At 32.9% G+C, this 51,052-nt stretch overlaps 5 protein-coding genes and 2 long non-coding RNA genes across 15 annotated transcripts; 4 read left to right on the forward strand and 3 right to left on the reverse strand.

The window, feature by feature from the left end:
* The first annotated feature begins 4,966 nt into the window (after nt 1-4,966).
* Nucleotides 4,967-5,736, forward strand: LOC127149053 (uncharacterized). The gene is made up of 2 exons (XR_007820281.1): nt 4,967-5,153; nt 5,561-5,736. It is a non-coding gene; the product is annotated as an uncharacterized LOC127149053 (long non-coding RNA).
* A 5,482-nt stretch (nt 5,737-11,218) lies between these two features.
* LOC103502985 (probable serine/threonine-protein kinase PBL28) lies at nt 11,219-14,664 on the forward strand. 2 transcript variants are annotated; one of them, XM_008467123.2, is made up of 7 exons: nt 11,219-11,589; nt 11,681-11,874; nt 12,565-12,769; nt 12,856-13,022; nt 13,129-13,233; nt 13,416-13,538; nt 14,276-14,664. In XM_008467123.2, the coding sequence occupies exons 1-7, from the start codon at nt 11,484-11,486 to the stop codon at nt 14,486-14,488; spliced, it is 1,113 nt and encodes a 370-aa protein (XP_008465345.2). In that variant the 5' UTR covers nt 11,219-11,483; the 3' UTR covers nt 14,489-14,664. The 2 variants fall into 2 exon arrangements, with proteins under 2 accessions (XP_008465345.2, XP_008465346.2); XM_008467124.2 differs by having other exon boundaries at nt 11,263-11,589; nt 12,868-13,022.
* A 447-nt stretch (nt 14,665-15,111) lies between these two features.
* LOC103502984 (leucine-rich repeat receptor protein kinase HPCA1-like) lies at nt 15,112-22,163 on the reverse strand. 4 transcript variants are annotated; one of them, XM_008467120.3, is made up of 19 exons: nt 21,930-22,163; nt 20,596-20,719; nt 20,428-20,499; nt 20,181-20,255; nt 20,004-20,075; nt 19,746-19,907; nt 19,549-19,623; nt 19,405-19,476; nt 19,240-19,311; nt 19,069-19,137; nt 18,911-18,985; nt 18,704-18,775; nt 18,492-18,626; nt 17,935-18,401; nt 17,689-17,832; nt 17,458-17,597; nt 17,123-17,342; nt 15,818-16,053; nt 15,112-15,704 (listed from the first exon to the last, which is right to left on the reverse strand). In XM_008467120.3, exons 1-19 carry the CDS (start codon nt 22,006-22,008, stop codon nt 15,240-15,242), a joined length of 2,826 nt encoding a protein of 941 aa, XP_008465342.2. In that variant the 5' UTR covers nt 22,009-22,163; the 3' UTR covers nt 15,112-15,239. The 4 variants fall into 4 exon arrangements, with proteins under 4 accessions (XP_008465342.2, XP_050939742.1, XP_008465344.2 ...); XM_051083785.1 differs by having other exon boundaries at nt 20,628-20,767; nt 21,930-22,084; XM_008467122.3 differs by lacking the exon at nt 21,930-22,163 and adding an exon at nt 21,011-21,819 and having other exon boundaries at nt 20,628-20,719.
* A 1,524-nt stretch (nt 22,164-23,687) lies between these two features.
* On the forward strand, nt 23,688-29,030 carry LOC103502982 (uncharacterized). Its single transcript, XM_008467118.3, has 7 exons — nt 23,688-24,289; nt 25,447-25,501; nt 25,881-25,955; nt 26,125-26,216; nt 27,924-28,005; nt 28,305-28,388; nt 28,760-29,030. The coding sequence occupies exons 1-7, from the start codon at nt 23,964-23,966 to the stop codon at nt 28,874-28,876; spliced, it is 831 nt and encodes a 276-aa protein (XP_008465340.1). The 5' UTR covers nt 23,688-23,963; the 3' UTR covers nt 28,877-29,030.
* Nucleotides 29,031-30,716: 1,686 nt separating this feature from the next.
* Nucleotides 30,717-33,023, reverse strand: LOC103502983 (uncharacterized). Of its 3 annotated transcripts, none has more exons than XM_051083787.1 (6): nt 32,934-33,023; nt 32,191-32,265; nt 31,965-32,102; nt 31,800-31,873; nt 31,574-31,711; nt 30,717-30,943 (listed from the first exon to the last, which is right to left on the reverse strand). In XM_051083787.1, exons 2-5 carry the CDS (start codon nt 32,236-32,238, stop codon nt 31,576-31,578), a joined length of 396 nt encoding a protein of 131 aa, XP_050939744.1. In that variant the 5' UTR covers nt 32,239-32,265; nt 32,934-33,023; the 3' UTR covers nt 30,717-30,943; nt 31,574-31,575. The 3 variants fall into 3 exon arrangements, with proteins under 3 accessions (XP_050939744.1, XP_050939745.1, XP_050939746.1); XM_051083788.1 differs by having other exon boundaries at nt 32,191-32,254; nt 32,934-32,999; XM_051083789.1 differs by lacking the exon at nt 32,191-32,265 and having other exon boundaries at nt 32,934-32,998.
* Nucleotides 33,024-35,617: 2,594 nt separating this feature from the next.
* On the forward strand, nt 35,618-38,240 carry LOC103502981 (uncharacterized). Of its 3 annotated transcripts, XM_051083790.1 has the most exons (5): nt 35,618-35,797; nt 35,907-35,977; nt 36,242-36,364; nt 36,484-36,574; nt 37,866-38,240. In XM_051083790.1, exons 3-5 carry the CDS (start codon nt 36,251-36,253, stop codon nt 37,994-37,996), a joined length of 336 nt encoding a protein of 111 aa, XP_050939747.1. In that variant the 5' UTR covers nt 35,618-35,797; nt 35,907-35,977; nt 36,242-36,250; the 3' UTR covers nt 37,997-38,240. The 3 variants fall into 3 exon arrangements, with proteins under 3 accessions (XP_050939747.1, XP_008465338.1, XP_008465337.1); XM_008467116.3 differs by lacking the exon at nt 35,907-35,977 and having other exon boundaries at nt 35,618-35,809; XM_008467115.3 differs by lacking the exon at nt 35,907-35,977.
* A 2,800-nt stretch (nt 38,241-41,040) lies between these two features.
* LOC127149054 (uncharacterized) lies at nt 41,041-41,640 on the reverse strand. The gene is made up of 3 exons (XR_007820282.1): nt 41,481-41,640; nt 41,312-41,407; nt 41,041-41,230 (listed from the first exon to the last, which is right to left on the reverse strand). It is a non-coding gene; the product is annotated as an uncharacterized LOC127149054 (long non-coding RNA).
* Between the last annotated feature and the right edge of the window lie 9,412 nt (nt 41,641-51,052).

Raw genomic sequence — 51,052 nt, forward strand, 5'->3', positions numbered from 1 at the left:
ACTAATAATACGATGAGTGAGAATGACAAGTCTGATGTTGCTGTTCTTGAAAATATGAGTGAAAATAACTGTGGTAATGAGATTGAGGTTAGAATAGAAATCAGTAATGATGAAGCACAACAGGGTCATACAAGGAAACTTGATGAGTATGATCCCTCTCTTGACATTCCCATTGCTTTGAAAAAAGGTACCAGATCCTGCACTAAACATCCCATTTGCAACTATGTTTCCTATGATAATCTCTCTTCACAGTTTAGAACGTTTACAGCAAGCCTTGACTCTACCATAATACCGAAAAATATCTACACTGCTCTAAAGTGTCATGAATGGAAAAATGCTGTTATGGAAGAGATGAATGCTCTTGAAAAGAATAGAACTTGGGAGATCTGTGCTCTACCCAAGAGACATAAAACTGTAGGATACAAATAGGTGTTCTCTCTCAAATACAAATCAGATGGTACGCTTGATAGACACAAGGCAAGGTTAGTTGAAAAGGGATTTACTCATACCTATGGTATTAACTGTTCAGAAACCGTTTCTCCAGTTGCTAAGTTGAATACTGTTAGAGTCTTCCTATCTGTTGTTATGAACAAAGATTGGCCTCTATACCAGCTGGATGTTAAGAATGCTTTTTTGAATGGAGACCTTGTGGAGGAAGTCTACATGAGCCCCCACCAAGATTTGAAGCCCAATTTGGTCAGCAGGTGTGTAAACTCCAAAAATCCCTATATGGTCTGAAACAGTCTCCGAGACATGGTTTGACACATTTACTACCTTTGTCAAGTCCCAAGGGTATAGTCAAGGGCACTCTGACCATACTCTATTTACAAAGGTTTCAGAAACAGGAAAGATTGCTATTCTAATAGTTTATGTAGATGACATTGTTTTGACCGGAGATGATCAAACAGAAATCAATCAATTAAAACAGAGAATGGGTGATGAATTTGAAATCAAGGAGTTGGGAAATCTAAAATATTTCCTTGGAATGGAGGTGGCCAGATCTAAAGAAGGTATCTCCGTATCTCAGAGAAAATACACCCTTGATCTGCTCAACTTGAGGGGGAGTGTTAGAATTAGTTGGGCTTTGCCCTTAGAGTATTTTTGGAAAGAATAATATAAAAGATTTTATTTCCTAAATATTTCCTAGATCTTTTTCTTTCTTACTCCTATTGTACTTTATTTATTCTCTCCCTCTGTACCTATTGTATTCTTAAGAAAAATAATAAAAACTAAAGTATCGTGGTTTTTCTCCCGATTCTCTAGATTCCACGTAAGTCTCGGGTTTTTGTTAATTGCTTTAAATACCTACACCTTAGACAATCAACAAGAATACGAACAAGTACAAAATGTAAACCCATTGAAATTTACATATTATATATGAGAGAGACAACTAATAGTCCTGACGGTTTGATCCAACGGTATCTATGTATCACTTGAACTTTTAAAACAACCTCACAAAGTTTAAATACAAACATTGTAAAACAAGCACTTCAAGACCCAAAATGGCAACAAAGTGTGTAAGTTTAAGTTTAAAACAAACCTAAAAAGTGTTGAAAACATGTCTACGTATCACTTGGACCTTAAAAAAACGACCTAAGACATCTTAAGTGTAAGTTCATAATTCACAACCTAGCAGAAAGTTCAACAAGTGTGAAAAAAGCACTTTAAGACCCAAAGTGGCAACCGTGTGTGTGAGTGCAACAAACTTAGTGCCAAACCAACCTAAAACGCATTCAAACACTATAAGAAATTTGACCTTTAATGTCGGTTGGAAAAAATAAAAACGGAGGTTTAATGTCGGTTTTAAAAACACGAATGTTTAATGTCGGTTTAAAATCGACATTAAAGAGGAGGGATTAATGTCGGTTTAAAACCGACATTGAAGCTAATCTTTATTTTTTATTTTTATAAAATTAATGTTTTCCTTTTAAGTTAGGGTTTGCGTTGCTTTTCTTTAACCTACTAGCAGCCGCCTCCGTTCCTTCCTTCAATATCTCTCGTCTCACATCTCTTCTTCCATCTCTACGTCTCGTATCTCTACGATCTATGATCTCCCCACATCTCTTCTTCCATATTTTCCTTTTAATCATCCATGCTTTTCGGTACATCTCTTCTTCCATCTCTACAAAAACGTAAGTAGTTTTCATTTTTTTTTCTTTATGGTTTTCTTTGTGTACTGATCTTACAAGACGTTTTGATGGTAGAATGGTGTGAGATTTTATTACTATTATTATTATATGTTTACTTCTAAGTGGCTGGATGTTAAACATGGATGATTATGTTGTTCGATGTTTTTATGTTGATTTTCGTTGATTCTGAGAGTGGATATATGGCACACAAATCCAATCCTTCAATTACCCACCAAAATTTCTCTCCCACTTTCTTCGATGGCTAATTTTCCCAAACCTCACTTATTGTATTTCTTTTTCCTTTCAATTCCACCAGTAGTGTTTCAGAACCACCTTGTGGTTTTGATTCTTTTGTAGCCTCTTCATTCTGCCAATGGCAATATCTAAAGGGAAATACATTAAGTTATAGGGTAAGAAATGGTCCACATTCCAGCTTTTGAAGATGATCATGGTCCTCGTTTTGACACTTAGTTTTTCATGCTTATTGATTCTGAGAGTTTTTCATGCTTATTGCTTATTGCTTATTACTCTTCATTTTTTGGCTTTGTTTTGGCTTCTTCTTTATTTCTAACCTAAAATAAAATGTGTTGATGATGATTTAATTTCCTTTTCACCTTCAATAATCACCTCCTCATATTCTCTGTAATGTGGCTTTTGTTATGTTTGTAGGAAATATAGACCACTCACAAAGTTTAAAGAACCCATTTGAAATCAAGCTCCAAATTTCGTACAAGTGATAGTACCTGAGATCTCAACAAGAGGTAATTACTTGGGCTTAATTTTAATGAAATTCTACCTATTTGGTGATTAAAAGAAGATTGCTCAGATTGTAGAAATTCTACCATAGTTTAATTAATAGATACAAAATTGGGTTCCTTGATTTAAGGGTTAGATGCCAAAATCTCTTCACCATTTAATTAGTAGATAATTGCTTCAGCTTAATTAGTAGGTAGATGGAGATTGAGTGATGTTGGCTAATTTGTGACTTTATTTGGCAAATGAATATGGATCAGATGGGTTCTTTACACAAATCTCTAAATTGGAAAACATTTGTTGCTAAATGCTTGAAGATTCAATCACAAGCTTTTCCATAGTTCGGGAAACTCTCTTTTATGCTTTACTTTTGAAAAAAAAAAAAAAAAACTTCATGAAAACTATGAGCCAAACATTAGGTAAGTATTATTCTTTTTAAACGTGAGGTATTTTTTCTTTGTAAGTATAATTGCTTTTTTGCAAGTAAATTAGCTATTCCACCCTAAAGGAAATTTGTGTAATTCCTTCTAAGTACAAAAAAGGTTGAATGTTGCTACTTCTCATCTGATGAAAAATTACTTGCAGGTGGTGGGAGTGATAAAAAGGTTAAATATATTCTTATTAAGTGGGTTATCAAAATTATTAAATCTCTTACAGGTCAAACTTTTAATGTTCTTGATGATTTATCAAGTATGGTGCTATGTTGATTAATTTAAGTATGTATGCAGTATGTTTAGTTTCTAGGACATTTCTTAACAATTTTATGGTGCAGGCTACAATATAGTACACAAAGTCTTTTGAAGTGAGGTCTATACTTGATGAACACTCATAATGGATAACTGATGTTCGCTTTAGCCCAAGGACATTAAAGGATCCCAACACTTCAGGTGATGGGTCTGTCAAGGTTTGGGATGTTGATAATGTAAGCGAGCCAATTTTTTTTTATCAAATGGCCTTAATCCATTATATCTTGTATTCTTATAGTCTGACAACTGCCTGCAATATTCTAGAATACAAGAATTTTCTTTGTTAAGCTTTTAAGAATAATGACTCTTTCTACTTGGCTCTGAGATATTTTACAGCATGGCCAATCACTTCAGACTTTCACCCTAGTAAAGATGATCTCATTTGTGCTCTTGTGATATTAGTATCAAGATCAGGTACTGGAAAATTAAAAGTGGTAGTTGTGTTGGCATTTTTAAGGTATAAACTTAAACTCATGCTTTAATTCTGATTTCTTCATATTAAACTGCACCTAGTATTATTTATAAAACATCACCTCTGCATCGTAATGTACTAATATGTTTAACAACTAAATTAGGGTGGTGCAACAAAGTCCAAATAATGGAAGAATGCTTGTTGCAGCAGCAGAAAAAGTTGTTTCCATAATTGTTATAGAAACCCAAGTTTGTAGACTTAAATTACAAGTTTGTTTATGTATAGTTTACTCTTTTGTGATTTGAGTTCCCTTATAAACTTGGAAAATCAAATTTGAGTTCCCTTATAAACTTGCTTGATATTAGATTTGCCCGTGATGTTGGATCTCAAGATGATGTGTTTTTTATAGAGAGACTGCTTGAGAATTAGGTACTAGTTTAGCTGCTTCTCTTCATTTTTCACCTAAATTCAAATGAAAATCTATGTCTTTTTTTTAATGTTTTTGCGATTGTAGAACAAAGTGAAAGCAAGAGTATAATAGTTCTAGTAGTTGTGCCAATCATATCAGTATTAATCTTCTTGGATTCGAGCAGCTTTTTTATCATTAGAAATGTAAGAAGAAGAGTTAAAGGTATGTAAAGCTTTCCCTTGGCATACCCTACTTTATTTGTTTTCCCTTGGCAAATTTTAACACCTGCTCATTTTCCCTTGGCAATTTTTTACTAAAATTTCTCCTTTATCTGTTTTTCCCTCCCCATTTAGAACAGTCATACCCTACTTCCTATTAATCCAATGAGAAAGGGCTTTCTAGTTTGAACACACTTTATGAATGCATAAGTGGCAAGTAAATTCTTGGTTACACAGTGTTTTTGTGTTCTAAAGATTAAATGATGCTTCAAATGGACTGTTGGTTGTTGATTGTGTATTTTGTGTTGATATTTTTGTTATGAAATGCAATGGTAGGAAAGGGGAAGGCCTTTAATAACACTAGAGTGAAGCATAGAGTGAAGCGGTCGATTAAGGTGCCCACGATTAGTAACAAGCTAGCAGATATGATGATTATTCATGGAGGAAATATGGCCAAAAGCCAATCAAGGGTTCTCCACACCCAAGGTATAAAAATATGATTGCTTTACTTTTCAGCTTATTGTGTTGATGTTGCTTATTTCTTTATAGATTGATATTGGTTTTCATAATAATGTTATGTAAAAAAATGTTGATTATTCATTTGGTGGGCAATATTATGAGTTAATCAATTACAAGAGTTCATAGGTTGCCACATAAATTTTTTTTTTTTTTTAATTTGGGAAAAGGATTGTATATGATTGCATCTATGGAATATTTCTAATATTAGATTGAAGAGATTTAGGAAAGCCTGATGGATGAGGTAGACTGAAGAAAGTTATGTGGATTGGAGTGTGGATATAAAATCTTAAGAACTTTTCATCCTTCTTTACAATTTTAGTACTTCAAACAGCTTTGTTATTCATATAAATGGTTTATTTGGATATTGTTTGTAGATAATTGAAGTGATATCGGGTTGAAAGCTAAGCGATTGTGCAGAAATGGCCAAGCGACTGTTGAAAATTGAAGACTGAGAAGGCATTTAGGATTTTTAATTATTTAATTCTTGTATTAGAATCTTTTTTCATGTACTATTGTAGAATGTATATATAAACATAATATTAATATTTTATTTTGTGTATTCAAATGTAAAAGACAAATATTATAGTTTCTAACATAATATGAATTTCATTGATTTGTTGGCGGGTGAAAAACATATTTATCTACATTGACCCAATGTCGGTCTATAGGACAATAATTGTAACAATTAAATAAAAATAAATTTGTAAAAATGAATCCAAAAACTAGGCTTTAATGTCGGTTTTAAACCGACATCAGAGTTCAACCGACATTAAAGGGCTTCAATAACACTATCAAAGATGTCGGTTGAAAACTACAAACCGACATTAAAGAGGCCTTTAATGTCTTTTTTAAACCGACATTAAAGCCCAACCGACATTAAAGGGATTCAATAACACCATCAAAGATGTCGGTTTAAAACTGACATTAAAGGCCTTTAATGTCGTTTTTAAACCGACATTAAAGCCCAACCGACATTAAAGGCCTTTAATAACGCTCACAAAGATGTCGGTTGCCAAGTGACATTAAAGGCCTTTAATGTCGGTTTTAAACCGACATTAAAGGCCAAAATTCTTCTAGTGAAAACATGTCTAAGTATCACTTGAACTTTCAAAACGGTCTAACAAATCTTAACTATAAGTTCGTAACTCATAACGTACCAAAAAGTTCAAAAAAGATTGAAAAGAAGCACTTCAAGACCTAGAATGCCAAGTGTGTAAGTGCAACAAACTTAAATTCAAACAAACCAAAAAAGCATTCGAAACACGTCTTAGCTTTCAAACGACCTAATGACGCTTAAGTATAAGTTTGTAACTCATAACTTGCCAAAAAGTTCAAAAAAGTGTGGAAAAAGCCCTTCGATGGCAATCATGTTTGTATGTGCAACAAACTTAGTTCGAAACAACCTAAAACCTGTTCAAAACATGTCTAAGTACCATTCGAACTTAAAAAATGGCCTAACAATGCTCAAGTATAATTTCGTAACTCATAACCTACCAAAAAAATTCGAACATTGTATATAAAAAGCACTTCAAGACCCAAAATGGCAATTAAGTGTGTAGATGCAACAAACTGAGTCTCAAACAAACCTAAAAGGTGTTCAAAACGTGTCTAAGTATCACTTGAACTATCAAAATGACCTAACAAAACTTAAGTGTAATTTCGTAAACCATAACCTACAAAAAAATTCAAAAAGTGTGAAAAAAAGCACTTCAAGGCCGAAAATGGCAACCAAGTGTGTTGCATTTTTAGTCGAAAACTAACCCTAAGGGTATTTATCAACTTTTTAAATTTTTATTTTGTGGATATTTTTCAAAATCTAAAAAATTTAAGGACAATATTACTTCTACTACAAAGCTAAGAGCATTTTTACAATTTAGCCGTCAATTTTTACCTCCAACTTCTTGTGTCCCATTAATTTTCAAATTTCATAAATTGCCTGATATATTTAGTCCAGTGTTACCATTTCTATTATCTATTCAATGTTGATGATTCACACTTATTTTAACAAAAGAAGAAAAAGAAGAAAAAAAAGACAATATGAATTTCTTTTTAAACTTAGAATAGGTGGTAAGGTATTTGGGACACAGACTTGAGTGGGAATTGGATTTGGTTAAGATAACAAAGTCTTCCTCTCTTGCATGTTTCTAACACCATTTCATCACTCCAACAACATTATCACACCACATGTGATGCCCAAGTCGGCAACTCCTATCACCACCCTTACTTAATCAACTAATTTTAAGTTTAAAACAATCGGAATTGGTTTAAGCTTTAAAAAAAAAAACAAAAAAGAAAAAAAAGGAGATCAGAGCTATTTATGGTGTGAATGATTTTCTGGAAAGATCGACTTTTGATAGAGTTAAATTTGACTTTGGTCTTTTTTCTAAAGAAAGTTGCAAGGAATTTCGGTTGCCGACTCAATTTCTTTAAACTTAAACTTAAGCTAATGGAAATTTCCCTAATTAGCAAAGGCTAGCAGCAAAGTCCACTCACAGTTCCTTTTCGCACCTTATAGCTTCTTCAAAAAATTTCAAATTCTTTTTCCTTTTTATTTTTGTTTCGTTTTACCAACTTTATTTTTTATCCTTAAACTTAAGTCAATTTAGGACATGTTTGGTAACGTTTCTATTCTCTGTTTCTTATTTTTTGTTTTTGGTTTCTTGTAAACAAAACAGTAATGCGTTTGATAAGTGTTTCCATTTTTTGTTTCTTGAAAAAAAAAAAAAGAAACAGAAACAAATAGAAACAAAATGTGTTTGATAACTGTTTCTTGTTTACGGATTTTCTTCTAGATTTATTTTTTATTTTTCACATCTACTTCAATTAAACATTAAACAAAATATAGGTCTATCCATCGATCAAACATAAAAAATAAAATTATCAAAAGTTTATTCATTTAATACGAAAAAGTATCAATGCAAGAATAAAAATAATAACATAAACATAAAATTATATTTATACTTCAAATGTTGCCAAATATGATTGGCAATATATCTCTTACTCAGGTCATTTCTCTTCTTAATCCACCAATTTCAACAACTTCATCCTTATTTCGTGACATCTAGAATTTAATATTAATTTTAAAGTAAGTTATTATGTCTTCAATATTCAGAATTGAAAGAAACAAAACAAAATTTAACCTTTAACTCTACTACCTATGATGCTTTAGACAAAAACCCAAAACGAAAACTCAGATTTGCACAAAGAGAAAGACGAAAACTATGGATCCGACGAAGAGAAACAATCAGGCAAAAACTGTGGATCTGACGAAGAGGAACAGTCTAGTGAAGAGGAAGAGTTCGAGTTGTCGAGGAAGACAATGAGAGGTGAAGAGGAAGACGGTGTGCAGAGAAAAACGATGAGTGAAAGAGAAAGAGGATGATTATTTGGGGAAGACGATGGAGATAAAAGAAAAAGGAAACCAATAAAAATAATTAAAAAAAAGGAAAATGAAACAAATAAAACTAATTGAGAAAAATGAGAAGGAAACCAATAAAAATAATTGAAAAAAAGGAAAATGAATCAATAAAAATAATTGAGAAAAAGAAAAAGGAAAAGGAAACCGATAAAAATAATTGAGAAAAAAACCAATAAAAATAATTGAGAAAAATGAAAGGAAGCAAATAAAAATAATTGAGAAAAAGGAAAACGAAACAAATAGAAATAAATTGAGAAAAAGGAAACCAATATAAGCAATTGAGAAACGGAATAGAAGAAACTGTTTTTTTTTTCCAATAATTCTTTATAAAATAGAAACATTTCTACTTTTTTTAGAACGAGAAATAAGGAACGTTATCAAACACCTCTGTTTCTTGAAAAATGGAAACAGAAACAAGAAACAAGGAACAAAAACGTTATCAAACGAGCCCTTAATTTTTACCTAATTCCAATCCCAACTTTTATTTTCTTGTACGGTCATTTTCAAATTTAACAAAATGATCAATCAAATTTTCAAGTCTATTATCATCGATAGACATTCATAATCTCCTATCAATTTGAATTAGTGATATTAATAAACAAGTATACAAGTCTACCAATATCTATCATTGGTAGAATATAAAATTTTACTATATTTTATAAATATTTTTAACCGTTTTTCCATTTACAGTAATTTTCTCTCTCGTAAGTATTTTAGTTTACTGAATTTTCTCCATTTTCAAATTTTAAGGAAAATTTTACATGCGAACTCTTTTTTACTAGAAATTTATCAATACTTACTAATAAAAATTCCGAACAAAATTTTGTTTTCCAATTTTTACAAAAAGCTAACAACGAGCATTGGTTGAAACTTGTCAAAAACATGGTGAAAACAAAAAATGAAAAGAATGAAGTTTAACGTCTAAAATTTAAATTAGACTTTAAAAGTTATATTAGAAAAAGATAAAATTGAAGATATAGACAAAATGATGTTTCCACCATGTGAGATATAGATTTAAAAGTGGTTTTTGAAAAAGGTTAGCTTTGGCATGTGGATTTGTTTTACCTAAAAATATAAATTTTCCAAAAACACTTAAAAGCTTAAAGAAGAAAAAACAATTAGAACAATGTTAAAGAAAAAACTTTTTACCTCAAAATTTCTACTACAAATAAATAAAATAAAAATAAAACCGATACAAAATTATTTATTATTAGAAAGGTAACACCGAACTGAAAACAATAACATTTTGATACGTGTGTAAATATTTTAGTTCGTTTGTCATATTTGAAAATATTGATATCCTTAAATTTTGTTGATTTTATGAACCTTATTCTATTTTCAACGATATTTATTTTAAAATCAAAATTATTTTGAAAGATTGAAAATAACTTAGACTTCAAATGATAAATAAATCATGTAATATTTACTAATAAAATTATTTAATTTATTCTAATAACCTTGATATATATATATATATATATATATATATATATATATAATATAGATATATTCCACTCTTTTTGAAAATTTGTCACTATCTTATACTTTTAAACTATCTAATCATGTCACTTTACTTTATTCAATATTAATTTATAACTTTTGTTTCAATTACATATAATGGTTTAAATTAAAAACATATATAGTGTATATATATATATATATATATATATGTATATATGTATGTATATATTTATGCATTTTAATTTAAACCATTAACTTATAAAAAGTTGCTCAAGCACTAAGATCATGTCTAAAGCGTAAAGAGTATTGAAAAAAAATAAATATTGAAGAGTATATATTTCAAAAGAAAAAAGTCCGTAACTTAAGGCTTGGGTTCATTGGTCTATATATTCATCTTAGAAAAATACAAGTCAAGAGAGCTAGATCATCCTACAACTTCGAAATCAAAAATGTCTTTCAACATCGTCCGCTTTCTTAAGATAGACTTATGAGGGTTGATCTTACGTCTTCTGGTGTTCTAAACTCAATTATTCACTTATTGTATTAAGTATGAGACCAGATGCATCCTTCAACAATTATCATTTTAATATGATATCTCATTTAACTATCATGCTACATATTTTCCTCTCCTTTTTAATATAATATAACATTGTGGGGGGAGGGAGATCAAAACTCCTAACTTTTTTAAGCGAAAAATCATATACCAATACCAATTACTTGTAAAATGAATGTCTTTCCCTCCGTAATTCTTTTCATTTCTTTGACCATAAATTGCCAATAATAATTGCATCCTTAGAAATCCAAAGCACAGCCACTCTATTTTTTAAAAGGATTTGTAACTAAAATGTGTGATAAAGAAAGAATCAAACTTCTAACATCGAGGTTGATAATACAAACACTATAACACAGTTGAACTACGTTTACGTAGACCATCAATCAAAATAAATATTTATGTGTCAGAGATTAAACACATAAAAAACAATAATATTAATCAACAAATATCCTTTATTTATATGTAATTTGTGGAAAAAGGGAAAGATTTTTATTTGATAGGTTCAACAAAAACGGATAACGACCTCTCAACCACCAACTCTTAAGCTACAAAATAAAGACAAACACACAATGGAAAATCAAAGCTGAGAAAATTTTAGCTTCCATTTCCTTTTCAATAACCAAACTCTTTTGCCTTTCTCTCATCTTTTCTTTTCCTTGAAGCACAATAATATTTCTCTACCCAACCAACAAACTATATCAAAACCAAAAACCTTCCCTTTTTACAATTTCTTCTTCGTTTTTATAATTGCATATTACATTTTCATATCAAATCAAATGATATAATAAATATATTCTCTGTCACTTCAAAAACCCCTATAACAAAGTCCATTTTATCAATATCGATCCCCTTTTGGACATGAAAAATGATGGCATTTAGCTTGGTTTCTGCATGGAACAAGAGGCGTAGACGAAAAAAATCTTCTCATTTAGATGATCATCATCATCATCAAACTACTACAGATGATCCTTGTATGTTATTAGTAATAATTTACCATGCATTCTTCAACTTTTTGTTACTTGCTTCTTTTTTTCTTGGCTTACCTAGTTGTGTGTTCATCAGGGATTTATAGGCCAGTTGAGTTGTGGCAACTTGAGGGTCAAACCACCCTTCAAAGACCTTCCAAAAGACACCATGGATCTGCTGTCTTCACGCTTCGGGAAATGGAAGACGCTACATGTTCCTTTAGCGATACCAACTTGCTCGGCAAAGGTGGCTTTGGACGAGTTTATCGAGGCACCTTGCGATCTGGAGAGGTATGTTTTCGATCGGTATCTTATCTTTCCCAATTTTGTTACCATAGCTCTCGCGTTTGATAATGTTATAAACACTGTTTTTACACCTCTAACAGTGTGTCACTCAAATTCATTCCAAAGTTCTGAAAAACTAAAAAGTAATGGTTTCTAACATTTTGGTTTTGATTTTTAATTTTTTTTACTAATAATTAAGAATTCAGATGTAGCTTGAATAAAATGGTCGATCATTTTAAAGTTTTTTCTTCTTAATAAGATGGGGTTTAGTAGGGAGATCCAACCTTATACCTCTAAAAGCGATAATATTATAAATTCACCATGTACAACTTAGAGAACAAAATGAAAATGGACACATTTGGTGTTTGAATTCCGATAATTATAAGCTTATAAATTCAGTTTTATTAGTAAAAGTTTATGTTTTGTTTTTAAAAGAATAATAAAGTAAAAATAAAAGATTATCGAACCCTAAATAATCAATAACTTTTCTGAGTTCAACACAGCAATGGTAGAGAATCAAATTAAACCTTAAAGAATGTTATAATTAGATGGGTTCAAATGAAACTGTAGTAATTAATATTAACAAAAAAAAAAAAAAAAAAGATGGGGTGGGATGGGCCGAGATGGAATCGTATATATATATTTGTGATGTGAGTTGAAGCAATATGTAGATATGTATATATATTGCATATGCAGGTAGTAGCAATAAAGAAAATGGAGATGCCAGCATTTAAGGAAGCAGAAGGAGAGCGTGAGTTCAGAGTGGAAGTTGACATTTTGAGCAGATTGGACCATCCAAATCTTGTTTCCTTAATTGGTTATTGTGCTGACGGCAAGCATCGCTTTTTAGTTTATGAATATATGCATAAAGGAAACTTACAGCATCATTTAAACAATAACGGTACTTTAATATTCATTTTTATTTCTTTTCTTCTATCTTGATCAATATATATATGTTATTGTTTGAAGTAATTTAATTATATATAGGAATTGGATCAGAAGCAAAAATGGATTGGGAAAGGAGGTTGAAAGTGGCACTTGGAGCAGCAAAAGGACTTGCTTATCTTCATTCAACTTCAGCTGCTGGAATGCCAATTGTCCATAGGGATTTCAAATCCACTAATATTCTTCTCGACTCCAACTTGGATGCAAAGGTTGAAAGTGGATATTACTTATTGACTTTACTTAATCTCTTCATATACATATATATATATAATACCAGTTACATTATTGATATCTCTTATGTTTGTCGTTTGATAGATATCAGACTTTGGGCTAGCAAAGTTTATGCCAGAAGGACAAGAATCACATGTGACTGCAAGAGTCCTCGGAACATTTGGATACTTCGACCCTGAGTATACTTCGGTAGGTCTAATTTAATGTTTAAACACACATTCCAGGAGTTTAAACACACCAACTTAGTTAAATAAACTCCAACTCAGTGTCTCAAACACTTCAAAATAGCTTTAACAATATTTTAATTTGGCCACAATATTGATACTACCAAACCCTAAAACCATTGTTTTTTTCTTTTCAAAAAATAATAGACAGGAAAACTGAGCTTGCAAAGTGATGTGTATGCATTTGGAGTGGTTCTTCTTGAGCTGCTCACTGGCCGCCGAGCCGTCGACTTGAACCAAGGCCCTAACGATCAAAACCTTGTTTTACAGGTATTATAAAACACCCTATCTCACCAATTTTAATTACCCTTTCTAATTTTCATTTAACCACTTTTTCAATCCCTCTTTTGTATATCATTATATTTCTAAAAAAATATATATATTTAAAATAAGATGACCTTAAAATAAAAGTTTTTTATTACATAACTGGAAGATTTTAAAATATATATATTAAAAGTCGTTTTTTTTTATATTTTAATATTTCTCGAGAATTTCTTAACCTAAATAGATTTTGTAAAGCATCTCTAGACCTTAAATTTAGGTTTTAATTTTCATTTGGATTTTAAAGTTTCAAAATATACTTCGAATTTTGAGTTTAATTTTTATACTACATTTTTTTAATCCCGGGTTTATAGTTTTTCAAAATATAGTTATTATGTATCCACCCTAAAAATACTTTCACATGTGTTTGTAATATTTCTTTTAAGTATTGTTCAAATGCAGTAAAAGTAAAGTACGGTAAAATATATATTTATTACTATTGGAAAATGTCATTGTTTATTAGGTTTAATAGAGTAGTGTAGTTTTGTCATTTAAAATAATCATAATCATTATTATTTTATTTAACTAAACAAAGTGAAAATTTTGAGGAAAAAATACTTTTAATTTGCTAAAAAAGCATTTACCATTGTTTCAAAAGTCACTCCACATTCAAGAAGTGCTTTTGTGTACTTACATGAAAGAAATCATAATAATATATACTAATTGATTAGTGTCTATTTTTAAAGGTAAGACATATATTGAATGATCGAAAGAAATTACGTAAGGTAATAGATCCAGAAATGAGTCGAAGTTCATATACAATGGAATCTATAGTCATATTTGCAAACTTGGCTTCACGTTGCGTGCGAACAGAGAGCAGTGACAGGCCAACAATGACAGAGTGCGTAAGGGAGCTCCAAATGATTATTTACACAAAGTTGCAAATGCGCAAGGCCTAAACATATATTTTGATCATATATATTAAGTACACTTCATTAATTGTTGTATTCGATGAAAACATGGGCACCTATTTTGAATGGGTAGTGAGTTCAAATCTTTGCTCTCACAATTTGGGATGTAATAACTTTTGTAGGAAAAAAAAAGGATACAATCAACTAGTTCTTCTGAGATCAAAGATTTTATACATCATTCTAGCTAGAATGGGAAATATCATAGAGAATAGTTGGCCAATTGGAACTCTTCACATTTACTATTATGATTATTGTTGGGTCAAATAGTAACAGTATTGACTAATGGATCTAAATGAGGCTCACTTTTTCAAAGACAAAACTCAAAAAGTATAAAAATGGTGCTTCTTGAAAAATCACTAGTCAAAGCCTTCTAATCTTCAATAACATATCAACCAATTGGCAACCCGTAGGTACATTATAATAATTATTCCTTTAAATCAATATCATCCGTCCCTAGATTTGAACCAAGGAGACATCCAAAGTTTTTCTTATTCAACTCATTTGAAGGTTCAGACACACAACTTTTAGGTTAGTGTTATTCAGAGACCACATGTTATCTCTTGAGAGCCATCAAACCTGCATTATAAACAATGATATATATGAGGAATGCATAACGAAATACATATATACATTAATGTCAACAAAAATCTTGAACTGCACAAAATAGTGATAACTTCTCCCAAGTTTACAACTCCGTGAAACAAAACAGTGACAGTTTCTACATTGGTTCATCATCCATTCATTGGCTATTCTTGTTGACGCTCTCTTTCTGAGAAGCATCGTTATAAGGATGTCTAGAAGAAGTTTTGGAAGTCACAAAGTCTGTGGCAGATGAGGATGCTGATGTTGAACTTGTATTTATTCCATCATTCTGCAAAATCTTCTCAATTGCCTTAACCACTTCACTCATTGTGGGACGATTTGCAGCTACTTCTTCAACACATTGCATGGCCAACTCTAAGAACTTTCCGAACCCAATAAGATTTGCCGTATTATCAAATATGGTTGGATCCAGTATATGCTTCAAACCATAATATTCTTCATCATTCTTGTTCATCGACATACGCACCTCACGAACTATGTACTTTCCTTTTTCAATTGGCAGCTTAGCAGTTAGCAATTCCAACATAACTACTCCGAAGCTGTACACGTCACTTTTCTCCGTCAACTGTTGACTCATGTAATATTCAGGATCCAAATAACCCTGCATTGAATGTCGTCGACAAATAAGTATAACAAGACAACAATATGAAAAATACTGTAATGCTTGATTGGGTTGTTGAGAGACAACAAAAGAATGATGCATAAACTACTTACCATTGTGCCCTTGACCTGAGTAGAAACATGTCCCTTTACACTGTCTGAGACAAGCTTGGACAAGCCAAAATCAGCAACCTTTGCATTTAAACATTCATCAAGTAAAATGTTGGTGGACTTAACATCTCTATGAATTATGGGAGGATTAGCAAGCTCGTGTAAGTAAGTCAGTCCTCTGGCTGACCCCAGTGTGATACGAAGCCTTCTCTTCCAGTCAAGATAAATACCAGATTTTCCTAAAATTAGTATTACCCATGTTATTTGCATTTAGATGTTTAATGAGGCATTGACTACCATCAAAATTGTAACTAAAAGAATTATAGTTTCTCATGTTCTTTCCTTTTCTCCTTCTTTTAGTTATCAAGAAATAGGATTTTCCAAGAGCAACACACTCGACTCGGGACAAAAATAAAACCTCAACAAAAGCCCAACTAAATAAAACTATACAAGAGGAAAGACTCCACTCTTTCTACAAATAAACTCATTCTCAATCATTTATAATCAAGGATGAATGAACGTCACTAAATTTGAAGTGAATCCAAAGACCATACCAAGGTATTATATTTGATTGAGTTTCACACATTGTATTTCAATATAAATGATTCTCCTATTACCATCCAACCATAAATTCCAAAGAAAGCAAAGATCCCACCAACCGAAAAGCCCTCGCCTCATACAAGAGAGACAAATTATTGTTTGAATTCAAACTTCATTAGAATAGTTCATGATACACAGTTAAGGAGGAAGCATACGCTTAAAAGTTATATGTTTTTCTTTACTACCTTAAATATCGATATTAGTTTATGACATCTTGTCTTCGACTAATCAAAACAGAACAATAATCTAAATCCTACAACATTTTATCATTTATTCTTGAAAACTAGTCTCTTTTATCAAACTTTCTGCTAGGTACTAGATATTTAGTATGATGTTAGTTAAAGGTATAAAGGTAATTAGATAGATACGAAATTACTAGTAGTGATTGTGTAAAGGTGGTTACTAGGGTGGTTACAATTTGTCACAAATAAAGGGGAGGTAAGTGAGAGTAGAGAGGTTATTTTGTGAAGTGATCTAGGGCTTGGGTGAAAATACTCAAGAGAGAGGTTCTAAATACCTTATACATGGTTACTTTTTAGTTAGATTTCATTATTTTCCGATCTTGTTCTTGTTAGGAAGTATTCTAAAATTTTCATTTGTTAGAGAGCCTTTAAAATAATAAGAATTAGAAGAAAAATTGAAACAAAAAAGCACACAATATTTCCAACTTCAATTTCACCATACCCCAAAAGATTCGAGGAAACTTACCAGCTAAGCTTTGTCTAAGTGTCCCATTAGGCATGAATTCATAAACAAGAATTTGTTCTCCTTGTTCGGCACAAAATCCCACTAGGCCTACGAGATTCTTGTGATGAACTCGTGAAAGCAGCTCAATTTCCGTCTTGAACTCAAGGCCACCCTGCATTGAACCTTGTTGGGCTCTTTTGATTGCAACTACTTTTCCATCCACCAGTGTTCCTCTGTATACCTGTACCGATGATGACGACAGTGCAAAAACAATTCTGAAGCAATTTGTATAAGAACAAGAAAAACAACAAGAAACAATGTTCAGGAAAGCAATAACCAATCATTTGCACATTTACCATGCCAAATCCTCCTGATCCTACCGCATTAGTGGTGGAGAAATTATCTGTGCATTTTTTAAGTTCATCATAAGAAAACCATCTGGCACCCTTTAATTGCGGCGCGCTTCCACTATCGTTTCCACTTGGCAACCAGAAAGCTGGATTAGATATAAGGTTAGTGCTATTTGGTCAGATATACAAACTCCAAACCACAGTGATAAAAGCAATAATGATTAACACATCATATACCATTTGGATTGGCCTTTTCTGCACGTCTCTTTTGTTGAATTGCATATGTTCCCATTCCAATGAGACATACAACAAGAAAGGCGCAGCCAACAGCTATTCCAATTACCAATCCAGTGTTGGTTGAAGTTGATCCATTATCAATGTCTTGAGGCATTTATATATGCTTCTTAGCATCAGTTCGTCAAAGCTAAAGCTCAAGCATAACAACTACAAAACCATTTTTGCTAAAATAATTATGAAGATTACCTGAAAAAGGATAAGGAGACGCAAAGAAGTAATATGGCCCAAATTTGTCGGGGGGTTTGTAATTTTGACTGTGCAAATCAAAACCAATCCTCTGAATGTCTTCCCTGTTGAAATATTTACCATTGGCTGGAAAAAGTGCAAGCTGCATCTGAAGATAATCATCAGCATTAAAGAAAGGGTTTCGAATAAAAGGCGTTCGATTGAATTTTTCCAAAAGGCTCATTTCCAATAAATGAAACAGAGTTATATTGGACAATTCCCGGAAAGAGGGTCCTCTAAAGTATAAAGTCCCTTCATATGGATAGGCACATTCACAACTTCGTGGGTTCAGCTTCTCATCAGGAGGACATGAATTACGTCCACAGTAGACAAGGCTGGTAATATAGGGCTTTGCTTGTTGCTGTTGAAGCTGGCAATAGTTTGTATTTGAGAGGATATCAGCATCACACACAGGATTTCCTGTCAGCCTACACGTTACACTCGTACGAATGAATAAAAGTAAGTTCAAGGAAAAACACGAAATCTAACATTGAGAAAATGGTAACGATTTTTCTCACATCAAAGCATTAGTATAACCCGAATAAGAGGTAACTGAGGAAATGTTGTTATTTTGCAAATCGACTAGCTGCAACCGTTGGCTGATGCTGTCGCCCATATTTAGTGTCCCACTAAATGCATTATTCTTCAGTTTCCTGTAACAATTTTTTAAAAAAAATAAATTATTTATTGCAATTCAGAATTCAATCTTAATGTTCAAAACAAAACTTACACTTGTTGTATATGTGGTAAGCTAAAGATTCCTTCTGGCAGATTTCCCCGTATTAATCCATATTCAACAATACTGAAACCATGTTAATTAGCACAGATACTTACCATTAGATGCCAAAGATTTCAAAAACTTGACAAATACTTCTCACATATTAGCATTATTGGAAACTATATTCTAAGTTTAGTTTTGTGGTGATGTAGAACTTACAGAGTGGTGAGAGATTGTAGAGTTGAGAACCATTCTGGAGCAACTGATGAGCTAAATGAGTTGTTACTAAGATCCCTGTAAAGGCAAACTTCATGAGTTAAGTAAACTAATACTATGAAGATCAAAATGGAAATGTTAGCTCCTCGCCATATGCTTACACGTAATTTAGTGAACTCATTTGAGTTAAGTTTGGTAGTGGACCTGTGAGCATATTGTTGGCTAAATGCCTGAAAAGCACACAATAATGTGGGATCGAAAAAAAAGCTGATTAACTAACAAAAAGGAGCAGTAAGGAAACATTATGTAACTTTTACATGACGAGTACTCACAATTCATTCACATTTATTAGGTTGTTTAGAGTTGATGGAACATTTCCCGTTAAAGAATTTCGATCAACTCGACTGTTACACATTTTAACAACTTCAGTAAGTTATAGAGAAAAAATTGTGTAAGAAATAATATAGAGCATTGAAAGCAAAGTAACTTATACTTACAGAACCTCAAGGGTCTGAACAAGTCCCAATGTTGGTGGGATACTCCCAGAAAAATTGTTTCCATCAAATAATCTGATGAAAGAAATGAGTAAGGTATAAAACAGAATAGGATTAAATAGAGTTGTTAGATGGATATCCACTTACATGTGTATTAATACCATCTCAGAGCTAAAAAGTTCAGGTGGAATGGTACCTGATAAGTGGTTATTGCTGAAATGACTGCAATTCACAAAGTCAAGCTTTAATTTTGACGTCCTTGGGGTGTAGAACATCTAATTTTGTAGATATATTTTCTTTCTTTTTCACAGTTGATTCGATTGCGTGGAGAAAATAATACTCACAAATGTTTAGCCATATGAAGTTTATCTAAACCCCAGGATCCGGAAGTGGAAACTGGGAGAGCACCAGTCAACTGATTATCTGCCAGGTCTAGCCAATATAGTTTGGAGAGTTTTCCCAGAGTTGCCGGTATGGTACCGGTGAAATTGTTAGAATACAAAGACCTGAGATAGACAAGAATTTACTTTAAGAGAAAAAAAAAGAAAGAAAGAAAGACCTAAAGAATATCCTTGTTTGCTTGTCAATAAATTCTATCTCACAAGAAGGTTAGCTCAGAAAGATTCCCCAATTCCTCTGGAATATTGCCACTAAATCCGCACGTAGAAAGGATCCTGGAAGTAGAAAATTGAAAATGCAAAAAACAACCTTAGCTGTAGAAAAACAAAAGCATAAAAGGTAAATGACATCAAATTTGATTGCTTATTAGCACTCTTTACAAGGTCTCTAATTTCAACAAGTTCCCTAGAGCCGGAGAGATCGAACCAACAAGGTCTCGGTTGGCTGCAAGGTCCCTGCAATAAAAATAATTAGAAACTCAAGTATCTCAGTGAACAAATATGAAATTGCTTGCTAAACTGAGCACGGAAATTTTTTTCTACAAGCATGGTAAGAATTCATGTTATTTCATATTGTAAAATATTGCATGCTCCTATAAACTCAACTACAGAGATTGATGCAACTCACAGTGATCTCAGTTCAGTAAGGCCTCCAATGTCTCCACCAAGTTTACCTTTTAGGCCCATACTTGATAATTTCCTAAAGAGGTTAGTGCAGACAGTGAGTGATTGATAAGGAAAGGAGTAAAACTAAAGAGAAGAGAAAAGTTATCAATGATAAATGATTGATATTTACAATGCAACTACTCTAGAGTTTTTGCAAATTACTCCATCCCAGGGAGTTCCACATGGATCATTTGATGTTCCCCAGCTTGGTGGTGTATTTTGCCATCCGTCTTTCAAGGATTGAAGAACTGAAGCTGCACCAACAACAGATCATGAAGCTTACAAGGGTCGCATCCCACCCTCTTGACATTGTCAAAGTTAAGTTGTAGTCAAAATCTGCTTCATTGTAACACTCATAGTTCTAAAAGATCGTTCTAGCAAATTTTGAAGTATTGAAACTAACGCAAAAAAAAAAAAAAAAAAAAAAAAAAAAAAAAGTTCCAATCTAAAGTCAAATATGTTATTCTTAAATCGTCAATCAACCGAAAAGTATCGATCCAAAAGTTTAAACTAATGGGTTACAGTAAATTTGATTATATTGATACCTTAAATCTTCCCTTCACTTGTAGGTTTGATAATTTGCAAAAGATTCTACAAGTTCAAATATTAATTGGCAGAGAAATGACAATACAAAAGTTTCAGACACACACCCTCCTACTTTAATATCACGTAAAATCGTAAAACCAATCCAAGATCTAAAGTTAATAGGTTCCTTTAGTATATTTATATCAAATATTGTTAATATGGATGTATGCTAGTCCCTAAACTTTGAAAAGTTTAAATTTCATCTGTAAACCTCTAATTTTAATTCCAACACATCTAGCTAGTACACACCATCATTTTTCTCTTTTTTTTTAGAAACAGGCAACTTTCTTTGAAAAAGAATGAAAGAGTGACACCATCATATTATAAGCCTCTTCTAGAGAAAAATCTCGATGATGAATGAAACAAAAGGGAGCTAAATCTATATTATAATATGCACTCCAATTGAAAATCAAAGAGGAAAGACTAGTCAATAAAAGGTAAACACCATCAAATGGTTTTTCTTTTTCTTTTCAAGTTCAACAATGGTAGGGTTTGAATCATCAACCTATCGATGCTTGAGATAGTAATTGGAACTAACTACTGAACTATGTTTGAATTGACACCAGATCGTAAGATAATTGAACTAAATGATGATTCAACACAGAATAGACTCAATCAATCGCAGGAAACAAAGCAACCGAAGGAAAAAAAATTGATAGCGTGGAGGCAAACAAGAAACATTCCAAAACCCCATGTTGTTGTTAATCCACCAAGGAAAAATGATAAGATAGGAAAACTCAAGTAAATGAAATCTTGTCTTTGTCTTGTTTGCAATGGAAGGCTTCATACTTGAAAGACGAGATCACGTGAAGTCAAGAAAACAAATAAACAAACAGCACAAACAGATTAAGGAAGTAATTTCAAAAGGTAGAAACTTACAATCACGGGAGTCAGTAGAAGAAGCTGCCAAGTAGAAGAAAGCCAAAAATAGCAGCGAAACCACCAAAATCGCGCCCATATTTTCTCTCCCACCACGCAAACAATTTGTTAACTCTCTTCTTCACTAAAACCAATGATCGGAACAAAAAGGGCAGTGCGCATTTCCCTTTGTTATTTTTGGTTGCATCTCTCTTCAATGCTGGTAGGTGGATGTAATTATCAGTCATCGCTGGTATTTTGATCAAACAATTGCAACTCAATGCTCCCAGTTGGGTTTTTAAATTGGAGCTGCCCCACCAGTGCATTAACTCAAAGTCAGCATAAACTAAAACTTTTGTAAAAAGAACTCTCGTCTTAGGCAAAGGTTTTCTGATTATGACATAACATTTCAAAACAAAACAGAAGGAAACAATTTGAAACTCATGATCTTGAAAGAACGGATAAACAAATCAGTGTTGAGAATGCGACTGAATTGCATGAAGATATAATAAGGACAACTATTTTGATTTGTATAAGATTTTGGGGTTGAAACCAGGATAACAAATTTGAAGTTGAATTTCGATATTGAACAAAACTTGAGACAAATGTTTTGGGAGTGTTTTATTTGTAACTGCAATAAGAGAGAAATTCATGTGTAACTATAATAAACATTTCACGTAGCAAAAAATTTCTAGTAAGTGGTTTTTATAATCTCTAGTTGGAATTTTGTGCAACTTTGCAGCAATGTTGACTCTTTCTAACTATGTACAAGTCTACCATCTATTGATCGAGTTGTGGCTAATAATAGAGCACAACTTTAATAGTTTTTCATTGCTTTCACATAAAATCAATCATAATGCTATCAAGTGTGACATTAAATATATATATTAATTTTTTACTCAATAACTTTAAGTTTGATAGGCTAAACAACTCACCAAGAGCATATTTATCGACTACTCAATTTGCTTCCCCTCTATGGAACTTCAGCGGATGCCATAAAACTATGTTCCCACCTTAGCCGTCTAAAACAGTAGGTACGATACGAAAGTTATCGTCACTTATGCAAACTAATAACTGCCTTTCTTAAGCATGAGTTCGTAATTTTCTTACACGTTTTTACATGTAGGATTTGGATCAAATCATTTGTAATAATTATAATTCGAGTTGTGTTATTCGTGATACCAATATAGGTCACTCGATCATTTATGTTATTGCTTGAACATGAAGCATTGGTGAACTAGATATAGTAAAACAAAGCAACAATAATTTGTTATTTTACCCAATATTGAATAATGTTATACATTAAAAGATTGACTTAGGTCATCAAACCTAGGAAGGAGAAAGCCCCTGATTTAAAGGGGCTGTGCAATTGTCCTTTCTGCCATCAATTTTAAATGTATGCAAATTAAATTCAACTTCTTTCTTATCCGTGAAGTTTTCACCTTCGCCAGAGACTCAAAAACAGTACAATTTTGGTTGAATTTAAGGGAAAAGAAAAAAGTAATTTCAAAAGTTAAATTATCTTGAAGCAAACAAATTAATCCATTCAACCCTCTAAGTAGAGGTGTTTACTAAACGTTCAACTTAAAATACTTGGATACTAGATAGGATCCTCCTACAAAAAATTATGAAAAATTATGGTAAATAGCATAATGTTAAAAACATTTATAAAATATATTAAAATTTGAGATTCTATCTATGAAAAATATTGATAGAAATTAATAATAGATATTAATAAACAAAACTAACTTTTTTGGGTTTAGAAAAGGAAGGAAAGAAAATCTGAACACATGCACGTGCGAGTAGAGACTAGAGGATTAGGCGACAAAACAGAGGACTCCAATTTTGTGTTGATAAAAAAAAAAAAAAAAAATTTGGAAAACCAAAGATATGAAATGTGCGGGAAAAATATGTGGTGATGAACTTTTCCGTGCGCATGTAATGTTCTTTTCGTCTTCCCCTCAACTACTGGGTTTCAATCTCTTCATCCCATGAGCAGTAATCTCGACTTCCATCTCCATTGACTGTTTCGGAGGAGCCAATTTCAGTTCTGAAATGGCGCAATTCACTGCACACAGTCGAGTTAAGTTGCTGCTTAACGGAGACGGTTTACCATGCGGTTCAGAATCCAAAGATCGGTTCAGATACAAGCTCAGATCAGTACGAGCTCGCAGGTTTCCTCTCTCTGCTCCCTCTTCTTCTACATCATCTACTTCAGCTTTGAGGAAATCCACTCAGCATGCTGCCGAGGTGCGTGTTGGTGTGAGGGACGAGAGCGTTACAGGCGGTGACGACGCCATTGTTGGTTTTGACTATGACTACGAGTTTGAGTCTGACGATTTGGCTTGCTTCAGAGGTCTCGTCTTGGATATTTCCTACAGGTTATTCCACTTTTCATCTAATCGATGAGTTCTTCTTTCAGTTTTACTATAGGGAAATAATTTGAATGTTATCAAGATATTAATGGTAGTATAATTGTGATCAGTTAGGAAGTTGGTCAGAGTTTGGCGTAATTTTAGGAATTGATCAACTGTAGGACGTAGGAGAAAGCCTTATCCGATATTGTTTTCCTAATTTCTTCTTGAACTGCATACAGTTTACCTTGTCATTTTTTAAAAAAATTGAAATCCTATTCCTAACATTATCAAATTGATAGTCATATCGTTATCTTTGACGAAAAATCTCAACGCTCACCTGCTTTTTTCTTTGGGGGTGGAATTTTGGGTAGAATTCGACTTCTAAACTTCTTTATTATTGATATTGACATTGGTCTTTCGATTAGCTGTTTTACTTGGTCGTACTGCATTCAAACAAGTAAAAGATACCCAAACGCTAGTTTAGATTAAGTCAATGATTTATCGGATGTTGGAGCTTGAATTGGGGAAACATTAGTACAAGAGAAAACATGAAGTCAGCAGCTGTAAGTTTATCAAATTGATTATTCCTGATTCTTTTCGAATGATCGGGTGTGAATATAGCATGTATTCAAGTATTACTAGGTATAGAATTTCAAGTTAATGTGTTGTATTTTCAAGTCTTTCAAGGGAACATAGCAAATTTTACCTTCCCGTTCATCCTTCAAATAGCATATAATTTTAAATACAATTGTTAGATATGACTGCCATTTTCACTTTGAAACCCATTTTTTTCTTGCACCATAGTTTTGGATTGTTGCTAATGTTGTCCATTGAACACCAGGGACGACTGAAGTGATTTCTTTCTTAGAACATTTCACCTACTTCATTTAAGCATGAAGTAATCAACGTTATTTTGGGTCCACGTCCAACATGTGATACCATGCATTGAAGAGAAAACAAACACAAACAAACTCCACTCTTTTCCAGTACTTTTTGCTTAAAAGTTTTCATTCATTTCCTGCTACTTAGTCGAACAAATACTTGACTTGATTTCTGTATTGGAATGGATTGACCTTCACTTGCCTGATATACTTGTTTCATAATGCTTTTATATCTCCCTATTATTTGTATACCTGGAAGGGTTTGCAATTTATCGTTTGATATTGTTTTCCTTGCTTCAGGCCAGTTAATGTTGTTTGTTGGAAACGTGCAATTTGTTTGGAGTTCATGGAAAAGGTTTGGCTAATCTCTTTTATGCATTATGTATAAAAATAGAGATAATATATAGTTCCTAAAGTATCAATTTCCTTGGTTTTATAGTTTTTATTAAAAATATGTCTAGAAGATCTGGTTAGGAAAACTCAGGAAGTCTGTCCAAGTAGCTAGAGTGGAAAAGCCAAATGGAAATGACAATCCATGGGTATTTAAATCGTCACTCTCTGCAATTTATAAATCTTTACAAGAAGAATGTCAATTTTAAATCTTTGATTATGGATTTCTAAAGGTTTAAATAACTCGTATCAATTGATTGAGGTTGAACAGGTAGTTTGAGTTTACTATAAATTGTGAAATTAATGTTTCGATACTTTATCTCAAAGCTTTTTGCCTTCTTCAGGCTGATGTTTTGGAATACTATGACCAGACTGTGAATTCTCCAAGTGGATCCTTCTATATTCCAGCAGTCTTGCGGGTATGCACGAGCCAGTTACCTAGTTCATTCATGGTTTTTTTCTCCTATAGAATTGCATGCTATTAGTCTTCATTTCCATAACCTGGAGAAGTTCAAGATTGACTTCATTTCTTTGACTTGAATCTCTGCCTTGTCAAAGGCTTTTGAGCTATAGCATCTCTGTTTTCAGGTTCCCCATTTATTGCAAGTTGTTAAGAGGAGAAGAATCAAGAACTCTTTGAGTCGTAAAAACATACTTTATCGGGACAATTACACTTGTCAGTAAGTTAATAAATATTCACAATCGACTAGATTTATCCAATTTATCATTTAAATTTGAAATGGAAGAAATTATTTTGAGATGTTATCCATGGGGGAACTTGTATCGATTATATAAGGAAAATTGTCGAAAATAGAAAAATTGACAAAATATCTACACATCAAGTGTAATGAATTTGTCTTTTGGTGTTTTTTTCTGTGAAATGTAGATAGTTTTCTTTTCTTCTTCTTCTTTTTTTTTGAAAAAACCCCATTGTATAGTCCTTTTAATTGTTCTTCTATCAAACATAATTTTCTATTTTAACTGTATTATTATTTTTATGACGAAAGAGGTCGCAGTTCACTTTGTTTCTTGTAGTGCTTTGTAATATTGTTGCCAGTGGAGAACAGCGAGAAAGAGTGTATATGGCCTTGTTTTCAACCGTCGACCAATATTTTATTTTGAAATCAAGACCCTTATGTTTCTTGGCCCATTTCCAGTCATGCAGTTGACTAGCTTCCATTCTAGCATAAATTCATGTGTTTTTACAGCAAACTGCCTGCCTATTACATTATGTCACCGTTTTGAATGGCTGATATAATCCTCATCAACTCTCATTTACGAATTGGTTTCTGGCAAGGTCATTTTTTTTACCACACTTGGATAAAACAAGCAGACATTCGGTTGGTATTAGTTCTGTCCCCAATCTCGTGCCTGGATCCCTCATCCCTTTGGGTAAGGATCATCAAGTATAAGGCCCATATGCAAACCTTGCTTTCATAGCCTCTGAATTGTGTGTGACCTTATCTCTTTTGAGCTCTTGGCAACGGGAGAAGAGGTAGCACTAAAAGTTGTCATGAAGCAATCGTAGGACCCTGTCATTCCTAGATCAGAGGTGAGCACAATAAACCAAAAAACAGAGCCGATCTAACCAAAGGCAGTCAGTTGGAGATGAGAAGGGGTTCGTTCGATGTCATTTTGGAAAAAATCTGAACAGACATTTATAAAAAATTTCAAAAGCTTAAATCGGTCGTTCAACTGAACAATGGTCATTTTGCACTCCTTCATGGTTGATGTCGGTTTGAACATTTACTAAATCGACGACTGTCGGTCCGGTGACTGTTTGGTCGGAAAGCTGACTCTAACCGACCGACGTTCACCCCTATATTAGATAATAAAACAGGATCTATACAACTGTGTCCCAGAGTTCTAAGGAGACGAGGATAATTCTTTCAAAGATTTCAGAGTTGAACACTGTATCTTGGCCACCTTTGGATGAGTTTCAATGCATTTCAAAGATTCATTGAAATCTAGCTTATGATAATTGAGCACTTCTAAAGATTCATGTGTAGTTTATGGTAATTGAGAACAGTGAACTCTAGTTAGATCTTTAACATGGAATTCAATATTGAGATATTGAGCTAATTGGAGAGTGGTTTCTTTGGCTTTTGAATAGAAAAGATTTGGGTAGTGGCAACTTGCAGTGTAGAAACGAAGCCCCTTATTATCTAAAATAACTATGGAGGTTCTTGACTGAGTTTGATCAGTTTTGGTTGATTTAGGTTATCACTACTTTCATTAGGAAGGTTTAACTAGACTATTAATGTTGAAATGAGGGATGATATTGCATGGATCTGAATGGAAAATCTTCGACTCTACTTGCGGTTTATGTATCCCTTTTCTTTTTTCCTTTCTTCTGGTTTCCTCAAACGGGTTTTTTTTATCAACAGGTATTGTTCATCCCACGAGAGTTTGACCATTGACCATGTTTTGCCCATATCCCGGGGTGGAGAATGGACGTGGGAAAACCTGGTGAGTTATCCGGTAGATATTAGCATTATATCGCAAATTCTCTAATGAATTTAAGTTGATCAAGATAATAAAATTTTCAATCATTGGAAGACTGATCTTGATCCTAGAACACAAAGATGCCCAAAGATTTTTCTATGTAGTTAAACAGCACAAAAACATTTCTAATAACAGGTGCAGAAAAACTTAATTGACAAAGGAATCTAATCTGAACCATTGTTCTGCTATGATTCTTCCCAACATCTCATTTACGAAATTTGTTCACTTTTTTCTGTTTTCTATAATCTCTTATGTCGCAATAGGTTGCTGCCTGTGTAAAATGCAATTCAAAGAAAGGCCAAAAGACCGTAGAAGAAGCAAATATGAAGCTGAAAAAAACTCCTAAGGTAATGTTTCGTTTTGTTTGTAGTGAGAAATTGAATTTTTTGTTTTCTTTTCTTCTGTATGTGGTGTCTGCCACGCTTCTTTATGTTAGAGAATATTTAATGTTAAATGTAATAGCATTTTACACTATTATTTTGATGTTGTTTAGTTAGGGTTATTTAAGATTTAAAAGTCCATTAGGCCTATTTTACACTTCGTGTTTAGATGTGCTTTAATCTCATTGTGATGTTGGCTGGAAACCCTAATCTTAAAATCCTAGTTTCTCTCCAAATTTTTCTCTCAACTTTTTCTAGAATTTCACTTGATTATAATGTTTGATCAGTTCTAGCTGCATCTAGTTCAAGCTTATCGATTTTTACTTTGAATTTTGTAGGCTCCTAAAGATTATGATATACTTGCCATTCCTCTAACGAGTACTGCAATAAAGATGTTGAAACTGAGAAAGGGAACTCCTGAAGAATGGCGTCAATATCTGTCAAGTGAGCAATGACCATGTATGTACTTTTAAGTGGTACTTGTAAATTATTCTTTGCACATATAGCACAAATTTCACCTAATACTTGGTCCTTCTAAGACTTCTTTATGTAGCACAGCACCTTCTAAATTTAGCATAATCTATTATTTGTTATTATTTGTTCCCATAAGCTATGGTGTTCACGGTTCGGTTAGTGAATCGGTTCGGTTTTTAACTTCATTTTGAACACTCCTACCCATACCCATTTTGCATTTCTTTTTTCTTCACCATTGCTCTGCTTCTCTCTTTATTATACCAATCACTACCATGAACCTTTTAACTTCTTTTTATAGGATTACTTCAAAAAGTTCATATCATTTAAACCTTATTAACCCCTAGGAACTACAAGCGTCGATTCTAAGTGTTTTTTGCCTTAGTCTTCTTGGCTCTTCAGAAACTGGAAGTATGAGAAGAAGCAACGAATCGTTTCATAGAACAATTTTGCCATTTTCCTCCGCATTTTGCATGTGTGTGGGGACTAATTTTAAAACAGAATAAGGTAAGGTTATTGTTTTTTATGGCAAAAGAAGCTGCAAAATATTTTCAAGTATAGTTAAATGTCATTAATTATTGTATATCAATGTCTAGAGGTAACATTTTGTTATATTTATAAATAACATTTGACTATATTTAAAGATAACTTATAAAAATAGCTTAATATTATCACTTCAAAATCATACTATAAAAATCTCATATTTCATATTGTTTGTAGAAATTGATTCTAAAATTTAGATTTTATGTTCTAATTAATAACGAATAGTTCACCACTTTCTTCCACTCCCGTCTCTCATCTATAATTTCTATGGGACATAGTGTATATATATATATATATATATATAATTTGTACGATGAATTCTAGTTAATGTGATTTAATTTAGATCGGATTTTTTCTTTAAAATTATAATCTATATTTGTAAAGTGACCTCATTTAATTGCGTTTATTTAATTTTTGCTCTTAAATACTGATATTGTTAAAGATACTAATATAGTAGAAGATTTATAAATCTATATAATTAACCTATTGATTATTGACCCTAAATGTTAACGATAATGATAAAGATAAAGGAAACAATGATACCAAACAATGCAACAAATAAAATTCAATTACGTTTGTTATCGAGACTCATTATGATTGAGATATCAATAAAAACTTATTAAGAGGATGCTAATTTTAATTAGATTAATAAGCTTGATGTAAAGCTTTAATACTGAGAATGCACTCTTAGAGTGTGCAATCATGACTTCATAGGTATGTAAGAAAAGGACTTCTAAATCAGTCACTTGAACAATTTGAATAATATGGTACAATCAGTATAATTCTTATTGGTCATTGAATGACCTATATAAAAGAAGATGCAGGGTTTCTGGTAAGAAATCTGTCTGCCTAATCAACTCTCTTTCTAAATTTAATTAATCTGTAGTACCAAAAACATTAATTTAGAAATATAGATGGATAGTAGAAGCAAATATAAAAGATGTGTTTGGAAAAAGCGTGCATTATTTTATTGATTTTTCTTAATTTAATGAGACGTAATAGTTCTAAATATGTTTAATCATTTTCGATATTAATATTGAAAAATTATTTTAAATAACAAAAATTCCGAAAATATTTATCAATATAGTTTGATAAATCGAGATATTTTGTTATATTTTGTAAATATAATATAACCACACTATACTATAATTGATTACAGGTTAGGTAATTTATGTAATATGTAAACAAACAAAATCTGTTAATTTATCTAAATCTAGGATTAAATTTATATTTGATCTAGAGGATTTGAGAGACTAAATGAAAATCTAACTCAAACCTAAGAACAAAAGAAATGTAATTTGTTCATTTTATATGAATAAGCAAATTCATTTAGAAGCAGCAAAGTTATTACCAAACAGGCAAACAGCCCACTAATGACCCTTTCAGCTGCTCAAACTTTATTGTGAGAAGCAGATAGATATTCAAGGAACAAATCCCATTGCTAAACTAATTGGCCTAACTCATTTGATTGCACCAATGACTTATCTCCTTGTGGGTTTAATTAGGCACTGAAAATTAAAACTCACCAAAAACTGATGAAAATGTTACGAAACATCCAACGGTTATTTGTAGCAGTGTGGTAAAACTGTGTGTAAAGATCACCTCAAATCAGTTATCAGAAAATCAGAAAATGGTTCAACTCAACAAATTTACAAAGATTAAAAACAGTGTTTGCAAGGAAGAACATTTCAAAATTTCAATACAATCTGAAGGGTATGTTTAGAAATGGTTCTAAAGCGGTTAAGATCACTTTTGTCATTTTTAAAATCACAACAAAACATACTTTTAATCGTTCAAAACTAATTATAATTATATGTAAATTGTATTTGAAAGTGTAAAGTTAAATATCAAATTGATTTTGATTGAGTAAAAACTTATTTTGAAGTAATTCTATACCTAACAAGAGTGATTTTAACATTTTCAAAATCATTCACAAATATACAATTTTGTTTTTCGGTAAGTAGAGAAGGAAATATTTTCATGATAAGATGGTTTTTTTCTATACCAACATGTTTACTTGGAAGCAAAACTATAGTGATTCAGTAAACTAGTTTCATTTAGACTTAACAAAGATATCAGAAGTTGAACCATCTCAAAATTATCGACTAGAAACACATAGTAGCAATATTTGAAGTTACCTTCAAAACTGGATATGACCATTCTGAAGTAAATTTCGAGCATTGCACAAAATAGTACTGACTTCCTCATTTGATGAATCAATCAACCGCAGCTCTTTAATCTCATGTTGCCATTTTTCAACGTGATCCTTATGAATGCTGGGAAGAAAGAAAGATAAAAATTAAGATGAGAAAATAGTCCTCAACAAATATTTTTTGAGGTTAAGTATCGAAAATTTCAACTCACGCTATAATTCGCTCTTCAAATTCATTAATAAGCTCTTTAAACGCAGTCTTTCCCGACTCCAGCAGTTCAGACACCTTCATTGAAGAAAAATAGACAACATTTGCAGCCAAACAAAAACTTAATCTAATATTCAGCCCACAAGGATTGAACGTATAAACCACCTACCAGCTGTGTGAAGCTTTCAATTTTTTCAAGTAGGCAAGCGATATTTGATTCCATCTCCTCGGAACCCTTAATGATTGTTTCACACTGTTCGTTTTCTAAAACGTTGGACATGTCTGTATCCCTTCCCTGCTCTTCCACCTGAAAGGTGAAAATTTGTTGAATTTCCCAATCTTCTTTTACTTTGGCATATGAAGAATGACGACATAGAAAAAATGAGTAAACATACAGCTAATTTCTGGCGTTTGCCAGTGAATTCAGTTCCATTGCTTTCCATTCCAAATACGCAGTTGCTAACAATCAACTGTAGCATAGTGAGAAGTTTTTCATAGAAAAGTAAACATCATTGAAAGGATTTGCGGTTGCATGAGCTCAATTATCTATACGCAAGAACTCATTGATCCACACAAAGAGAGGGATACTCAAACGACAATAAGTAGATTAAAGCTAAATCAAGAGAAAGGATGAACAGATTTTGAAACCGGACAGGCAGAAGTAAGTAAGAAATCGTAACACTCTGAAATGGAAGTACAAAGAAGTTGAAATTTCAGAAGTTTCAGTAAGATCCTCAAACGTAAGATTACACACATCAATCGACGTTAAAATTCTTCTTGACAGCATAGTGCAAGCAACATATTTTCCGTCTTGCGTATTCAAAATGAACGTCAAGAAAATAATCCGGAAGACATCACATAAGTCGGAATCAATTTTGATTTTCCAGTAGTACAAATTGAAAAGGAGAAGAAAATGGCGAAAACAACAGGTTTCATATAGAATCGATACCAAACTGTTGATCGTTCTATTCTTGGGGCAATTGGTTCAATCAGCCGTTTGTTTAGCAAACTATGACGATCAAATTATAGGATGACTTGAAGTGATTGCATATGAATGAAGAACAACAAGATCAAATGAATCATAATATGGAGCATTCGAAAGATGGAGAAAATGCGGTTCGATATCTATATTACGTACCAATTTTCTCTGCTCTGTTGCTTCTCCACTCCTCAGATTGATGAACTACCGCGCCAAAAGACGAGGGAATGAAGCATATCACCAACAATAACTTTCAAATATTTATAATATATAGAAAAATTTAGAATTCTATTATCCACAAAATATATTTTTATTGTTGTCTAATTGATTGAAACATATTAGTATATTAGTTATAAGATTTGAAATTTTTGTTATGTAAATACATTTTTCAAGTTTGCCATTTTTTATAATTCTATGTGTAAAACGCCACCAAATTGTTGAGTGATATATTCTCACAATACAAATTTTGTTTGCAGAATTTTTCGAATATAGTAAAATGAGTTAAATATTTACAAAAACAAATCAAAAGTTCATATCTATTATGAACAGACTTTTGTCGGTGTCTAGAAGTCTAACAATGATATATATAACCTAAAATCTTGTTAAATGAGAGATCTATAAAAATGAATGCACTTCAAGACAGCTAAGGGGTGTTTGGAAGAAGGAAAGGAAACTAAGAGGTGTTTGGGAGGAGAAAAGGAAAGGAAAAATAAAGAACTATATAGTCATTTCCATGTTCGAGACAAAAAATAAAAGAAGAGAAATGAATATATTTAGTCTCCTCTTAATCGTTCTCTATCTTTATTTCAATCCCCTCCTAATCCTTCTTAATCATTTTCTTTCTTCCTCCAAAGATGTGATATTATTATTATTATTATTATTATTATTATTATTATTATTAAGAAATTTATTATTATTATTAGTTTAAATTAATAAATTTATTATTATTTTTATTTTAATACTATATTTCAAAGTAGAGTTGTACGATATAATTGAAAAAAAAACATTTGTTTACCATATTTCATTTCGTTACAATGCTATTACGTTTATCGTTGTTTTTAAAATTGATTATTAACGATACGTAATTTTTCGATATTGTACCTACAACATCAATTTTAAAAAAATACATGTAATTTCTTTCGTATTTAATGCATCAATTAATTTTGACACGGAAAGCTTGTCTACAAAATGTTCAAAATTATCGTATTTACAAAAGCTAATGAAATATGTTTTTCAATAAAAATTACAAATTTCGATAAATAACATATGAAAATTTATATATTGAATTTACAATACGAATTAAAAAAAATGCATTTTTACAAATTAAAATAATAATAATAATTTTTAAATCGATAGTTAATAATACGCAACACTTACAACATCAATTTAAAGAAAATACATATAATTTATTTCAGATGTGATACATCAATTAATTTTTCGACACGAAAAATTTGTGTACAAAATGTTCAAAATTGACATCGAATTTATGAAAAGCTAATAGAACATGTTTTTCCATAAAAATTTTAAATTTTGATAAATAAAATACGAATATTTGTGTATTTGATTTACAATATAAATTTTTTAAAAAATACATTTGTACTAATTTAAGAAAGATAGAAATAAAAAAAATTGTCATATTCATTCCCACTTATCTTTTCTCTAAACAAACAAAGATTATAAATAATTTCTAGTAGTTCTTCTCCAAACAAGGATTATTATAATTTTTTTATTTTCATAATCCATTTTTTCATATTTATTTTCTTCCCCAAGATATCCCTCTAAGATTTGTCTTAAACTTTTAAAATAAGTTTGGAAATATTTTTACTATTGGAAGAGAGAGAAAATTAAGTTAAAGGAAAGAAAACACGAATCAAAAGGTGTATGATATTGTGTAATAATAATTTTGTGGTATACTATTCAATATCAAATGTTGGAGTCAATAATTGAGTCCGATTTCATAGAGAGCTCAATCAAGAGATAGGAACAAATCCACCAAAACAAATGAGAATTTAAATTTTATCATAGGTGGGTCTCATTTTAATAACTATAATAAATTTGAATATTCAATTTTAACACTTACAAGTTTCCATTCTAGTTTTTTTTCTTTATTTTTAATATTCAATATTATTATAATATGTAGTAATTTTAAAAATAATAATTAAATATATAGCAACAATTTTTAAAAATAAATTTTCATGAATATAACAAACTATTAAAATATTTATAGTCGCATAATAAAATTCATAAAATTAGCTATTTTTCAAATATTTTAGTTTTATCCTTTCGTCTTCCTTATTCCTTCTGCTATGATTAACTTTTTCCCATCATCTTCATTATTTTTCTTTGGTTAACAAAAAGAATGAAGTAGTCAATTTTAAACGATCGTATAAACAAATCTATAAATGATCATGTATGAAGAGAATCTTGAAAATTTTCGTTTAACCAAATCTAAACGATAGTATAACATGTTGAAAATTTTTTTTTGACCATAACCAAATCTATTGATGAGAAATTTTTTCGTTTTCGTAATTGTTGTAAATATTTTGCTATTATATTTTTGAAAAAATCTTTTTAAAATATTGTAAATATAGCAAAATTTATAAGTTATAGATTTGACTCTTATGATTTAAACTAGCAATAGATTAATATTTACAACATGGTCTATCATCACTAAACTTTGTTTTATTTTACTATATTTGTAATTTTTTAAAAATAATAGTATATACGTAATTATTTTATCTCGAAATAATGGATATATTTGGGACTTTTCCTAATATTGGATTTTAAGCCCACAGCTTATTTAAATCGCATAAAAATGATTTAAATTAGCATGTCCAAATTAACATAGTAACATTAGCAGCACAAAAGGAAAATAAAAATGAAAAATAAAACCAGAAAGGCAAGCCCTAACTAAATCGAATTTTCCCACGATCTTCTTCTTCCTATTTCTTCCACTAACCAACGCTAAATTCCCTACGCCCTTCGCCTCCGACCACGCCTCAGCCTTGCCAACGCCGCCGGCGGTCAGTTTCAAAGTTCTCTGTTTTTCCTTATTTATTTATTTATTTATTTATTTTTAAAATGTAACTTAAATTATTAGTTAGTAATATGGCATCTTCATTCTCAAGCCAGGCCAATCACCAATTTCTTCCATAGGCTCAACCTAACCTCCCCTATTATTGAATTATTGAATGTTTGGTTGAGTAAGTGTAATATGTATTTGGTGGGTTAAATTAAGTATCTTTATGTTATTAATTTGGTGATTTATGCTTTTTGTTAATTAAATCTAGCATCTTTATGTTAATTTTATATATGTAAGGAAAATGTTTAAAAACTGGCGTATTTTCGACCTCGATTTAGAAATTGACGTTTCACCGTATCGTATAGTATTTGTATGGCTGTTGAGTGAGTGGATTATGTGTTTGATTCGTCAGATTATTGATTGATAGATGATGGGTTTGTGTTAGGACTTAGCTATGGAGTTTTGCCCAACTTGTGGGAACATGCTGCAATTTGAGTTGCCCAATATGGGCAAATCTTCCAGGTTCTTCTGCCCAACTTGTCCATATGTGTCCTACTTGGAAAACAGGGTGTGTTGCTGAAATTTCTTTTTAGTTGTAAGGGCCTCAAGTTGTCTGCTTACCTTTTTTACCTATTAATTTCTTTTGCTGTGACTTAAGGATTGCATTCTCCTGGTTCCACTATTCAGGTAAAAATCAAAAGAAAGCAACATCTGGTGAAAAAGGAATTAGAACCCATAATCTCTGATGACGATATGAAAAATGCAGCCCAAACCGAAGGTATACATCTTTCTCTTCTAGGTTCTTTTATTTCCTCCTATGTACGTAGTCTTTGTTTTTTAATCAAAATTCCACCTGCTGGAGTTGGGGACAGATATAATCATATAGCTATTGCAAGGGCAATGACCCGATTCATCTTTAAAAAATTTTAGTGCTCGTGCATATGCACAAGTATAATATGCCAAATAAGTGTGGCAGTTATATTTCCTTTAATTAAATGAATTTATGAAGGGTCTAAGTCACCAAAAGTCAAAACGTAGCTAGAAAGAAGCCAACTTGTACTTAGCTCAATGATAATTTGCATGTTCTTCCTCCCTCCATGTTGAAGGTTTGATCCCCATTCCAGGAGTTGGAAAGAATCCCACTGTTTGAAGTCTTGATTGAGTTGGAGTATTTTACAAATTGGCAACAATACCGTTAACCAACATAATTACAGCGAAAGTGATCCTTAAGCTGCACGTCTTTAGTTCAAATTGACCCTTAGATATGTAGATTTTTTTGTATTACGAGGTTAACTTCTTAACAAATTACCAGCAGCTTTTATCCATATCATAAAAGCAATCCTTAATGAGTAATCTTTCCCATTTTTCCTTGTCATAGTTTCATGCTTAAGAAAATTAGGTTTCTATCTGTAATGTTTTTATGAGAGGAAGAAAGAAAAGTTTCTGGGTTGTGGCCTATCTCTACATCAATGGAAGGGGCGTTGAATAATATGGTAATCATGATTAAAACAATGATATGGTGATTCATTTTTTGAAGTTGTCGAACGTTAGTACAGCCTTATTACACAACTTATTATTGAATAGATGCAAAGTATTGGCATTATTTTGTTTTCTGAAAGTATAGGTAGGTGATATATTATAGAGAATGAGAAACCTGCTAGGAACCAAGATAGTATAGTATGCTTTTGTCCCACGTTTGTTAGAATGGAATGACCAATGTGGTACTTGAGTGGCCTGACTCTCTCTCACCAATAGCTGGCTTTTAGAGTGTGGTTTTCTAAGGTGTGTAAGTGCCTAACAATTATATCAAAGTGGTCGTTAACTCTGAAACGGGTGGAGGGTTTTGATCGAGTGTGACTAAGTTATTGTTAGGAACCAAGGTAATATGGATGCCTTTGTTCTACATTGGTTAGAATGGAATGACCGGTACTTAATTGACTTTCCTATCCTAATTGCTGGCTTTTGAGGAGTGGTTCTGTAAGGAATCAGAATCAAACTGATGTTCCTTTCTTGTTTGTTTCTCTTTGTTCTCTAAACTGGTTTTTGTTTCTCTTTTTGCTATTTTGTAGCAACATGTCCAAATTGTGCGTTTGGGAAGGCTGCTTTTATACAAATACAACTGAGATCAGCTGATGAACCTGCTACAACATTTTACAAGTGCATGAACGAAAACTGTCGACAGAATTGGCGCGAGGATTAATTTGTCATTACTGATTTTGTTTTATTATTATTTTAACCCATTTTAGACGTAATTTATACGAATAAATTATTGTCTTTTACATAATTAGCATCATGAATTTTGTTGGGACTTCAGAATGAGAATCGTATCACAATTGTACCTCGTATACTATTTTGTTCGTAGTTTTGCATTTTGAAAAAATATAACAAAAAAGTGAGAAGAAGAAAAGTTACCAAGTCTTGTAATGTTATTCTTCTTTTGCATATTTTCTACTAGCAAAATTATTTGAAGATGAAATTATTCAATATACGAAAAAAAAAATAGAGATGGGAAGATAAAACTCATCTATAAATGTGAAAGGAAAAAAATGTTTCTAATACGTAAACTTCAATAATGTTTATGTTAGGATACTAACAAGTAAAGACTGTTCTATTCAACTATAATGGCAAAACAGAGGCAGCACTCTGTATCTTATATATTTATAATGCCAAAAGATACATACACAGACTTAACAAGAAGGAAAAAGAACAATATTCCAAACAAACAAGTAAAAAGAAAACATACCACCCTTGCACCCTACAGCTAGGGTATGTCTACGGCTACAGCAACCGCCCTACCAAGTAATACCTAGATTTAACCTACCTCTCCCATTCCCAATACATCCTATATATAGGCTCTCCAAAATTCTCTCCCGTGGCCCCCACAGTGCACGATCATTCTCTCCTTATCCTTGTTGTCATGTATGTTTACCATTCTGCCCCTTTTTTTATATGTATGTATTATGGGAGGCCTCACAATACCCCTCGGTTCCACATTCACCTTGTCCTCAAGGTGAAAGGAAGGAAATTGTTGGTTCATTTGATAGGCGGATTCCCAAGTGGCTTTACTCTCCAGTAGTCCCTGCGATTTAATCAACCATTCATTTGCTCCTAATTCCTTGTTCCAATGAATGCCTAGGACTGTCTCTTACCATAATTGTAACTTAAAATCTTCCATTAGCATAGGGTGTTGGCGTTGAACCACCTGTTGATATCCCAATTTCGACTTCAATTGAGATATATGAAAGACATTGTGGATGGCCGCTTTCGGTGGAAGTTCCAATCTATAAGCTACAGTCCCTATTTCCTCAATTATCTTGTACGGTCCATAGAACCTCGGTGCTAACTTTTCAGACCTTTTTCTAGCCAATGAGCGTTGCAAATAGGGCCTTAGTTTGAGGTACACTTCTTCTCCCACTCTCAACTTGAGCTCTCTTTTTTTGAGGTCGGCCATTTTCTTCATCCGATTTTGAGCTATATCTAAGTTTTCCTTTAGGGCATTAATGGCTATTGGCTAAGTCTCATGACTTCAGCATTGATTCTACCTCATTGTTAAGAGTTTTCCGGTCGCCATAAGATAACAGAGGGGGTGGTGAGCGACCAAACACAGCTTCAAACGAAGTGGTTTTAGTAGACGCATGGAATGTAGTGTTATACCACAACTCTGCCCATGGAATAAATTGGTCCCACTTATGCGATTATTCATTACAAAAACATCTCAAGTAAGTCTCCAGGCATTGGTTTACTTTTTCGGTTTGGCCATCCGTTTGTGGGTGAAATGTCGTGCTTCTCTTCAATATGGTTCCCATGGTTGCGAATAATTCCTTCCAAAAGTTTCTAAGGAAGATCTTATCCCTATCTGAAATGATAGATTTAGGAATGTCGTGCTTTCTGACCACCTTATCAATGAAAGTTGTTGCCACTTGTTTTGCAGAGAAAGGATGTTTGAGCGTGATGAAGTAAGCATATTTAGTTAAGCGATCGACTACCACCATGATTACATTAACACCCCCTGCTTTAGGTAGCCCCTCGATGAAATCCATTGTCCAGTCTTCTAGTGTTTTGTCCGGAATGGGCAGAGGTTGTAGAACCCCCACTACAAGAAATTTGGCCTTTAATGTCACTTGGCGACCGACATCTTTGTAAGCGTTATGGCCTTTAATGTCGGTTGGGCTTGGTGTCTTTAATGTCGGTTATAAACCGACATTAAAGACCTTTGATATCGGTTATAAACCGACATCTTTGAAGGTGTTATTGAAGGTCTTTAATGTCGGTTCATCTTTAATGTCGGTTTATAACCGACATTAAAGATGTCTTTAATGTCGTTTTTAAACCGACATTAATGTTGCTTAGTGCACATCTTTAATGTCGTTTTTCCACCGACATTAAAGACCATTTAATGTCGTTTTTCCACCGACATTAAAGACACATTTTATGTCGTTTTTTAAACCGACATTAAAGACACATTTAATGTCGTTTTTAAAGATTCATTTCATGTCGTATTTATAATAGTTTTTATGACGGCAAAACCGATATTATTTGAGTCGAACTACGTCCGGAAATGTTCGTCATCGTATATTGTAAAAAATAAAAAAATTGCTTGCACACTAGCTATAATGCCTACTACTCAATGCACACAATAATACCTAATTCACCTGCAATGCACACAATAATACCTAAAATTCCAGCATACACTTCCAACACTTACATATAGTCACATATCAATAAACACAACTATATTCAATACTATAAGTCCAACTACTCCAAATCCTCCAATATATACACTTATATATAATCACACATATCAAACAACACATCCTACCATCCATGGCAAACCAATAGTAAACACCTAAAATGCATAAGATCCAACACTAAAATACAAGCACACTTTTCCACACTTCCATATAGAACTACAACAAATACACATCATCCAACACTTACATATTATAAACACAACTATATTCAACACTATAAGTCCAACTACTCCAAATCCTCCAATATATACATAATCACACATATCAAACAACACATCCTACCATCCATGGCAAACCAATAGTAAACACCTAAAATGCATAAGATCCAACACTAAAATACAAGCACACTAACGCCATTAAAGATAATATATAAGATCGTGATTTATAAACACAATAGAAGGTTCCTTCACTAACTAAAGTATAGGTACAAACTATCTAACAAACAACAATTAGTACGGGACCACCTGCCCTTCAAAAAACTATAGGACTGCCGTCCCCTACAAAAACTTAACTCGACCAACTACTAACCTAACTACAAAAATCAACTACTAACCTAACTACAAAAATCAACTACTAACCTAACTACAAAAAGCAACTACTTACACAAATCTGCTAACAAAAGCTGCCCATTCAGTTCGAATCTCATCAATCTCCTCTTGGCTATATGCATTTTTGGTATTGAACTACACACAAAGAGAAAGATATGGAAAGTATGAGTTTGGATCACAAATTGTAATATGTAAAAAGTTAAAGTAGAAACTTACAAGGTTAGTAATAGAAGTACTAGAATTATGCACTATCTCATGTATGTACTTTTGCACGTAGTACCCGCACCCTACAGAATCCAATTGACGAGGGCACTGCATGTATATCAATTGAATACAAATTAATCTTATGTTTCATAAAAAGTAATAACCTGTAAATGCAAATTACCTTTACAGGTCTCCATTTTGGAGTTGATCGATAGCGTTGTAGATCGTGTTTCGCTTGCCATGTCTTCAACCCTCTAAATATTTTTAAACATTAGAAGACAAGAAAGTTAAATAAGAAGTAATAAAGTAAATACACTTACACATTTATGATTCCATGAATGTCTTCATTGACTTTACTCCGAAGAGAGTCCAAAACATAAACGCAATTTTCACGAAGATCGATAACATGCAACATCCAATGAAAACTACAATAAACAACATCTTCAATGTGAGTACACATTTAAGCTCAATGGAAATATATTGTAATAACTCAGTGAAACTCTTATCACTCCATCCAAATTTAGCTTTCAAATTATATAACTTTATCAACGTAGATATTTTGGTAAAATTCGTACAATTAGGATATAATGGTTTCTTGGCATCATCTACAACTTCCTCAAAATTTTCTGACTTGTCATTAAAATAATTATGTGCAGCCTCAAACATTCCAATTGTGTCATCAACGTCATCCTCGTCAATTTCTTCTTTTACACTACTAAAGACACTTTCATTGTTTCTCTTTATTGGTAGTGATTCACCATGAAAAATCCATTCTTGATAACTCTTATCGATGCCGTTAAAAAACAAGTGATCTCTAATTGTATTCACATCTAAAGTTTTTGCATTCACACACTTTAAACAAGGACATGCCATGACAATTCGACGTCTTTGAATGCTTCAACCCATTTTTAATAAACATCTCAACCCCATAAGCATACTCAGATGACGTTCTATTCTTTTGCATCCACGACTTATCCATATTATATAAGATGCAATTTAATCTACAAAAAAAATCGAGAAAACAACGAAATTAAGTAAACTTAAACTGAACCCACATTCCAAAAACTAACAAGTTCTATATAAACCGAAAAGAAACTACAATAATATTAAGCTCAAAAGTTAAAACTTTAATATTCTCATCTCATATTTTGCAAGAAAATGAAAAACAACTAAATAGTCATAAAATCAACAACAATTACTAGTTACGATAAAATGGCTAAAAGATCACATAAGTAAATAAAACATAATATTAAGTACTCTAATAAGGCATGTTCGAGAATGATTCTAAAAATGATTAAAATCATTTTTATCATTTTTTTAATCACTCTTTAAAGTTAACTAAACTAATAACTATTGTTGTGGTTTTATGTTGCGAATCCAACATGAATGATCAATGATTTTTATATAATTTGTTCTTTGAACTAAATATATCATAGAGAATAAAAGAATAAAAAATAAATAAGGGAAGTGTCAAAGTTAGGATTTCAATTACACTTAAACTAAAATTGTTAGTAAAATGATGAGCATAACTCATCTCACACATATTGTTTATAATATTAAGCTCAAAAGTTAAAACTTTAATATTCTCATCTCATATTTTGCAAGAAAATGAAGAACAACTAAAATGGCTCCCCATATCTCTTCACCCCCTTCCCTTCTCAGTATCTTCTCTTCACTTCCCACTTTTTTAAATTCTTTATCATTCTATATAAATACATGGTTTCAAATGTGACAATGACCTTTTCTTTTTTATTTCTATTCTTCTTTCCTCTTTCTATTCCCTATCCATACCTATCCTCTCTACTTATGAAATCATCCATCAAATAGTACGGTTTATATCATTGGAGATTCGTCCAAATTCATAAAGTTCATACAACTAATACCTTCTCTCAACTCTAAGGTTTACTTTAATTTCTTTTACCATAAAACAAAGCTCCATTATCATTGTTTTTACAAATGTTACATTTTAGGTTTTGTTTTTCTTAGTATCAGAGTAAAAACAAAATAGAGATGTGAAAGTACAAAATATTGTTTTACTTTGAAGCATGCTTCAATTATATATTTGGAATTTGAAAAGTTCCATATTAATATTCAAACTTGGAAATTATTTTAAGAAACGGTCAATAGAGAATTGAAATGACAACTAAAGAATAAACTTTGAAAGACATATTTATCATCACTTACAACATCGTTAAAAATCAACTTTGTAAATTACTTGATAATTTTAAGTTTTTGGTTTGTTTGTACTCCTAAACATATAATAGGAAAAAAAAAATTAATATCATTGGTGAATAATAAAAGCCCAGAAAGATAACAATTTAAAAAGAAAAAGAAAGTTTTGCCATTTTCATATATATATATATATATATATATATATATATATATATATATATATATATATATACAACTCTTTGTCACATTCCTTACACAAAGAAATTCAATCATAGATGGTTCATGAAAGCAACTCAATTGTGCAGATCTATGTACTTTACATTACACAACATCAAAAAAACAAATATATATATTTTAAAGAAACAATTTACAAAATTATATAAAACCAAATAAATAATCAAATCAAATCACTACCATGAATAATTGAGTGCTTGCAGTCTAATAATATAGTAATTGTCTTAATCTATCTTTGAATATAGGGATTTAAGGCCATTCAAAATAATAATAAAACATGATATATGCAAACACCACAATCAAATAACCAAAAAACTACTCAAAACTAAAACTAAACTATATCTTTGAATTTTATTTACAGGACCGACTTGTGATGATACTTAAACTAAACTAAGAAAGTAAATAAAGGTGATCGAATATGAAAGTTATTAACTAAGAGAAGTTTTAGAGAAAATATTTCATCAATATGAAATTAAGACTATGACATTATGTTCCTGCATCAATAATCTCTACCACTGTCGAACTAAAATAGTGATCAATTCAAACCACAACCTAACATGCAAGATGTAATTTAAACCTACTCTTTCAAGCAAGAATGAAACCATGGAATCATTCAAACCTTGATCAAATATTCAAAAGTATTAAAGACCAGTCATGCTAGAAAGTGTAAATGTAAATTACCATTCAAAAAGAAAAACTTTCAACAAATCAAACATAAAAATTCATCTATCCCTAAAGCAGTGTGAGAAATTTAGCCTAAAATTTCTCCTATAGACAAGACCAACATCATCAGAATGATCTAAAGCTTTTGTTCTAGTGATTATTATATCCAAACTACTGAATTTAAGAACTTAACATCAACAGCAAATTCCATTAAACCACCCATGATTAATTGTAATTGAAAATCAAATGCAGAACTCCATAAAAGTTGGAATCAAAGCAAACAAAACCCACACAACACCATCATCCTTCACATTTCTTTTCCCAGTAACCAAAAATGGGCTGCCGGAAAGATGAGATTTTTGCAACTTCAGGGCTCCAAATTCCCTTAATCAAATTTCTCGATCCTCCCAATAAAGCCCGCAACACAAATCTTCCAATGCAACCAGACAAAATTTAGACTCTCTTCCTAGTTTCTAATCTAGCCATTCCAACAGATTCTATTATTTTTTTCCCTTTCTTTTCATAACAATCCATCATTCCTAGGATTTGTATATAGCGACCGACTTCAACTCTATGTTGTATATACCTGATGTGTTAAATTAATAAAACTAGAAGACAGTGAAATTAATCAAAGCATCAATACAATTATGTTCCAATTTTTTGGGTTTTGCAGCAGAATTGATGTGTGACCGCATCATATGCCAAAATAGTAAAATATATGCATGAACAGAAAACTACTCGTATTCTATATGCCTTGACAACTTTCCCTTGTCTAAGAATCCATAATCTAAATCGAAATCAAAAAACATGCTAAAAACCCCAAATGAAAGAAGATGGAAATTTTACCGTGAGAAGATGTATTTTGTGAACGCGGACGAATTTGATTCCAAGGGTGGGCCAACCTGGTTGCTGGTTGATGTGAACGCGGTTGCTGTGAACACGATTGCTGTGAACGGGGACGACCGGACGAATTTCTTTAGAAGGAGAGAAATGCGGCCGAATTTGATTCCAAGGGTGGGCGAACAGAACAACAATCGATCGGAATGGTGGCGGCGATAGAAATGGTGGAGGCGATAGAAATGGTGGCGGCGATAAAATGGCGGCGTCGATTAAAATTGTGGCGTCGATCGGAGAAGAAATGAAGGAGATTCGGAGAAGAAATGAAGGAAGTTCGGAGAAGACGAGGGTCGAGATTTGGAATCGAATAGCTAGGTCGAAAAGGTAAAGTAAGAGAGAGAATTCACGAAAAAAATTATTAAAAAAAAATTAAATGGATCTTTAATGTCGGTGGAAAACCGACATTAAAGTGTCTATTTTTTCACAAAATAAAAATATTAAAAATTAAAATTTAAATGGACCTTTAATGTCGGTTCTCAAAATGGCGGACCTTTAATGTCGTTTTAAAACCGACATTAAAGCTTTGTCTTTAATGTCGGTGGAAAACCGACATTAAAGATCCGCTTTTTCAAAACCGACACCAATGGTCTTTTTTCATTTTTCCCAAGCGACATTAAAGCCTATATTTGTTCTAGTGCCCGGCTGGTTTAGTAGCTTCATACTTATTTCTCTGACATATCTCACATTGTTTTACGTGTCTTTTAACATCACTTTTCATACCCTTCCAATGTAGTTCTCCGCTCATTCTCTTGTATCACTACAAGAGACGGGGGTACTCCCGACGCACAAATACGTCGGCGAAAATGAAAAGTTCGTCGGGAAAGGATATCCCGACGTACAAAACGGCATCGGGAAGAACATTGGGAGAAATGCGTCGCGAGAGGCTTTCCCGACGTTGAGATATGCGTCAGCATAGATGGCGTCGGGAATACCTTATTCCCGACGCCGTCTATGCCGACGCATACCTCGGCGTCGGGAAAACCTCTTTTTTGACGTTTTTTCCCGACTTAAAGAACGTCAGGAAATCTTTTTTATATATTTTTTAAAATATTTTATTTTTACTTTTTTCCTTATAATATTTTGCTCAAACATTCACAATGATGTTCAGATTGCTCAAAAAAATTTCGCGACGTTTTGGATTAAATTAAAACAAATTAAATATAAGTTAAAATAAATTAATAAATATACAAACACAAATTAAAAAAATAGAATTAAAATTAATAATCCGAATAAGTTGACTACAACAAAATATAGTTCTCAAAATAGAAAAAACATAAACAAAAACAAATAAGATAAGGACAACCAAGATGTTTTATGCAAGCGACTAGAAGTTAATTGTCAAATCTAGTTATGGGCCAAATCAGAGTTAACAAAATCAAGGCCCAAATAAAACAAGCCTAAACCATATATATGGGCCTGGGCTGGGATTGCCTTTGGCCCATTGGGCTACTTCCAGAATCCAACCTCAATGGAGCAAGAACAACTTCTGTCCCAAGCAGAGTGAAAAGTTATTACACAAGTCATACTATACAAGAAAGGGTAATGATAAATTATCATCAAGCTAACTATTCTTCGTTATGTGCCATTGAGAAATCCAAGCCTTGGCGTTTGAAGAGGTCGATTAGTTTGTTATGGATTGGGATCCTTCCAAAATTTAAAGGGAACAATTGTCAGTTGTTTAGAGAATCCAGCAGCTACATTCTGGTGAGCTTGGGGATCCTTCAAACCAACGATTCCATGATGGATTTACAACACCATTCAGCCTGTAGACAAATTAAGCTGATGAAAATTTGTGAATTTAGGTGGATGAGGGAGGATTTTGTGTAAAAAAACTTACACGAGTAAAAGTGGGTCTGTTTTGGTTTTGATGCAGGGAAGCAAGCTGAGAGCATGAGAAAAAAATCGTTTATAAACTTGTATTCATATTTTTTTTTAAATGTAGTGATGAAAAGTTGCCTTCTTCTTTCTTTTTCCTTGGGGAAATCCAATTGTACAACACCAGATATGAAAGGGAAAAATAATTAAAAGGATTACTCAACTTACTCGTTGCATATTGATGAGATGTTTCCCATTTTCTCAACTTCATCCAACTCTTCCTGGACAGAATTTACAGAAAGAAAAGGACATTTGTTAATCAATAATCATCATAATACTGAAAGGTTATTTATCAAAGCAAAGGAAAGGAATCATAACTTGTTCACATCGTCCGTTTCTTTTTAATATCTATAAGTCTGAGCCAGCTTACTTACGTATCAGCTTACTTACAAAAAAAATCTATTCTAAAAGAAAATCCTAAACTAATTTTCATCAAAAAAATCTTAAAACATAAATTTAAACTAAATAAAATTTCATTTTCCACTTATCTAAAGTGGCAGACGGCGGCGAGGGACAACAACGAGGGAGGACGGCGACGGAACAGCGGCGGAAGGGTGACGAAAATAGCGACGACGATCTCGGCTTCTCCTCTCTTTTTCCCTCTTGGTTTCGGTTCTGTAAATTCAGAACTGAAACGATTTTAAAGGGGATTTCCCGACGCAGTGACATGGCGTCGAGAAATCCCTCAAAATGCATCGGGAAAAGGGGAATTCTCGACGCTCATTAAACGTTTTTCCCGACGTTTGATGCGGCATCGGGAAAAACCCCTATTCTCGACGCCGCTCCCAACGCACTGTTCAGGACGTCCGGAATAGTTCGTTTTTTAAAATTAATTTACCCTTTTCCCGACGTATACTTGTCGACGCCTTCATGGTGCGTCGGGAAAACAATCTTTCCTGACGCATCTCCCGACGCGTTGTTGACGGCGTCGAGAAAAGATGCGTTGTTGACGGCGTCGGGAAAGCCCTTATTCGCGACGTTCTTTATGCCGACGTCCTTTTCTGCGTCGGGAATGCTCCATTTTCTTGTAGTGTATGTCCGTAAGAACCCTGAGTGACCTCCCAAAACCGAATCATGGAAGGTGCGTAATAATCGGGAAATGAGAGATGAAGTGCGTGGCAACACCAATCTTCCTTTGTACAACAGTTTGCCATTCTTCCACTCGAACTTCCCCCTTCCTCCGGTTCTTTCTTCAGTTTCTCAATAATCTGCTGAAGTTCTTCATCTTTTTCCACTTCTTTACACATTGTGTCTATGTCCACAATTCCAGTGGTTGTGATTGCATTGATATATGCTGTCAATTCTACTAGTGATAAAGCGTCTGCGGCCTTATTTAACAGCCCTGGTTGATATAAAATTTCAAAATCATACCCGAGAAGTTTGGTCAGCCATTTCTGAAATTGAGGTTGTACCTCTCTTTGTTCTAACAAAAATTTCAGAGCCTTCTGATCGAGATGATTGTGAATTTTCTGCCTAGTAAGTAATGCTGCCATTTCTACACCGATAGCACAACTGCCATCAATTCCCTCTCATATATAGATTTCCCTTGAACTCTTTGTGATAATTTCTGGCTGAAGAAAGCTATAGGGTGTCCCTCTTGGGATAACATAGCTCCCAATCCACTTCCTGAAGCATCCGTTTCTATTGTGAAAGGCAGATTTCAATCGGGTAGAGCCAACACGGGTAGAGTGGTCATTGCTATCTTCAGATTTTCAAAAGCTGTCTCGGCTTCATTGTCCCATTTAAAAGCATTCTTTGTAAAAGTTTAGTAAGGGGCGCAGCAATTTCACCATAGCCTTGGACGAATCTTCGGTAATATCCTGTCAACCCCAGGAAACCCCTTAATCCTGACACGTCTGATGGTCGTAACTGATCATACTTCTAATCTTATCTTCATCGGCTTTGACCCCATCCTTTGATATCTGGTGTCTTAAATACTGAATCCGGGAGTGTGCAAAAACACATTTCTTCTTATTTGCGTAAAGTTGGTTATCCCTTAGAACCGCGAAGACCATTCCTAAGTGTTTCTCATGTTCACATATATCATTGCTATAAACTAAAATGTCGTCAAAGAATACTAATACACAACGTCTCAGAAATGGTTTAAAAACCTGGTTCATTAAGGATTGGAATGTTGTCGGGACATTAGTCAGGCCAAACGGCATTACGAGAAACTCATAGTGGCCTTCATGTATGCGAAAAGCCGTTTTGTCGATGTCCTCCTCCTTCATTCTGATTTGATGATAGCCCGATTTGAGGTCTAATTTTGAGAACACGGAAGCTCCATGTAGTTCATCTAATAGTTCTTCAATTACTGGGATGGAAAACTTGTCTGAGATGGTGGCTTGATTTAACTTTCGATAGTCCATGCAAAATCGCCATCCTCCATCTTTATTTTTCACCAATAAAATGGGGCTTGAATACGGACTGCGGCTAGGCCGAATGATCCCAGTTTGGAGTATTTCTGACACCAGTTTTTCAATCTCTTCCTTCTGGACATGTCCATACTTATAGGGCCTTACGTTGATTGGTCGTTGCTCTAGCATTGTCAAGATACGATGATCGATTTCTCTTTTGGGTGGTAAGGTCTTGGGTGCTTCAAAGATGTCGGCATATTGTTGTAATAGAAATTTGATCATAGGTATATCTGCTTTGTCTCCTCTCATTTGTTGGTTTTTCCCACAACCATTCTTGTTCTCTGCCATTATTTCAAAGTTTGTCCATTCCAACAAAAACCTTTGGTCGTCATCTTCCCACGTTTTCTCTATAGTTTTCAACAAACACTCGGCCTTAATAAGGGACGGATCTCCCTTAAGAACAATCTGTTTCCCTTTATCCCAAAAAGTCATCGTCAGGGAGGGCCAATGAATTCTCATGGTTCCAGTAGTATCCAGCCATTGCATACCTAACACTGCATCTACTGTACCTAACTCAACTGCCAAAAAATCCTCTATGATCGTGATCTCCTTTAGCTTCAGTTCAACCCTTCTGCATATTCCTTTTCCTTTACATCGAGTCCCGTCCCCAATAGTAACCCCAAATGGAGTATCTTGTTCCAGCCTCATTCTTAATTCTTCTGCTAAAGATTGATGGATGAAGTTGTGGGTCGCCCCACTATCGATCAACACAACAATTTCCTTGTCTTCCACCCAGCCTTTGAGTTTCATGGTTCCTTTTGCAGTCAGACCTGTCATGGTTTTCAGTTCTATTTCAGTGCCCTATGTTATTTCTAAGTTTTTGAGCTCCATAGTCCTCTCTCCTTTTTCGTCCTTGCTGTTTTCTTCCTCAGTCTCTTATTCTTCATTCATAATAAAGAACATCAATTCTCTTTTTTCCTTGGTTTTGCATCGATGGCCTGGAAAGTACTTGTCATTACACCGAAAACAGAGCCCTCGATCCAGCCTTGCTCTAAATTCTGCATCCGACAGCCTCTTGACAAGCGGTCCTGCCTTGGTGTAATTTTCCTTACTGGGTATAGTAATTTGTTTCATCTGGAAATCCGTCTTACGTTGGACTACTCTCTCATTTTCTATTACTTTTCTGCCTTTTGAAGAACCTTCCCCTTCCAGTTCCGCTATCCCTTGTTCCATCCTAGCCAACTTTAAGACTAAGTTTCTATCATTGACCAATTGTGCTTCTTTCATGCACACCTCTAATGTTTGGGGATGCCTGCTGATAACTTTCACTTGTAATGATGGTTCTAACCCAATCACAAAGGCGTCTACCAGTACACTCTCTGCCATGTATGGTAAAGGTGCTGAATATGTCATGAACTTCTTCACATAGTCGTTGTATGAACCTTCTTGCTGGATTCTAATCAACCTCGCCCCTAAGCTCTTTTGTCTTGAGTCCCGAAAGTATTCAAACATTCTGCCTTTAAGATCCTCCCATGATTCTACCTTCTTTCTATTG

This window comes from Cucumis melo, chromosome 4 (genome assembly GCF_025177605.1).
Source record: "Cucumis melo cultivar AY chromosome 4, USDA_Cmelo_AY_1.0, whole genome shotgun sequence".
Lineage (NCBI taxonomy): Eukaryota > Viridiplantae > Streptophyta > Magnoliopsida > Cucurbitales > Cucurbitaceae > Cucumis > Cucumis melo.

What these genes read in the sequence shown, in the direction of transcription:
- LOC103502982 (XM_008467118.3), top strand. Translation starts at nt 23,964, where the DNA reads ATGGCGCAATTCACTGCACACAGTCGAGTTAAGTTGCTGCTTAACGGA. An exon ending in ATATTCCAGCAGTCTTGCGG is followed by an intron (nt 25,956 to 26,124) that starts GTATGCACGAGC and finishes CTCTGTTTTCAG; the next exon opens with GTTCCCCATTTATTGCAAGT. An exon ending in AGCTGAAAAAAACTCCTAAG is followed by an intron (nt 28,389 to 28,759) that starts GTAATGTTTCGT and finishes TGAATTTTGTAG; the next exon opens with GCTCCTAAAGATTATGATAT.
- LOC103502983 (XM_051083787.1), bottom strand. Translation starts at nt 32,238, where the DNA reads ATGGAAAGCAATGGAACTGAATTCACTGGCAAACGCCAGAAATTAGCT. An exon ending in GCAAACGCCAGAAATTAGCT is followed by an intron (nt 32,103 to 32,190) that starts GTATGTTTACTC and finishes TTCACCTTTCAG; the next exon opens with GTGGAAGAGCAGGGAAGGGA. An exon ending in TTTGAAGAGCGAATTATAGC is followed by an intron (nt 31,712 to 31,799) that starts GTGAGTTGAAAT and finishes CTTTCTTCCCAG; the next exon opens with CATTCATAAGGATCACGTTG.
- LOC103502981 (XM_008467116.3), top strand. Translation starts at nt 36,251, where the DNA reads ATGGAGTTTTGCCCAACTTGTGGGAACATGCTGCAATTTGAGTTGCCC. An exon ending in TGTCCTACTTGGAAAACAGG is followed by an intron (nt 36,365 to 36,483) that starts GTGTGTTGCTGA and finishes TCCACTATTCAG; the next exon opens with GTAAAAATCAAAAGAAAGCA. An exon ending in AAATGCAGCCCAAACCGAAG is followed by an intron (nt 36,575 to 37,865) that starts GTATACATCTTT and finishes GCTATTTTGTAG; the next exon opens with CAACATGTCCAAATTGTGCG.
- LOC103502984 (XM_008467120.3), bottom strand. Translation starts at nt 22,008, where the DNA reads ATGGGCGCGATTTTGGTGGTTTCGCTGCTATTTTTGGCTTTCTTCTAC. An exon ending in AGAAAAGGCCAATCCAAATG is followed by an intron (nt 17,598 to 17,688) that starts GTATATGATGTG and finishes TATCTAATCCAG; the next exon opens with CTTTCTGGTTGCCAAGTGGA. An exon ending in CTCAGGTCAAGGGCACAATG is followed by an intron (nt 15,705 to 15,817) that starts GTAAGTAGTTTA and finishes CATTCAATGCAG; the next exon opens with GGTTATTTGGATCCTGAATA.
- LOC103502985 (XM_008467123.2), top strand. Translation starts at nt 11,484, where the DNA reads ATGATGGCATTTAGCTTGGTTTCTGCATGGAACAAGAGGCGTAGACGA. An exon ending in GCATCATTTAAACAATAACG is followed by an intron (nt 12,770 to 12,855) that starts GTACTTTAATAT and finishes AATTATATATAG; the next exon opens with GAATTGGATCAGAAGCAAAA. An exon ending in ATCAAAACCTTGTTTTACAG is followed by an intron (nt 13,539 to 14,275) that starts GTATTATAAAAC and finishes CTATTTTTAAAG; the next exon opens with GTAAGACATATATTGAATGA.